Here is a 61,573-nt window from a genome sequence, read left to right as displayed (position 1 = left end):
AATGTCCAGTGTCCTGTCACGATAAAACCGGAAAGACAGGTTGACAAATAGAAAAGGTACTTCTCTCTGTGTCTCTCTCTCCCCATCCGTCTGTCTCTCCTGTCGATCTGTCTGACTCTCCTCTCTGTCTCTCCTCCTCCCCCTCTCCAGCGGGAAGCTCGCAGGATGGTGTTTAAGCAAGATGCTTCGGCTTTGTCTCTCAGCTGTGTCATCTCCTCTCTTGGGGAAGCAGTCTCTTTTCGGTTTTTTCCATGCTTGTGGAATTTTTTTTTTTCGAGAACGGACTTGCTCTTTCTGCCGCATCTGCTTCCTCCGAAAGCGCCAGCTGCCACTGCCAGCAGTCCGCGGTGCCCGTCCCTGCGGGGTCTGGAGCCCACGTTCTCCCCAGGCCTCGCCTCTGCCCACAGAACCCTGGGTGGAGGCCCAGTGGGCCCGGGGAATGGACAGGGAAATGTGTTTGCTAGACCCTGCTCCTACCCCTGCCTCCCATGCCCACCTGCCCATCAGCCCTGGAAAGTTCTGGGGCCCGTGCTGCAAGACAGCATCTCCAGCCCTACATGTCACACGTCCCCCTGGGTGCTGCATGTGAGCCTCTCCCCTCGCCTGCATTCCCCCAACCCTCCATTAGAGTGGTCCCAGCCCCCAGCATCTCTGAGACTCGACTGCCAGCTGATGTGCAGGTGTCAGCCCTGCCCAGCCCCGAGGAGCCCGGGCCGCACCCCACTCCATCCTCCGCATCCAGCCTGTGACGTAGATGTCTCGAGGTCAATTTATGTATTAATTTGTCACTTGCTGCATAATATTTAGCACCGCGATAAAAAAAAACCCACAACAAATAAGCCAATCCTATGAGGAATTGATTTTCCCTTCCACATCTGTTCATGAAGACATAAATCTAAAGTTTTGCTACTTAAAAAGCCTTCAATGCAAATATAATCTAAAATTGCTAGGCTTTGAAGTTGGGCTTTTCTGTCAAAAGATGTTTATAGACCTGATCCCGGGAGCCTGGCTACTCATCTTCTGCCTCCAGGCTCCGAAAACATTGATCACCTTTGGAGATGGCCTCCGATTCATCGCGACGCCACACGATGGGGTCGGGCGCCTCTTGCACACATCAGCTCTGTACCAGCCCTTGGGAGAGATGGGGAGGGTCATGGAGCCCGAGAACCACAGCTCTGCTGAGAAGTCACCACCTGAGCCAGGAAGCTGGGTTCTGCCCCAGAGATGGGGTACTGGGCTAGTGCAGAGGCAAGGAGACTGGACTCTCCCTTGGGAAAGGAGAAGCTGAGCCATGAAGGAGGGAAGGGATCCGACCAAAGGAAGTAAGGGGAAGAGCATCATGGAGGAGGAACAGCAGCAAAGGCAGGCTGGGAGAGAGTTTAGTTTGTCTGCAGCACAGGACGTTTGAGGGGCGCAGCTAGGAAGAAAAGCTGCAAAGGTGCAAACGTGGGCCTGCAAATGTGGTGGGCCTGGCGTGACCATTCCAAAGCTGTTTGCACATGCACCAATTATCCCCAAACGAAGACCACCTGCTCTAAGGACCAGGGAGATTCTCAATGAGAACCAGAATGAGAACTCAGGCCTTCTCCCCCTGTGACCAGAGCCTTGGTCCTAAGCCACACTGGCAGATGGCAAGCTTGCTTCTTAGTGATTGATACAGTTGGGCTTTCTTAGTGTGCATGACATGGGATTTAGTTCCCTGTTTTTTCTTGTGTAAGGGTACCACGTGGTAGACACCTCTGAGTACTCTGGTATGAGACACTGTCTTCCCAGAGGTCGTAGTGGCTGCTCTTGGATGTGGCATCAAAGATAGTCTTGGCAAAGCTGGCAGCGGCGTAGCAGTTATTAAGGTCTGCTGCCCGCTGCAGCTTCCTGGGCACAGGGGCCGGGACAGTGCCGAGAGCCAGGCAGGAGTGAGGATGGCAGGGCTATACACATGGAGCTTGCTCCTCTTGTCTCCTGCCACCAGGATGGCAGAGATCCTGGCAGGCTGAGGGGTCTGCAGAGGCCAGCGGGCATCTCCTGAGATCACTCAGCACTCAGCACTTCACTGCTATTGTCCCTGATGGTAACAATTGCTTTGCACTTTGCACTTTGATCCAACCTTGAAGGGCCTCTTCAGAGAACACTCAGCCACCTCCGACCCCTGAATGAGAAGGAAGAAGCCAGATCTTCCGCACCCGATTTTAGGGTCCTTGTCCTGATTGTATAATTCAGCACTGGGGACTCATTTCTTGGTTTAGATAATCTTCCCCAAGCTATGGTGGTCCCAGGCTTTGGCAATGGCCATAACCAAGACCTGCCAAACTGGTACTGACAAAGCCTCCCTCAGTGTCCCAGCCTCCCTCCAGGGACCTCCAGCCCCTCCCTCATCATCAGATTCCGCCATTCTCTCCGAGACATAATTATAGCTTGAACGTGAAGCGTTCCCAACAGGCTTGTGCTGTTGAGGACTTGGCCTCCAGCTGGTGGTAATGTTTTGGGAAGTTCTAGAAACTTTAAGAGGTAGGGCCTGACTGGTCTTTGCTTGGTCTCCCTCCCCCTCTCCCTTTCCCTATTCCTCTCCTTCCTCCTTCCCTCCCTCTCTCCCTTTCTCCCTCTCCCTTCCTCCCTCCCCCCCCCACCAAGTGTGTTTTGTCACAGCAACAAGAAAGCTAACAGTTTACAGATGTGTTTGTGAGTTTTTCATTTCCCCAAATAGGGCAGTTTTTCACTGCCCTATTTGGAGGTAATTCTGTGGGCCAGCTCCCCTGCAGGGCTCCCCTGGAGCCCCGGGTGGTGGCATCGGACATCTGAGCCATTAGGTGCTATGGCTGCTCATCAGCTCTGTTTGCCATCCCATTTGGCAAATGACCCAGAAATCAGAAATCGCGTACACTGGGAGTGAGGGCTTTTAAAAGGCCAGGGAAGGAAATGATTCTTGAGCTAGCCTCGTGAGGAGAGAAGGCAAGGTAGATGACATCCCTGGGAAATGACCGCTTCTAGGCAGTGGCACGGGTCCAGAGGAGGTGGCACAGTGGTCAGCCCAGTACAGCAGAGTGAGGCCTGGAGCCTCCCCACAGCCACAGGCCCGCCTTCAGTCATGGCGGGAGACCACGCCACAAGCCGGATGGGACTGGGGAAGGGATGGGAACACTCTCAGGGCAGCGCTCCTGTCTCGAGACACCCACAGGGTCCATCCTGGGGCCTTCCTGGGTCCTAGGCATGACAATACAGAGCCAGGCTGGGACCCCAGTGGTGCTCTGCTCTTCTGTCTCGTGCCTGACGTCTTTGACTTAGAAGGGAGCGAGTGGATCATCAAACGCCTGCTGAGAGGAGGCAATTTTGTGCCTCCTGTGTGTGGCCGGTGGGCAGGGGAGGGGGGGAGGGGGGCCCAGGAGGCTCTGGGATGAGAATTCTCCTGAGGTTGGGGTCCTGCCTGCCCTCCACTTGGGGGACCCTGATCAAGACTGGCCCAGCCTTGTAGGTAAACCATGCTTCCTGAAGACCAGGGGTCCTCCTCCACTCCCAGAGCCAGAGTCATTCTGTTCAGAGAAAATTCCGGTGTCCCGCTGGCCCTGTTTCCTCTCTGGGCAGGTTGGAGGGGAGCAGCGAGGGTCTGGGTGGAGAAGGCCGCTGGCTGGGGTGGGGGCCGGGGGGGCTAGCACACTGGAGTGAGGAAATCTCTCATTTCTGACTCAGGATGATGTTGGCTCCTTTCTCACAGTGGGTTTCCTCGCCACAATGGAGGAGCTCAAAAGCTACGCGGGAAGAAGGCCCTGTGGGACTCTTGTTCTTTTCATTTGATTTCTGGATGAACTTTGTCACATGTTCTCTTTCCCCACAGGAGCTTTAATCCCGTGAAGGGTCAGTGTGAGCTGTCAGTAGCAACCCTTGCCCAGAAACCCACATCCTTTCCAGAGAAAAAGGCAGATGCGTGGGGACCACTGGGGATGAGGGACGGCAAGGGACAGCTCGCTTGACAACTGAGTCAGGGCCACACAGAATCCCAGAATCCCCTTTCTGATGCTGTGGTCCTTCGAGTTGGAAGACCCAGGGGAGAAAGCCCCTTGGTGTCGCCATGGACTAGCCAGCCTTGATCTCAGACAGGCCCGGGGATCCTGCCAGCTGCGGTCTGCAGGGCACATTAACTTCAGGGACAACTGGTTCCCAAATTTCAGTGGCTTAACAGGCTGCAACCGAAACCACCACAGGAGCCTCTGCCCTACACCATCATTCAAGGGTTCAAAAGGCCCCTTCTGTCGGTCCTGTGGCTCCTCCCATCTTCTGGAGCTGGGCATCCTCTAGTGATCTGCTGTGTCTCACACAGAAGAGGGCCAGGAGGGCTCCGTGTAAGGTTTTAGGGGCCCGGCCCAGAGGTGGTTCCATCACTTTCCTCCAAGTTCCACTGGTCACACGTAATGTGCCAAGAAAGACTAAGAAAGATGGCTGAAAGAGCAGGGCGCTGATGGCTCACATCTGTAATCCTAGCTACTCAGGAGGCTGAGATCTGAGGATTGCAGTTGAAAGCCAGTCCAGGCAGGGAAGTCTGTGAGACTCCTCAATGAACCCCCAGAAAACCAGAAGTGGTTCTGTGGCTCCAAGTGGTACAGTGCTAGCCTTGAGTGAAAAAGCTCAGTGATAACCTGAATTCAAGCCCTACGACTGGAGTGGGGGGAAAGATGGCTTTGGCTGTTTTCTGGGTGAAAGTGTCTCCCTCCAAAATTTTGTCCTAACTCTCAGTATGCAATCTGGTTTGGAAATAGTAACTAATCTAACTGGAGGATTTACAGAGAGGGAAAATTGGATACTGAAAAATACACAGGGAAGACAACACAAAGACCCAGGGAGAATGTCACCCACAAATCAAGGAGCACCCCAGGCTGCCAGAAGCTAGGAGAGAATCCCTCCCGGAGAAGATGCCATTATGGGCTTGTTACTTACCTGTTCTCCGCATCACCATTTTTTATTTGTAAAACTGGGATTATTCTCAGACGGAACTAGTTCTGTCAGCACTGTAATCTCAGCCTTCGAGGCTCCGGAATGCTGAGACTTTGTCTGTTTGCCACCTCGTTTGTAAGACTTGGTTACCTTCCCGGTTGTCCCCCATCGGTAAAATACACATGGTGGGTTTGGGACATCCGGGAAGCTGCCAGCCCACTGGGGCCCCAGCCCTGGTCAAAGAGGGACAAAAACAGAAACCAGCCTCCCAATAGCAGCTTTCTGCGTCATGGATGTGCTGAGCCCCTTACCGGATGCCCCACGCCTCTCCTGGGACATCTGTCAACGTCTCCCTACTCCTGACACTAATCCTTCCAGAAAGAGAGAGAGAGGGGGTCCCAGGCATTTCAGGCTACCGTCCTGAGGAGGAGAAGGGAAGCTGTGCTCTTCCCACCTCGCTGTTTCTTCTCCCCTGGTCCAGAACTGCAGGAGCGCTGCCGGCACCTTCCTAAGGGAACTCAGACATTCCAGCCCCTCATGCTGTGGGACTCGGGTCCCTCCTCGTAAGGTGAGTGTCCTCCCACTGACTTTCCTGTCCACACAGGAGCCCGTTGGCAAGCGGTGCTGCGACATGGTGGAGACAGAGCGTGCTGCATCCCCTCAAGAGAGCAATAATCACCGGAGCTCAAGAGGCCGTAAATCCTGCCCACCGACAGCCAGCGCTGGATGGGGCCCAGTCCCTGGCAAAGGTGGCTGGCATTGGGAACGGGTTGCAGCCAGGGTTACCAAGGGGGAAGGGTTCCCAGGCCTGGCGGGGGATCGGCTAGATCTAGAAAGTCTGACCTTGTAGACCTGAGGTGCCAGGCAGCAGCCACCTGCCCAGCAAGGGGGCGCTGAGCTGAGGCCTCTGGGCTTTGGCGGCTGTACCTCCGCCTGGCTGAGACCTGGCCCAGCTAAAGCTGCCATTCGCGGAGAAGTTCATCCGGGCCAGGCTCTGGCCAGGGCCTGTCTCTGACTGTGAAATCCTCCTTCCGCCTGGTCAGTGTGGCTCGTGGAGTCCGTGGGTGAGTGAGGCTTTGGGTGGGTTCACATCGCACTTCTCTTGGGCTACCTCAAGCTGTGTGGGCTTGTTACTGCATCACCAGCTTTCATTTGTAAAACTGGGACTATTCAAAACTGGGACTATTACAAGCCAGTGTTGTGTGGGTCAAGTTGCAGAGGGCAGGGATGGTGCTCTGAGAAGAGAAGCAGGAGGCAGAGAGTCAAAGACCTTGTCCACAAGGGCCTGCGTCTTCCCAGGTCAGGCTCTCTGCAAGGGCGGCAGCAGCTGTGCTCTCCCCGGGAGGCAGCCGAAGACCCTGCCTTCTGCCAGAGGCCGGGTGAGGGCGCTAGTGAGCAGTACTAAGAAGTGACACACAAGTGACAAGCAAGTGCTCAGAGATGCTGGCCCTCATCATGATACCCATGCTATGGATCATGAGTTCCATAGATCCTTCTAGATCTAGCCGATCCCCTGCCAGACCTGGGAACCCTTCCCCCTGGTAACCCTGGCTGCTTCCCATTCTCAAAGCCAGCCACCTTTGCCAGGTGCGGAGCCCTGTCCAGCACTGGCTGTCAGTGAGGAGGATTGAGGGTTTAGTGACACTGAAGATCCTACAAATGCCTGAGGTGGATTTGAACCCATGACTCTACAATCCATACATGCCTGTGTGGGTTTATAACTATAGGCTACAAGGTGGTGACATTTTCTTCATCTCATCACTCAGAAGAGGGATTCGACCTTGAACTTCAGGATACAAATGACTTTCCTAGGGAATCTCTCCCCTCTTCTTCCTCCCATCTCTATCCAAGTGAAAGAGCTGTCCTGCCCGACTGTATCTTCCCACGGAGGACAAGACTTGCCTTGGGCAGGGGTGGAGTGGGTGGTGGCTACCTTTGAGCCTGCCCCTCCCCCCCCCATGGTGGTAGCTGGTAGCAGCTTCTCCTCCTGGGTGCACACCAGCTGCCCCTGGTCCCCTGTGTGAGCACACTCTGAACACCAGGTGTCTGTGGAAGCTGGCAGGCCCGCCCGTGGGCTCCTTGAGAAACCTGAGCCTGAGGGAGGTAAGCAAGCCCCCATGCTTGCTGTGGGGGATGGAGCCCCTGGGAGGTACACCTGATATGGGCTGGGGGGCAGGGAGCAGGAGCCCTGAACCTCTGGGAGGGCTATAGATCCATTTGCCCATCAAGAGCTTCTTTCTCTACCAGCTTGGGGCAGGGCGTGGGATGCTGGGCCTGCTCTGATAAGCAACCACTTTTTATTCCTGAATCCCATCCATAAGGTAGGGTTTAATAACTACTGGACTATAATATTTGATGAGACCAGACCACCAAGCTTCGATTAGTAGCTGTTGTTTCTGTCTCCATGGTTACTGCGAATACAGTTTAACTACAGGACTTCTGAACTCGTAGGGAGTCATCCATCCTCTTGCTCCGGGGAGCCTGAGCAAGGGGTTCTGCTAGCAGCATGCTGACAGAAAGCACGCATGCCCAGTGCGTGCCTCGTCCCCTCTCCTGAGGTGGTTTTGGGCACCTATTGTGTGCCAGGCACTCACAAGCCGGTTGCATGGATGTGCCTCAATTGCAGCACAGTTACAAAGCCCCTACTACGTGCTCTCCTGGAGAGAGCACAGCTGCAGCGACAGAACCTGGCCCCTGCCACGACTTGCTGTGCTTGTTCTTCGAGAGTCCTGAGCACCACGATGAGGGGTGCCGGGTGTCCACGCCATGGAGCTCAGCGATGCTGTGGCCACACTGCCGTCACTGCCTAGTTCCGCTGTGTCCCCACAGCCAGGACCCCCGGGAGCTGGGGGTTATGGAGGCCTTGACTAAATTGGGCCATCTCTACCCTGAGGCTCTGAATGTGAGGAAGCTGGGGGGGCCCTGGATCCAGTGTTTAAAGATGCTTCCCAGCACCCTGGCTGTTGTCAGGGCCACCGCCTGAAGTCATAGGTGGGCCCAGGAGAAGAAAGGTCTTCTGGAGAGAGGCTCTCTGAGCTGGGTCTTGAAGCCTGAATAGGAACTCGAGCAGAAGGATGGTTCAGATGAAGAGGCCTGTGTGTGGGAGCAGGGATGTGGGAGGAGGTACTTGCCAGAGGCCCTGGGTAAGAGGTAGGCAGGGGTGAATCCAAGAGGACACCTTGGAGCTGTGAATCTGGAGGATTTGTTCCTAGGTAGTAGGGAACCAATGGATGGCCTTAGGGACAGGCTCAGAGAAGAGTGTGAGAAAGGAAATCCACTCGGATTGTGATTTTAAAAAGGAAGAGCTGGTCGAGTGCCAGTGGCTCACGCCTGTCATCCTAGCTACTAAGAAGGCTGAGATCTAAGGATCGTGGTTTGAAGCCAGGCCGCGCAGAAAAGTCTATGAGACTCTTATCTCTAATAAAGTACTCAGAAAAGCTCAGAAGTGGCGCTGTGGCTCAAGTGGTAGAGTGCTAGCCTTGAGCACAGAGAGGCTCTCACAGAGCCCAGGCCCTGAATTCAAGCCCCAGGACCAGCAAAAATAAATAAGTAAGTAAATAGGAGATCTGGAGGCAGGGTTCAAGCTGTAGAGCACCTGGCCTAGCAAGTGGGAAGCCCTGAGTGGAAAGTCCAGTACTGGAAAGAAAAAAAAAAAAAAGGAAGAAAGAAAGGAAAAGAGAAAGAACGGAACCTGACTTCCACCTTGGAAGCTTACTTACTTTGCAAGCTGGCGAGGCAAACTCCCACAACCTTCCTTCCGACAGCTTCAAAAATGTTGTGGCTCAGCGGGCGCTGGTGGCTCACGCCTGTAATCCTAGCTACTCAGGAGGCTGAGATCTGAGGATCGCGGTTCAAAGCCAGCCCGGGCAGGAGAGACCGTGAGACTCCTATCTCCAATAAAAACCACCAGAAAACCGGAAGTGGCGCTGTAGCTCAAGTGGTAGAGCGCTTGCCTTGAAGAGCTGAGGGACAGCGCCCAGGCCCAGAGTTCAAGTCCCACGACCGACAAAAAAAAAATGTTGTGGCTCAAGCACCATCACCCACACAAACAAAACAAGAGGGGCACTTGTAGAGACAGCCCTGCTATGCTGAAATACAGCATCGGTTCCTCCCAGAGACATGAGAGGGACAGAGGGAGAATCTGGGACCACGTTTGCTGAGATCAAAGGTGGCATCAGGGGCACTGGGTGCCCAGACTGGCCGCTCCACTCCTAGAGACCCTCCTATGCCTTTGTCTTCAGCTGCATGCTCCCAGAAGCAGACCCTGGAGATGTAGATTGGGATACGTGGTCTCTCTGTATTTGGGGAGTGAGCCGGATAAACACGGCCCTCTGTTGTTGGAAAGGAAGCCACCTCGGGTATGTTACTGAGCAGGTGACTACTATAGGAATGCAGGGATGGCTGGGAGCCTGTAGTGGACACTCCAGGCTATCCTATCCAAGGATCCATCTGTGGCTGGCAGCTACCCTTAAGAATGCCTAGATTTCATTAATTACACACACACACACACACACACACACACACACACACACACACACACACACTCTTCTCACAACCAGAGAAGGCTCCCTGGCAGAGAGGAAGTGGCCTTTTCCATGTCTGGAGTAACTCTGACACCATCTTCCATCATGACAGTGCCTGGCTCCATTCTAATAGAAACGGCAGAGCTGTGAATACCCTTGCTGTTTCTCCTTCCAGCGATGGAGCCCTCACGACCTCTCTGAAGGTGGGGGTGGATGCCACGTGTCTGGCACGTGCAGGTTTGCAATAAATATTTGTTCCATAAATGGAATTCTTGGGTTGATGAATTCATGGGGGAAAGCCCCAAAAGTTCCCTCTCCTCTTCCCCCATCCCTTACCCAGATGAGCAGAGCCTAGAAACCATTTTTCGCTAGCAATTTTTGGGGGTCTTCCTCTAGAAGAGAGTTGAGGTTTAAACATGACTTGTCTCCTCCAAACTCACATTGAAATTTCACCCCTGAGATAGGACTAGGTGGGACCTTGAATTGCTGATCAGGGCTTGGCCCTCATAACTGGTTCATGCAGGCGATGAATCTATCAGTGGGTGAACAGGTTAGTTTGAGAATGTGTCCACTATCAAGGCCATTTGGGCTTAGTGAGAACTCTCTGTGAGTCTGCCATGCAGAAAGGCCTTTCACCAAATGATAGCACACACCTGTAATCCCAGCCATATCTCCAGTTGTTGGTGAACCTCGCCTTGGAGCAGAATTAGGAACCAAATCAAAACTCTTTTCTTAATGGCATAGACCCCGTTGGTGGCACTGTAATACTTAGATGTACCCACGACTGCCTGGAATAAAGGGAGTGCTTGCCAGCCTCCCTTGCAGCTAGCAGTGCCCTTATGACTAAGTTCTGACCAGTTGGTTCAGAATGGACCCGGCCACATTCAGGATATGTCAATATGGGTAATCAGCTAGTCCCCTGTGAGTTCTTCCTGTTGGCTGGAGTTTGGATTTCATGACCACTGTAGATCATCAGGGAAAAGACTTGGACCAGAATATTGGAAGTTAGAGGATCTGGAGATGACAGATTAATGATCAGAGTAGAGTGCACACTGCACAGTCACTCACCAGAACCCCGGGCTGAGCTGCTTGCCTTGGTGACCCTAAACACCTTGCTTATCCACACTGTCGTTGTGACACAAGACAAATCGGGATTGGACAAAGACACGGAGAGACACAAGCCCCAGGCAGAGAGCAGGGGGTCTTTAAATACCTGAAGTGAGACTTGGACAGCATCTGCCACCAGGAGAGGGCTTAGCTCCGTGGAAGTAGCAACGCTGGGAGGCTGCACTTATTCATTTAACACCCGCTACCAGGGCTGGAGTATCATCTCTCCAAGGGTGCCCAAGGCTTCTCTTCTTGGTCTCCAGGATGGAGCTCGGGGCCTGAGACATGAGCTGTGCAGAGTTCTGTCACTTGCCGGTGTGAATGTGCTGACTCTACATGATTCACAGGAGGGGGGAGGCGCTGGGGGGGTCAGGGGGACTCTCAGGAGGGTGGGGGTGCTTGTTGGAGAGGAGGATCTCTTGCTGAATGGAGTGGCCATCTCCCTTCTGGGGCTCAGACAGGCCCTGCTTTTCTCAAGACTTCGAGAAGTTCGGTTCTCTCCCTGGACGGCAACCCTTCCAGCTCCATAGTTCACTTTGGACGGGTTCTGCCCGGCACCACCGCAGGTCCGGAGCTGGGCGCTGCCACCCACCCATCCACCCATCGGGGTTCCTTCCTAGGGGATCCCCTGTCCCACCGCACAGTGGTTGGTGGGGAGGGAGCGGTGGGCTGAGACCCGTGCCACCCGGGGGAGGATCGCAGCCCGGGGGGCGCGCGCTCCCCGGGTGTGACCTTGGGCCAGTCTCGTCCGCTCCCGGACCTCAGTTTCCTTTAGGAGGGGCGGCCTTGGGGGGGGCCCGCACCCCGCTGGTCGCTGCCCTGCGCAGGTGGCCCGGGCCCCGCTGGCCCCTCTGCGCTTCCCAAACCCGAGCGGGGTCCCGCGGAGAAGCGCGGGGCGCGGGGGGGGGGTCCCGTCCCTCCCACCCCCTCCCCCGGGGCCGCGGGGACGGAGGACCCCGCCCCGCCCCGCCCCTCCCGCGCGGGGCGGCCCCTCGCCGGCTCCGCCCCCGCCGCCCCGCCGCCCCGCCGCCCGCCGGGGAGCGGAGCAGTCGCGGCGCGCGCGGTTCCGCAGGTGGCCGCGATGGGCCCGCGCTGAGCGCCCCGCCATGGCCGGCGCCCCCCGCCCGCTGCGCCTGGCGCTGCTGCTGCTCGGGGCGCTGGGCGGGGCCGGCCCCCGCCCCCAGGTGAGACTCGGAGGGGGGTCCCGGGCGGGGAGGGGCCGGCGCGTGCGCCCGGGCGCGGGGTCTGCCCGGGGGGCCCCAGACTTGAGCCAAACTCCGAGCTCGCGGCCGCCGCGCGGGGAGGAAGGGCTGCGGGCCCGGGGGCTCAGGGCAGCGCAGGTCGGGGGGGGAGGTCGACGCCCCGACCTCCGGGCCGCCTCGGCCCCCGTGCCAGCTGCCCCGCGTCGGCCCGCGCTGACTTGGGCGTCGCGTCTCCATCCCTCCTGGACCACTTTCCCAACTCCTGCTGCTCCGGGAGCCCCAGCCCCTGGCCCGGCCCCGCCGTGCGCCCGGGACCCCTGGCCAGCGGGGGCCCTCCCCGCGCACTCAGCCCTCCGGGTGGAAAGATCCGGGAACGCCAACAGGACCAGGATGTGGGGACCCGGCGCTTCCCCACCCGCCTCCCCGCACGGCCTTGACTCATAGCCCCAGAGACCCTGCGGTGGCGGCGAGTCGTCCTTCCCGGTGACCTCCCACGGGGAACCCCCCCCCACACCCCGCAGCAGGCGGCCCCAGGCCGCCCGGCCCCCCCACCCCGCTGCCGACACCCCTCTAATCCCACCCACCCCCCGCATTGAGGCCCTCACTGGAAGGCACATGGGGACACGCAGGGGCACCCCCATCTCCTTGGTGAGTCCAGATAACGGGCTGCAGGTGGACCCTTGAAGCTCCAGAGCTTCCCCTGCCCTGCCTGCTTTTTCTGCCCCAGGTTCCTGCCCATGGGAAGGAGGGAGGGAGGGGGGGCGGCCGGCCGGTGTCTGGGGTCTAAAGATGCTGGGGCATGATTGAGCAGAGAGGAGGTGGGGGCCTGGGTGTCCCGGAAACTGCTGTCTTCCCATCCCCTCCTCCTCTTCCTGAAGGGAACGTGAAGAACTGAGTTCTTGAGGTGTGAAGGCTCAGGTGTGTGGCCAGGTGGGTCTCTCGACTAAGGGGACCAAGCACCTTTTTCTGTTCCACATTTAATCAGCCCCTCTTCTTGTTCCCCCTGCACCAACCACGGCCCCCAGTCTATTCCTGGCCCACACTGTTTCCCCTCCCTACGACCTGCAGGCCCTGGTTCTTGGGGTGACATTGGGATCTGTCCCAGCCACCCACGCTGAAGGGCCGGCCCCATAATGCTGCTGCCATAGACCAGGTGCAGATCTGGTTAAGATTCCAGAGCAAAGGTTCCTGGGGTGCCTGCCTTCCCCCTACTCCCCTCTCTCCACCCCCACCCCCAGATGTCAGGCTCCTTAAACTGGCTTCTCCCTCAGATCCCTCCCCCTATACCTCTGAGCCTTGGCCCAAAGGACCGGAAGTGCAGGTATTGAGCAGGGAGCTTGGATCTTGGGGGAAGGGCTGGCCTCCTTGTGGGGCACAGGCCAGTGCCACTGCAGAGATTGAGGGACAGGCCGCTCTGAGGTTAGACCACAGAATTTGTGGCCAGACCTTATGCAAGTGGACAAGACACTAACAAATATGTTTTGCCTTTTTTATTTTCTGAGCTCAGCAAGGCTGGCGTCACTGCCCACCGTGTGTCCCTGAGTGTGGGGTGGTGATGGCGGGATGAGAGCTGGGGAGAAGATGGTCCCCTAGGCAAAGTGGTGTCACAGCTTGGGACCAGAGAGGCAGAAGGGTGGGGGAGGAGCTGCCCTGAGGTGGGCCTGAAGGCCGTGGGGAGGAAGCAGCCTGGCAGGAGTGAGAAGCTGTTTCCTTGCAGGTAGGGAGGTGACCAAGCTCTCAACCCCCTCCCTCCGCCCCCCAACTCAGGTGAGGGATCAGCATTAAAACCAGATAGCATTGGTTTACCCATCTGCTCTGCTCAGGCCTGGTGATCTTGGACGGGATGCTTACCAACCTGAGCCTCGGTTTCCCCATCTGTAAATAGAGGTCATTAACTTTATTGCTTAGGGCCTTAACGGCGGAGGGGGCGTTGCCACCTTGAAACCGCAGCCTTAGTCCCTGGGGCAGGGACAGAGGACTTTTGTGCATTTGTCCTTGGGGACCTGGCGTGTTCCCACGGCTGTGACTGGAACCTGAGAGAGGATACTGAAAGGCCCTGGCCTCCGCCTTCCAGGAAAGCGTGGAGGAGGCCAGAGCTGTGTGTTGGGCAGTGAAGACTTTGTCCTGAGCTGGGAGGGACACAGACCCAGAGTGACAGCCGGTCTGCGCAGACAAGAAACCACAGCCTGCCCTCAGATGCCTTGCACAGAGGAAAGCCAGGCCCTGGCTTAAGTGCAACCTATCCTTGGGGCAAATTTGTGTGTGTGTGTGTGTGTGTGTGTGTGTGTGTGTGTGCACATGCGCATGTGTGATGAAGAAATATATAAGATAGGCCATGGGGGAGGAAGGGGAGGGTATGAGCCCCTGGTACAGTGTGTCTAGCAACACTTTAGTGTGTGTTTGTGTGTCCAACGATGGGCTGTTTGTGCCCCTGTGCGTGGTTACCTTGACCTGGGAGAGTCTTACAGTGTGAGTGGCATCCTGGTGAGTGAACAGACGTGTGCTTGTCTGTGTCTGGGGTGGGGAGAGGTGTGTTGTGGCCGTGTGTCGGCAGGTGAGTGTGTGTCTGGTCATCTGTGTGGTTTTCTTGGAGGAGTAGACTCAGGGTCAGGGTCTTGGGGCTGGGAATGCCCTTGAGGGTGGGTGAGGTGACCCGAGTGGCTGTATGGGGGTGCTGGGGATCCTGAGTTGAGGAGAGCTGGCCGGTTGCCCTGCCCTTCTGTTCAGAAAGAACCAAGTGGGGACAAAGGCAGGAGGTCCACACCCCACCTTCCAGGGCCCCGTGATAGGAGATGCTGTGGGAGGTCGGGGAGGAGGCTAAGGACCTGGGAGGAGATGAACTGGTTGGAGCTTCCACAAAGTTCTCCTTGGATCCTCACTGCTCTGGGGAGCCTTCCTTCCTTGTCGTTCCCTGCGCAGCGGCCCAGACAGGCTGGGGCTTCTTTCCCCCTTCCCTTCAACCCAAAAGCTTTCCAGAAAAGGAAAGAATCTGGTGCCTGGATTGACGTGGAGAAAAACAGCCTTTTCCATTTGTGGTCAGGCTTTGCAGAGGGGTTCGTTCTCCAGGTGTGGGAAGGCCCACCACCTCGGGAGCTTCCTTCCCTCCTGCGCCCTCTTTCCCCTCGCTCCTGCTCCACCGGCCTCGCCGGCTTGGGCACGTGGGCTTGGGCAGGGCGCGGCAGGTCAGAGCTTCTCTCCCTCTCCACTTGCGGGAACGCCCAGGGGCCGAGATGCTCGCTTGCCAGGTGGGGAATCCCAGGCCCAAATGGATACACTGTGTGAACAGATGAGAGCTGAGAGGTCAAGGAGAAACGCGTGACTCCCTGTGCAGTGCTCTCCCCCGCAGGACCCCTCCACAGCTTCCTGTTTCTCTCCCCAAGTCCTCAAACTGCCAGGTGTCCCCGCATTGTCCCCCTTGCCACCCTCCTCCTCTGAGGGACTCCTGGTTCTGATTCTGCCGTTCTGCTCTTCCTCTGCGCTCCAGGGCCCTTCCTGCCGCGGTGTCCGGCCAGTGCTGCCATCCAGGGATGGGACCCTGGACACCAGGCTTGGAGAGGGGCTCAGGTCACCGAGGAGGGGGAGGGGGGCGGTGGGTCTTCCCCCTCCCTGGACTTTTCGTTGCCTTTGGCTGTGGTTGCTGTGGAAGACATCACCAGTGAAGCCACCCGTTGGTCCTTGGATGTAACAACGCTGGTTTCCCCTTCTGGGAGTCAAGGGGAGTCGGTGGAGCCCCCAGATCTAGGACGCCAGGCCTCCCCTCTTTAGCAGAAATCCTGAGGACAGCTGCACTGACCGAGCCCCCTTTGCACACACAAGGTCTGCTCCGAGCCTTCCCCGGCCACCCACGGGCCGGGGAGCAGCTGCCATCCTGCGTGGCTCACAGGCAGGCTGCGGCTGCAAGTTGAAAGTTGCACCAAGTCTGTGCCTCGTTCCCGGGGTGCCCAGATCAAGCTCAGACCAAGGCCAAGGGCCCTTCCCCCCACCTCCCCTGCTGTCTCACCTGAGCCGGGGGCCTCAGCCTCACCTACCCTGCCTCCTCCCAGACGAGAGCCTCCATCTGTCCCACCCTCTCTCCCATGCCCCAGAACATTCCACAGAACACCCATGTTCCATGCTCCTCCTGCAGGCGTGGCCTCCCCTGACCCGCTTTTTGTCCTGTCCCTAACTCACAGTCCTAGGAGGACCCTGGTCCCCAAGTTCTCACTGAGACCTGCCCCCCTCCAAACTCCTGCGAGGGTTACTCATTACCTCCTCCGTGTAATCACTCCACGCAGCCTGAGGACTCAGCCAGGCTCTGTCCACCATCTCTGTAGCCCACCCAGAACTGGCATGGTCATGTTTCCCCTGAAACCCTGTGTAGGAGAGGCCCGAGGCCTGGGTTTGTTCTGCATCCGTGTAGAACAGGAGTATTCAGCCCTCTGACCAAGGGAGTCTGAGGAAGACACCGCCAGGCCTCGGGGAACCCCAGTGGGACAGTAGTTTTATGTCACACTCTGCCCAGTGTAGGTGACAGGGCCACATACATTGGATGGCAGCAGGGTGGACGTCCTGTGACCCTCCCCACTCCTGGAGACCTTGACTAGACTCCCCTCAGCCAAGTTCCCAACAGCCACCTCCCTCTCTCCCTCCTCTCTCCTCCCTCCCTTCTCCCTCCTTTCTTCCTTTGTGCTCCTTCCTTCCCTCCCTCTCTCCTTTCCTCCTTCCTTCCCTCCCTCCTTCCTTCCTTCCCTCTCCCTCTCTTCTTCCTTTCTTTCCTCCCTCCCTCTCTCCTTCCTTCCCTCCCTCCCTTCCTCCCTCTTTTTCCTTCCCTCCCTCTCTCATTTCTTCCCTCTCTCCCCCTCTCCTTCCTTCCTTCCCTTCCTCCCTCTTTTTCCTACCTTCCCTCCCTCCCTCTTTATTTCCTTCCCTCTTTCTTTCCTTCCCTTTCTCCTCCCTCCCTCTCTCCTTCCCTCCTTCCTTCCTTCTTTCCTTCCTTCCCTCTCTCCCTTTCTTCTTTGTTCCTTCCCTCCCTCCCTTCTTCCCTCTTTTTCCTTCCCACCCTCTCTCATTTTTCCCTCCCTCTCTCCTTCCTTCCTTCCCTTCCTCCCTTTTTTCTTCCCTCTCTCTTTTCTTCCCTCCCTGTCTCATTTCTTCCCTCCTTCCCTCTCTCCTTCTTTCCTTCCCTTCCTCCCTCTTTTCCTTCCTCCCTCTTTTTCCTTCCTTCCCTCCCTCCCTCCTTTCTTCCCTCCTTCCCACCCTTCCTCTTTTTCCTTCCTTCCCTCCCTCTCCTTTCTTCCCTCCCTCCTTCCCTCTCTCCTCCCTTTCTTCCTTCCCTCCTTTTCTCCTTCCTTCCCTCCCTCCCTCTCCTTTCTTCCTTCCTTCCCTTCCTCTCTCCTTCCCTCCCTCCCTCTCTCCTGTCTCCCTGACTCTCCGCCCACCCACCACTGGCAGCCGCCACCTTGGAGGCTGGCAGAGAAGTGGGTGGTGGAGCCTCACTGGCAGACACCTCTGCTGTATCACAACACTGCCTTAGCTTTTGGTATTCTTGATTTCTTTTTCTTATTTTTCCCCCCAAACAAATACAGTTGATTTTTGCCATCAGAGGAGCTCTCTCCTGGACAGCCTCACCAGCTCACTCCCTCCAAGGATGTTTCTGGGGCCCAGAGCAAGCAGAGCACTTCTCTGTGTGGCTAGGGACATGGCAACCCGGGTCTTTGTGCCGAGGGGTCTTGTGAAGCTGGCTTCAGAGAGTGCTGGCACGTCGGAGGTCCTGGGCCCTGGATCTGAACCGAAGCCGTGTGCATCTTAGCCCACATGTATATCTTGTGATTTCAGGCAGTGAAATTTCATTTTGAACTTACATCTAGATCTTACATTTTATCCATGGAGCGCTCTGTCATTTTGACAATTGAAGCTCCTAAATGAGGAATATTTATCATCTTTAAGGCTGCGGAGGGGGAAAAAGAGGTGAAAATTAAAATGAAACATCACAGCCCAAGAAATAACCAAAGGAAGAGCCCAGGGATGTGTAGAAGGGATGTGGTGGGCGGAGAGGGTGTTGGGAACGGCATGCTCCAAAGCCAACCTTAAACCCCTCTGTACATCACCTTTATTGTTTTTTTGTTATTTTGTTGTTGTTCTTGTTGGTTGTGGGGCCTGAACTCCGGGCCCGGGCACTGTCCCTGAGCCTCTCTGCTCAAGGCTAATGCACTACACTTTGAGCCTCAGTGCCACTTCCTGTCCATCACCTTTATAATAACAATAAAAGTATTTTTTAAGCCAATGCCAGGCCAGATGCCGTGGCTTGTGCCTGCAACCCTAGCTACTCAGGAGGCCGAGATCAGGAGGATTGAAGTTCAAGTCCAGGCAAAACAAAAACAAAAACAAAAACGTTCACAAGACCCCATCTCAACCTGTCATCCCAGCTACCCAGAAAGTGTCAATGCAAGGATCACTGTCCAGGGTGACCTGGGCATACATGCTACTTAAAAAGAACTAAAAGAAAAAAGGGGGGTATGGTACAAGTGGTAGAACACTACTTAGCAAGCGTGAGTCCCTGAGTTCAAACACCAGCACCACCACCCAGAAAGATTTCTTTTTTGGGGGGGGGAGGGAGTCTAGTCATGAGGCCTGAACTCTGGGCCTGGGCGCTGTCCCTCAACTCTTCAGCTCAAGGCTAGCGCTCTACCACTTGAGCTACAGCACCACTTCCGGCTTTTTTCTTTTTGCTTATGTGGTGCTGAGGAATCGAACCCAGGGCCTCATGCATGCAAGGCAAGCGCTCTACCACTGAGCCACCTTCCCAGTCCAAGATTTCTTTTTTTAAGCCGATGCTCTTATCTGTAAGCTAAGGCTTGTGTTCCCCAATCAAGTAGGAGCCCTCTCCCATTGCAGGTGGGACTTCAGTGTTCTGGAACCTTCCTGACTCCCCCTCACTCCCCCGCCATGTCCTCAGGACCCCTTTTCCTCCTGGTGGATCGAAGCCAAGCTTCATGTTGGGTCTGTGTTATGTTAGAAGGGATCCAGGGTGTGTCTGTGGCCCTCCTGGGGTGGGGGTGGGGTGGCAGAAGGGATGTCACCTGACCCCCTCACCCTCAGTCTCTGGCATAGCCAGGCTTCACTCTGCTTCTCCAGCTGCTGTGTGCTCTTGGTTAAGTTAGTCTCCCACTCTGACCCATGTGTCCTATTTTCAAATGGTAGAAAGTACCAGAAAGCCTCAAGCAGGCTGGCCAGAACATGATGAAGCCCTGGCTTCAGGCAGTGATTCCTAGGTGAAGGCAGACAGACCCCAAACTCCATACACCCTCTGCTTTCCTCTCACTCGCCCTCCAAAGCATCAGGCATTTCCTGGGCACCTACTACCCTAGGCACAGTCCCCTGGGGAAGTCTCCGCCTCTGCCCTGAGCCACAGTCCTCGCCCCTTTGCAGAGGTGGCCGGAGCCTGCTGGGGTTTGTGGCTCTAAGGACCCCTGGAGACCAAGAGTGGAGGGTTGGGAAGGTGGCTTAGTGGTAGAGTGCTTGCCTCACAGGCATGAAGCGCTGGGTTCGATTCCTTAGTACCACATAAACAGCAAAGCCGGAAGTGGAGCTGTGGCTCAAGTGGTAGAGTGCTAGCCTTGAGCAAAAGAAGCTTAGGGACAGTGCCTAGGCCTTGAGTTCAAGCCCCAGACACACACACACACACACACACACACACACACACACACACACACACACACACACACACACACACACACACACACACACAGACTGAGCATGGAAATGGGGTAGATGAAGGGCCAGCCAAACCCACAGCCCCCCTTTCTGTCCTTCAGGGTGCCACCGTGTCCCTCTCGGAGACAGTGCAGAAATGGCGAGAGTACCGACGACAGTGCCAGCGCTTCCTGACCGAGGCTCCACTTCCTGCCACAGGTGAGTCCAGGTAGGGCTCTCCCCCCCCCCCCGCCCCCGTCCCCTGCAGTGTTGATGGTCCCCATGGCTTCTGTAGAGTGCCACCACCCCTGGTCCCCTTCCCTGTGGCTGTGCCGTCACCTCCCTGCATGCCTTCCCTCACCACCCGGGTTCATGGATTCCAGCTCCAGCATCTCCCTCCCCGCGAGTCTCTGTGGTCTTTGCCTGTGGCCTGTAGGCAGCTTTGGGGTGTCTTCCTTGTTGCTACTTTATCTTCTCTCCCTGGGCTCTGGCCTTACTGCGAGTCCAGAGACCTGACCTTTCTATTTTCTATTCTGCTCAGCAACTCATCCCAGGCCTAACAAACACTTACCAGAATCAGCTGACATTAGCTGGGCGCTGATGGCTCACACCTGTAATTCTCACTATTCAGGAGGCTGAGATCTGAGGATCGCTGTTTAAAGCCAGTGTAGGCAGGAAAAGTTCCAGAGACTCATCTCCAGTGAACCACCAGGAAGCTGGAAATGGTGCTGTGGCTCAGAGTGGTAGAGTGCTTGAGCAACAGAACTCAGGGACAGCACCTAAATCCTGAGTTCAAGCCCCACAGTGGAAAAAAAAAATTATGGAGGGTGGGGAGTTGTTGGTACCGTTCCATACATACTTGTCAGAATCTTTTGGAGAGGATTTATTGGGAAAGGGGGGATGGTTAAAGGATATGGTCTTGGACAAAGCTGAGTTCTGATCCTGACTCCAATCCTAACACGGGAAGGTTTCCTCAGCCTCATGAGCCACCGTTTCCCTCTGATGTGGGCAGACAGGAGTGTTTAGTAAGCATTTTCTGTTCAGTTGTCTACCCACTCGCAGCCTTCATGCCCTGTGGCGCAGAACATATCCCAAGTAGCCTGCTCAGGGCCCCACCGTAGGTGGGTGGCCAGTGCCCTTGCCTGACCCCTGCTGGGAGGTCAGGGAGCCTCACTGAGGAACGAGTGCGCAGCGGAGATCGGTGCTGAGCCGGGTCCCAGCGGGCTCAAAGGCGCTTCCCATCACCCGCAGGCCTCTTCTGCAACCGGACCTTCGACGACTATGCCTGCTGGCCGGACGGGCCCCCCGGATCCTTCGTGAATGTCAGCTGCCCCTGGTACCTCCCCTGGGCCAGCAGTGGTGAGTGTCGCTGTGCCCCGGGGCCGGGGCAGGGGGGAGCCCGGCTTCCCTCCCTGAGACTCTGCCCTCCCACCCGGGAACGTCCCCAGGCCGCCTAGTAGTAGCCCACCTGCCTTTCAGAAGTGCCAGGTGTCAGGGTGGCCTGAGGCCTGCTGCCAGGGATGGGGGTGGGTCTGAGTCTGATGTAAGGTAGGGATGTAACCCTGTCTGATTAGTGGTGAGGGGAGCCAGGTGTGAACAGATCCTGGTGTGTGCGTGTGCATGTGTGTCTGAGGGGTATGATGTGCATGTACAGGTGTGAACAGATCCTGGTGTGTATGTATGTGTATATGTGTACGTGTGTGTGTGTCTGCCTGTGTACATGGGGGTTACGATGTGCATGCACAGTGCCTCAACTTGCTTCCTGCCTTTTTAGGGGTTCATGGGGATCGGTGGTCAGGACGTGGGTGGGAGGCAGCTCCCCGCTGCCTGTGGGGAGACCCTGGGTGAATATGGAGGGGTAATGCGATGCCCCCGCTCCACTGACTTCCTCTGTGGGGAACAAACACAGGAGGTGTACAAGGAGCCACAGACCTCGTGAGGGGGCGCCCACCATGCACCAAGCCCTGTCCTTCAGTCCTTCCCACCAGTGTCCCTCCAAGACAAGTCCCCAGATTGCTTCCCATTTTCAGATCAACACACTGAGGCATAGAGAGGCTGAGTAGCTTCTCCAAGCTCACACAGCTACGGGGCAGTCGGCCCTGGGAGTCTTTCCTGGACACTGGTATTGTCACTGTGTTTATTGCTACACCAGCTTCCTCTGTCTGGAGAAGGGCGCTCACCCAGGCAAGTGGCCCCGACCCCTGCTGTCCAGAGGCAAGTAGGAAAGCAGCAAGCCCCTGCCCCCTCCCATGAGCCCTTTTCAGTCTCCTAGGTTTTTGTTTGTGGATGGCCAGGGCAGCTGTGTGAGCAGGGACCAAGTTTGCCAGACCTCTCCGGGCCCTGGGTTTACCCCATTGGGAGCTGGGATGGAGTCAGGCTTGTGGGATCGCTGCTCCTTTCTCCCACCCGTCCTCCCTGCCTCTGGGAGATTTGGGAGCCCGCTGTGGCTCTAGACCCCGGGGAGCCAGGCCGGGGACAAGGCCCATCACTCAGCACCGAGCGCCCCCAGCGCTGCCTGCCACGTGTGGCGCCATCCATCACCTTTAATTTTATTTGAGCAGGAAATAGGTCCTGGTGGTGCCCGTTTATGAGCGCGCATGGTTTTATTGCTTTCTCCATGAAGATAACGGCCTCTGCACAGGCCCCCCGCCGGCCTTCCTCCCCCCCCCAACCCCCCCATGCTCACCAGGCTAATTCACTCAGAATCTGCCTCCCCTTCCCACCTGAGGTGGAGAGACTCCCACCACAAAGTGGACATCCCAGGTCCCATGTGGAGTTCTCCCGGGAACTGGGGCTCCCTGGGTTCCCCTCAGGGAGTGGGGGAGCAGTTCTGAAGCTTGCTTTAGGGGGGATGTGTGACCCAGGAAGCTGCCCATGGAGAAACTTGACCCTATGAGTTGAGAAGTGGACGGACTCCGTCCCTGCTGACCTCTCAGACCCATTTAGAAGGATGGAGGGAACGGGAAGGACTTCCCCGCAGAGGTTGGACAAGGCCACAGGACCATGAGGTGGGAGGCTTAATAACCCTAGATCAGATGAGTCGGGCAGGAGTGAGGACACAGGGGCAGCCATGGGAAGCCAGATCCTCAGAGCCCTCCCCAGGAGGGGGGGCAGGAGGAGGGAGGGAGAGAGCAGGGTCAGTGCCCAGACTCTTCCTCTCCGCCTCTTCTGCCAGCGCCTCCCACTGGCCAGTGCTGATCCACCCTCTGGGATAAGAACAGGCCGAGAGAGGAGTGGGTGATCTGAGAAGGGATTCGCTTCTGAACAATAGCCAGATGTACGCTAAGTCTTCATGAGAAGGTGTGTGGAGGGTGGCGGTGGAGAGAAGGATCTTCTCCCTGTGGCACCGGTTCGGGTGCTGAGGAAGGAAGGACAGGACCCCTCTTCTGCCTGGGGTGTGGCTTTGGGAAGGCGCAGATGACCCTGAGGCCTGGAGGAACGGGAAGATGGCGCCGGGCCGAGGAGGGCCCTCCCCCGGGGAAAGACATTGGGTGGTGCATTGGACATGAGGCCACAGGCTTCAGGCACGTCCCAGGGCAGCCAGGCCCCTGTCATTGGACCCTTCTAACAGAGGACTTGTGACTCTGAGGGGAGCCGATGAGGGAGAGTCTGGTCAGCCCACAGGAGCAGGCCTGAGTGCTGTAGGCCGCCGGCCGCCACCTCCACGCCTTCCACGGCCCCCTTTACCCACCAGCAGCGGATCTGCTGCTCACCAGCCGTCCCAGCCTCATTAGCTCTCCTGCTTCCTACCTGTTTGTTAGCTTAGCTCTAATTATAGGAGAGTCATAAAACGCTTTTAAAATAGCCTATCATTCACAATTCTTAGAAACTCTGGCAGGCATCTCCTCTAAGTCATGTTGAGCCTGGGAGCTTTAATGGCAGGCTGGGGTTGCCAACGGCAGACTGAGGCTCGGCCCCGGAGTGGTGCTGGCAAACGTGGCATCATTACATCCGTCTCCGGCCACAGGGCCTCTGTTATGACTGTGCTGTTTGGTTTGGTTTGGTTGGTGCCGGTACTGGGGCTTGAACTCGGAGCCTGGAGCTCTGACTTGGCTTTTTCACTCAAAGCTGGTGCCCTAGCCTGTCTTGACTTCCACCCCTCACGGCCGCTTTGGGGACAGCACCTCCCTGAATCTCAGCATCCTCATCTGTGAAATGGGGCCCTGTGGTCCCTCCCAGCTGCCTCGGTTGCTATGGTGCAGGAACTAATGGATTCGCTAGCAGCCCTCCGCCATGCTGAGTGCCTGTGTCCATGTGGACGGGCACCAGTAGCTTGAGTTCAGACGCCGTGGCAGCTTCTGGGGGTGGGGGAGTGTTTAATTGGGGGTTTTTATTTCCAGCACCAGGGGCTGGCTTAATGAAATAGTCCTGGGCCTCCTGGCAAGTGGCCACCCAGTTGCCTCCGGTGTAGACAACATTGAGCCAAATGACTGGCAGCTCCTCCCAGCCAGATAAGGCTGGGCTGATAAGCAGCGCCTACCACCCTGCCTCCAGCCTAGACAGGTGTCTGGGGACCACAGGGTAACCAGGAACCAGCCCTGGCTTTTAATATTTAATGCTAATGAAGAATAACTGATGGGCACTTGTGCAAGCTGGCTGAGCTTCCTAGGGATAACTGGCCCCTTGACTGTGTGCCAGGAATGCACACATCTGTGCACATTCACATACTCTAGCTGGCCCTGGCCCTGGCTGCCAGGAGTCCACATTGACACGCATGTCAGGGAATCCAACCCCGGAGGAGAGGCAGAGGAGGAGAAATAGTAGTACAGGATCATTGTTGACTTCTCAGCAAGCCTGGCTGCTACCGTTTGACCTATGCAGTTAGACACCTAAGAGTTAGACTCCTGACTCTGCTGTATGGTCCGGGGCAAACTACTGGGCTTTTTGGAGCCTCAGTTTCTTTATCTGTAAAATGGGTTTCACCGTGTCTACCGCACAAACATGTTCAACACCCAGTAGGTGATCAAACATGAACGGGTGATGGACAAGGCTTGGATACCTGCAATTGTGGAGTGCCCACGGTATACAGGCCGTGGTATAGAGCAGCCGCGCTGCTGGGGGCTGGCTGTTTGTGTGTTAGGATCTCCCTCTCTGTGTCCTCTCCCTTCCTGTCCATCCCCAGCCCCTCCCCTTCCTCTTCCTCCTCCTTCCCATCCAGACTGTTGCCAGAGCCGGTGGCGTTGACACCAGTTTCATTCCCCACAGGGTCGGGCCAGGTCCAGATTAGTGTTCTTGGGAAATCCATAGCCCAAGACTCAACCCTGGTCCAGGAATTTCAGGCATCTCTGCAGCAGATAAGAGAGGCATGTGGGGGCCCGGGAAGAGCTCTTCAAGTTGCTAAAATGAGACTGACTGTATCCCCTTCTCTGCCTTTGTCCGTGCCCGACTTTGCTCTTCCACAGATATGGGGGCTGTCCATGCGCCACTCGCTGTTATTCCCAGGGTGGGCAGTTTCAAGTTTGTGTTTCTCTTCCAAGTGAGGACTCTGTTTAAAACGCAAGTTCTTCCAGAAGTAGTAACAGCTGAAGGTGATTTGTTACTGTGGACCCCGACATCTGTCATCTCCAGAAGGACCTGGTTCCGTTTGTTCGTGAAAGGAAGGCAACCCACGCTGGGTGATGGGTGAGGGGGGTGGCTGGGGAAGGACCGGGTGCTGAGAAATGGGCAGTTAGAGTCCTTGTATTAGAAGGCTGCCTGGGAGCAGGGGGAGGACTGCGGGGTAGGCCCTGGGTTTCCCACAGCCCCCAACACACGTCAGCCTTTCCTTATTGCTAATCTCGCCATCCAGAAATCTAACCATGGTCTTTTCGCCATGCTTTCTTTCTCTCTCACACTTGTGCCTGCCTCCTATAGCTAGGAACTTGGTCTTCATAGTCTTTTGTGAGTCTTTTGGCCTCTGTTCCCTGGTGTCGGAGTTGAGTTCCCTTGCAGGGAGCAAGCGTGAAGAAGCACTTTGTCCCAACTACAAGAGCATACTTTCCTCCCTTCTCATCAAACCTGAGCAGCCCCCTCCCAGCCACGCCTGTCCCTGAGCAGGGTGGTGTGGGGCATGATGGGAGATGGCCACAGCTGGATGCTCAGGTAGCTGCAGTGGGCAAGGTCCATCTGTCCCCCACGTTTCCTGGGCCTGTGTTTTTTTGGGGGGTCCAGTTGTGGGGCCTAAACTCTGGGCCTGGGCATTGTCCCTCAGCTCTTAAGCTCAAGGCTAGCGCTCTACCACTTGAGCCACAGCGCCACTCCTGGCTTTTTTCTTTTTGCTTATGTGGTGCTGAGGAATCGAACCCAGGGCCTCAGGCATGCAAGGCAAGTGCTCAACCACTGAGCCACCTTCCCAGCCCCTCCTGGGCCTGTGTTTGGTCCCTGCTGCTTTGCATAGTTTCTATTCCTCTCTTAGGACTTCTTGTTTTCCCCCATGGTGTTTGTACTAGTGGCTGCACCTTCTCCCTCCGATTGTGAGCTCCAGCTCACAATGGTTTCTTTCTGAGAAGGCTGTCTTCATCTCCAGCGTATGATTGGGGAAGCTTTGTCTCCCCACCTTTGAAGGGAGAACTTCCGAGGGCATTTCCTTGTCTCCACACCAGGACATTATGTGTTCCCCTTAGAATATTCTGTCTTTGAAGGAAAGTTTGTCTCCTCTCTCAGATTGGGGCTCTCTGAGGCAGGCATTCGCTTGCTCCTTAGGAGTTCAGCACTGGGATTGTTCTTGGGTCTTCTTCTGACAGAGCATGAGAAGAAAATGACCCTAGGTTGGGACAGTCAGAAATGTTTAGCTACCTTGGGTTTGAACCCAGGGCCTTTCTCTGTCTTGCTACACAGGTACTCCACCACTTGCGCTAGGCCTCCAGCCTGGCAGGACAGCTTCTGTTTAACCCCAAGCATTGTCAGTTATATGATTTGACACTGGGGTTAGGAGAGGAATCTGGACTACTCCTATCTCATTTAAAAGATACGGATTACCAAGGCTCTGGTGGTTCACACCTGTAATTCTAGCTACTAAAGGAGGCTGAGATCTGAGGGTTGCGGTTCAAAGCCAGCACAGGCAGGAAAGTCCCCAAGAGACTGTTATCTGCAGTTAACCACTCAAAAACCAGAAGTGGAGCTGTGGCTCAAGTGGTAGAACCCTAGCCTTGAGCACAAAGAGGCTCAGGGACAGCGCCTACGCCCTGAGTTCAAGCCCCACAAACAATACACAAAAAGATACAGATTTATCTAACTGTGTTTCTGGGTGCCCAAGAAGAAAAGCTGAGGGCGGCTAGGTGACCCTCACCTCAGTGACTCCCTGTCCAGTCCCTGGGCCATCGAGGTGTATCATGAGCCATGGCCTGAGGGCCATAGAAGGACTCAAAGTCATGTGTCACATGATGGGACAGCCACGTATGTTTCAGTGGTGGGCACTGGCCATGTGCTTATAGAAGTAATTTTATATGGGCCACAAATGATTTTTAAATCTTTTTTTATAATTAAAAAAATTATCTTTAATTGTACAAAGGGGTTTCAATTCAACCTGCCAATTTATGAGCGCAGTGCATCTTAATGAAGGATGTCATAAATTTCCAAATGGCCCTTGGCAGGAGGGAAAAAATGGGGGATGGGGGAGAGGGTTTCATCCTTGGTTTTGTGGTATGAGAGGAAGGCCGCCCAGAAGTGTGTGTGTGTGAGTGTGAGTGTGTGTGTGTGTGTGTGAGTGTGTGTGTGTGTGAGTGCGCGCGCGCACATGCATGCACTTGTACGGGGGGATGTGCACCAGCGTGGCAGGGTTAGTTCTGTTGGGGGGAGCAGGGGTGCAGCTCCGGAGGAGGAGGGGTGAGGAGGGACTCTCACCAATCCTCAGCCATCTCACGCGCTCTCCCCAGTGCTGCAGGGCCACGTGTACAGGTTCTGCACGGCGGAGGGCCTCTGGCTGCACAGGGACAACTCCAGCCTGCCCTGGAGGGACCTGTCCGAGTGCGAGGAGTCCAAGCGAGGGGAGAAGGTGAGCGGAGGAGAGAGGAGGTCTCTGAGCCCGCAGGGACGGGCAGGGCTTCTGACTCCTGGGACCAGAGACCCTGGCTCTTGATGGGCCTCGTTGTGGTCACCCCCTGCCCCCGTGGGGCACGGGCCGTGCTCTGTGATCCAGGGTGGCGTGCACTGCGCCTCTCTCTGGCCCTGGGCCTCCAAACCATCTCGTGGGCCCTTCTCATCTTTGACTCTGGAATCCCCAGCGGGGCCTGGCCCGGTGCCCACCTGAGTCCCCGTGTCCCGGAGACGGGAGGCCACGGGCTGTGTCACCGACGCCGTGTCCCTGTGTGCACACAGAGCTCCCCTGAGGAGCAGCTCCTGTCCCTTTACATCATCTACACGGTGGGCTACGCGCTGTCCTTCTCTGCCCTGGTCATCGCCTCGGCCATCCTCCTGGGCTTCAGGTAAGGGGGTGGGAACCCCAGGGGGGCGCTTCAGCCTCACCTGAGCCTCAGGTCCCTTCCTCTGGACCGCCGCAGAGCGGGGCTGAAAACACGGGGCACAACTCCGTATGCACAGTCTAATCTCTGCGTGTGTGTGCAGACTGCAAAAGAAGGAGAAGGAGGGATGGGGGAGGGGGAAAGACAAACCATTCTTGCCCTCACTCTGGGTGGCAGGATCATGGGGAAATCTTGAGAAATCCTCTCACGTGAACAGGGGTCACTTAAATCATCAGTGGGATTTTAGAGATCTTGGGGATGGGAGATTTTGCTCTCTTTGGAGCTTGATAACCCTAGTGGAAAAGTTCTTCCTTAGGTCTAACCTAGACTAGCAGCTGGGGAGTCACCTCTGTCTACCTTTCTAGTGTTAGAGGAGTGAGGCTCAGGGACAGGAAGAATTCTGAAGGCAGGGGCCACATCAGGACACCACTAAGGCCCTGGGCTCAGTCAGTGCTCTAGTGCATGGTAGTAAGTGTGGACACCACCCAGTCTTAGAAATAAAATAGCCCAAGCCGGGCGCTGGTGGCTCACGCCTGTAATCCTAGCTACTCAGGAGGCTGAGATCTGAGGATCGCGGTTCAAAGCCAGCCCGGGCAGGAGAGACCGTGAGACTCCTATCTCCAATGTACCACCAGAAAACCGGAAGTGGCACTGTAGCTCAAGTGGTAGAGCGCTCGCCTTGAGCTGAAGAGCTGAGGGACAGCGCCCAGGCCCAGAGTTCAAGCCCATGACTGACAAAAAAAAAAAAAGAAATAAAATAGCCCAGGAAGTTTATCCCACCAGGCCCTGCTCCCTACCCCCCACCCCCAGCCCTCCGCAGAAAGCGCCTAATTCCCACTCCATTCCAAATCTGGTTAGCACATTTCTGTGTCCCTGTAAAAATGCAAAGCATGGAGCCAAGAGCGGGTGGCTTACGCCTATAATTCTAAGTATAAGAAGAGGCTGAGATCTGAGGATCATGGTTTGAAACCAGCTCTGGCAGAGAAGTCAGCAGCAAAAAAGTTGGAAGTGGAGCTATGGCTCAAGAGGTGGAGAGCCAACTTTGAATGAAAAAGGGTATTGGTAAGAGTGTGAGGCCTGAGTTCAAGTCTTAGTGGGAGAACACAAAATAACACAAGAGCTGGGTTTTGCCTGTAATCCTAGCTACTGAGATCTGAAGATCACAGTTCAAAGCCAGCCCAGGCAGGAAAGTCTGTGAGACTCTTTTATCTCCAGAAAACCAGAAGTGGCACTCACTCAAGTGGTAGAGTGCTCACCTTGAGCTGAAGAGCTCAGGTACAGATCCCAGGCCCAGAGTTCAAGCCCTACAACTGACAAAAACACAGAGCCTGGTTTTGTACATTTTGACAACATGTTGTCTACATGTATACAAAACTTTTGTCCCCCTCATGTTTTTGTGAGATTCATCCAGGAGGATAGACAAAGATAGCTTGATTAATATAAATCATCTGCTTCTGTATTCTGCTGTTCTAGAGGGGTTTGTTTACCTATCATCGTTTTGGTGGGTATTTGTTTTCTTTCTTTCTGAATGACAATCCTGTGGTAGTGAACGTCTCATCCACGTGCCTGGTGTTTCCAGAGCGCAGACAGTGAGTGGTAGAACTGGCACCTGCTTCTCCAGGTGACTTTGTTAGGTGTTGTTAAGTTGTTCTCCAAAGTGATTGATGCCTATTTGTTCGATTCCCTGCAGCAGATGAATGACAGTTCCCCTTGCTTCAGACACTCACCATTTTCAGAATTAAATGATGCCAGTCAGATGTGTGCACACCATCTCATTATGATTTCACTTGCCTGTCTCTGATTCCTAGAGGGCTCAGGCACTTTTCCCTGGTGTGGTTTAGGAGTTGTTCATTCATCTCCTTTGATTGTTTTTAGTGGTTAATGTGGTGCTTTCATGCACAGAAAAGTTCTGCATTTAAAATTTCTGTGTTTGCCGGGCGTCGGTGGCTCACGCCTGTAATCCTAGCTACTCAGGAGGCTGAGATCTGAGGATTGCGGTTCAAAGCCAGCCCGGGCAGGAGAGACCGTGAGACTCCTATCTCTAATAAACCACTAGAAAACCGGAAGTGGCGCTGTAGCTCAAGTGGTAGAGCACTCGCCTTGAGCTGAAGAGCTGAGGGACAGTGCCCAGGCCCAGAGTTCAAGCCCCACAACCGCCAAAAAAAAAAAAAAAAAAAAAAAAATTCTGTGTTTAAGACAAGCAGCCAGTGGCTTGTGCCTGTAATCCTAGCTACTTGGGAGGCCAAGAGCTGGTGATCTTGATTTGAAACCAGCCGAGGCAGGAAAGTCAATGAGATCCTTATCTCCAATTAAATCACAGAAAAAGCTAGAAGTGGTGCTGTAGCTCAAGTGGTAGAGCGCTAGCTTTGAGCAAAAGGAGCTTAGGGACAATGCTCAAGCCCAAAGTTCAAGGCCCAGACCCAGCAAAAAAAAAAAGAAAAACACCCTCATGTTTCCAGTTTGCCTTCTGTTTTCACTCTAAAGGATGGCGACATTATACCCCATACCTTCTGCATTCCTACCCTGGGCCTAGCCCCTTTCTGCCTGTGCACAGCCCAGAAGGATATAAGACACAGATCTTGTGAAGAAAAGCTCCATTGGGGAAATGGATCTTCACACATACATCTTTGTGGAAGACGATGCCATGGTGAATTAAGAATGTAGGTGGGAGGAAGATTGACAGCCTCGCTGGGCGCTTCAGGGAGAGTCAGGACGCCATTGGCTAGGAGGATGTTTTCATAAAACGATGTAGTAGGAAGCATTCTCAGAGCAAGATTGGAACTGGAAACACACCCCACGTGGGGGTTGGCCGGGGAGCCAGGGGTGTGGAATAGAACCGCTGGCCAGCTTGCCAGGGAAGGACCTGCTTTCTCCCTCAGACACTTGCACTGCACGCGGAACTCCATCCACCTGAACCTGTTCGCGTCCTTCATCCTGCGGGCGCTGTCTGTCTTCATCAAGGACGCCGCCCTGAAGTGGATGTACAGCACGGCCGCCCAGCAGCACCAGTGGGACGGGCTCCTCTCCTACCAGGTGAGCAGTTTGGCCACGAGGAGCCTGGGCAGGGATGGGCAGAAGGCAGGGCTGCCTCTACCCCTCCCCGAAGGCCCAGGACAGGGGCAAGCGTCAGAGCTGACCAGCCTTGGCCCTCACAGAGCCTCCGATCTCATAGGAGAGGCCGTCTTCTGATGGGAGAAGCAGTCTATTCTGGGGAACCCCTCCTTTGATGGGAAAGGCAATCTGCCTTGGGCAGACAGTCTGATGGGAGAAACAATCCACGTGGGAGGCTCCAGTCTAAGGGGGGAGACCCTAGACCCTAGGGAGTTTGCCGTGTAATGACAAAGGAGCACTCTTGGAAGACAGACCTGAGCTGCGATCGTAGCTCCGCCATTTTCTGGGCTGTATAATTTGGGAGCCTTTAGTCCACGTCTCTGAGGCTGGGCTTTGTCACTTGTGTGAGATAAAATACTTCCTTCCACTCACAAGAGGAGGAGGGTGGCGGGTGGGTGGGTAAAACACACATGGTTCGTGAGCAGCAGCCCTGGCATGACGCGCTTCCGACCTGCATTGGACAGCCAACCCGGGGTGAGAGGGAGAGGCTGGCTGGGCTGCCATCCTCACTAGACCCTTCCTCTGCCCCCAGGACTCTCTGGGCTGCCGCCTGGTGTTCCTGCTCATGCAGTACTGCGTGGCGGCCAACTACTACTGGCTGCTGGTGGAGGGCGTGTACTTGTACACGCTGCTGGCCTTCTCCGTGTTCTCGGAGCAGCGTGTCTTCAAGCTCTACCTGAGCATAGGCTGGGGTAAGGCCGAGGGGAGGGTCGCAGCTCTGAGCCCCTGTCTAACTTGGGACTGGGAACACACCGCTGAGCCAGGCCCCACAGGACGACCCTCCTGGTGACAGGACCCTCATGGGATTACACATACCCACCCCCCTCACCTGTGCCCTGACTCTCCTTTCATGGAAGCCCACGTCCCACCTGGCCAAATCTCCTCCCCACGCTGCCACTGGGACACACACCAGTAGAGGTTGTGGCTCTGTTGGTGAGAACCTGGGGGTCAGAGCCCCTCCCCCCTCCAGCCCGGAGGGGGGGGGGAGGGAAATGGGGGAGTCCCGGCTTCAAGGTGGGAGGGGATGGGGGATGTGCTGACATGTGATGAAGAAAGAAAACCCAGGGGCGTGGCCGGAGCCAGCCGGGGTCGGGGTTGGACCGCGGATGTGTCTGGAGCCCAGCTGGAAATGTTCTAGCCAAAAAAGTTGGCCAAGAACCATCGCGTCTTTTTTTTTTTTTTTTTGCTGGAACATTTCTGGTTGTGCTTCTGCCTCTCGCCACACCACGTGGGATTCCGATGCGGAGCAGGGCTGGGATTCCGGAGGGGCCCACGAGCTCAGGCCCCACAGAGAAACTGAGGCAGCAGCCCCCACAGGAGCGGCCAGTGACACTCCGCTGGCACTGAGTCTGAGAACAACACCTGCCTGCTCTCCTGCCCTCTCTGATTCGCTACAGACCCACCTCCCCTCTCCCCTCCCCCCGCATCTCCCCTCCCCCTGCACCTCCCCTCCCCCCTCACCTCCCCTCCCCTCCGCACCTCCCCTCCCCCCGCACCTCCCCTCCGCCTGCACCTCCCCTCCCCCTGCACCTCCCCTCCCCCCGCATCTCCCCTCCCCCCGCACCTCCCCTCCCCCTCCCCTCCCCTCCCCCCACACCTCCCCTCCCCCCGCACCTCCCCTCCCCCTGCACCTCCCCTCCCCCCGCACCTCCCCTCCCCCTGTACCTCCCCTCCCCCTGCACCTCCCCTCCCCCACCGCACCTCCCCTCCCCCCATACCTCAAGCTGTCCAGACCCCTGCTACCCCTTCCTCAACAGCCTCCTCTTTCCCATGCTGGTTCTTTCTTTAAGATTTTATAAAACTGTTCTTGGTCCAGGAATGTGCTAGAAGCATGCTCCCCTTCCCTCCCCACTACTTGTTCTCATCATGGCTGCTAGCCACCAATGCAGGAAGCTGCTCCAGACCTCATGCCCTGGCTTTGTCCTCTGCCCTCTCTGCCCCCTGCCCTGTCCTTGCATTCACTGTTTGTTCCTGGTGTTTTTAGCCTCCCTGTAGAAGAGTAGCTCTGCCCAGATTTCAGTGTGGCCAGCACCTAGGAACGCCAGGACCCACAGAGGGACAGGACCTTAAAGCACAGCAGGCACCGCACCCCAGGCTCCTGGGCCTTCTGCCTCCTGCCTGCCATACACAGGCCTCCGCCCATGCGCATTCCTCCAGCCCCCTTCAGGGCCCATCAAGTCTCTGACAGGTGGCTTGTGCACAGGCCTGGCTTCTGCACACACATCCTTGATTCTCTCCTTCTACACCTTCTGCCCTCCTCCCCCAGCACCTGCCCCTACCCCCTGACACCCCCCTTCCCTCCTGCCTAGCAGCCAGTCAGGCAGGTGCAGCTGGAGATGCCTACATCTCCCTGAGGGTGGGTGCAGAGGCACGTCACAGGAAGGAGAGTCCTCAGGGTGCGGGGTGTATGTGTGGTGAGGGGACAGTGTCTGTCCATTCTGGGAAATAGCATCAGCACTGTTAGCGCCTGTCACCATAGCAACCTGAGGGCAGGACCAATCAGGGATGTGAGCGATGTGTGCAGAAGAACAAGGTGGTGGGAAAGGGCTGGTAGAGACACACAGCTCTGGAGATCTCTGAGTGGGAAATGGGGGGACAGGGAACAATAGTCCCTTGTACCCCACCTCACACCTGGGCTCAGACTCAGGGATACCCTTCCCTATGCAGCAAGGCTTTTCTTTTTAGGAATTAGGGTGGGGAAAGATAGACATGGAAAGAAGAAACAGGGGTCCAAGGGTTCTTCTGCAATGCTAGGAGATGTCATCCACGTTACGATGGTCAGGGATGGACTTGAGCTTTGTGCACAGCAGAGGAACTAAAATGAGGATTCCAGCATGGCTGGGCAGGGGGGTGGTGAGGGCACCCCATAAGGTGCAGTAACTTCTGCTGCAGTCCACCAGCAGTTGGGTGCTCAGAAACTGCAAAGCAAGGAGGTGAGTGATGGATTGGGGTGCTAGGTTTGCCTCGCACTGAAGTCTGTGAAGTCTGTGCAGCTGTCATCCGGGGTTGCTGGGAGCTACTTCCAAGGTCACTGCAGAAGTCCTTTGCTGGGGCCTCCTTTGGACCTCTGGGTAGGCTGAGTGTCCTCATGGCACACCAAGTGTTTTTCCCCAGAGTAAATGGAGACAGACAGACAGACACAGAGATAAAGAGGAATCAAGACAAACTGCAGGGTGACCTGTGTTACTGGCCACACAAACCAATCCTGAGGGAGCGCGGACCACATGAGTTGGCGATCGTGGGGGACTGGCTGCCACGTCAGCCACTTGCCAGCCAGGTTGTTGGCTTTGTATTGCTATCGTGAGATGCCTGAAGTAAATAACTTACAAAGAGAAAAGGCTTGTTTAGCTCATTTTCTGGAGTTTGCATCCTGTGTCAAGCTTTGCTGTGTGTCCAGCACACAGGAGCAGCTGGACTATAGAGGTCTCTCAAAGGAAGAGTCCAGGACGTGTGTGTGTGTGTGTGTGTGTGTGTGTGTGTGTGTGTGTGTGTGTGTGTGTGTGTGTGTGTGTGTGAAAGAGGGAGAGAGAGAGAGAGGAGAGCGTGAACGTGTGTGCATGCGTACTTCCTGCTGCCTGACTTCTCCCAAGCACCCAGACCAGCCTAGAAACATATTTGGGGGCAGACAAGAAGAGGGGGGGTAGATGAGTGAGGGGTGTGGCCAGGCCTGTGTGCCCCGTGGCTGTGACAGTGGCCTGCCAGCGCCCTCCCTTTGTGTCTCCCTCTCTCCTCTTAGGTGTTCCCCTGCTGTTTGTCATCCCCTGGGGCATTGTCAAGTATCTCTATGAGGATGAGGGGTGAGTGTCTTGCTGTGTGTGTGTGGGGGGGTACTGCGGTCCCCATCCTCAAAGCCCAGGGGGTTCTTCAACCTCAGAACATCAATTGGGAGGAGACACCAGGGGACCAGAAACTTAATTTGTGACTTTCCAGGTCCCCCCTTCCCTGCCCCTTCTTCTGCCCCTGCCCTGGGATGGTGTGGTGGCAGGTGGCCCATGGCATCCTCTGCATGGAACCCCCCCCCCCCGAAGTGAAGTGTCTTGTTTCGTGTAAAATATGCTGGAAGCACACAGCTCCATGAGAGGCTAGTTGGGGACTGTGTGTGACCATGTACTGGGGATGAGTGTGTGTGTGTGTGCACGTGCACGCGTCTAGGCTTGTGGGGCTGGTTGTTGGGTAGCTGCGGTGGCTTTGGGTGGCAGGCCCTCTGTCTTTTCTGCCCTGAGCTCTGGACGCATTTGTGCCTCTCATGTTCTCCCTCCCCAGCTGTTGGACCAGAAACTCTAACATGAACTACTGGCTCATTATCAGACTGCCCATTCTGTTTGCCATCGGGGTGAGTCACGGTGTGGGACCCATGGGAGCGCGGGCTGGGGTCTGGGTGAGAGGGGAGGGAGGGAGGATCCCAGCCTCCTTCCCACGCGCTCCGCAGGTGAACTTCCTCATCTTCATCCGAGTCATTTGCATCGTTGTGTCTAAACTGAAGGCCAATCTCATGTGCAAGACGGATATCAAATGCAGGTGACCGGAGCCGGCTGGCTCTGCGGGGCCCCTCCATCCTCCCCAACAGCAGAGAACAATCCTGGCATGCGTAGCATGGAGCTGCGTGACCCTGTCTTCACCCAGGCCAGGCCTGAGACTCCCTCTCCCCAGGCTTTTCCTTCAGCCTGTCTTGGATCAAACGCTGGGTTTCTGGAGCCTTGAGCTCTATCCTTCCCACCAAGCATCTTGTCTCAGGAGAAGAATCCATCACCCAGCCAGAGGAAGCGGGGAGGGTTCTGAGGGGGAGGGGAGTCCAGGCTTGAGGCCCAGAATGACTCCACGGGTCTTCCCATGCCCTCCCCTGTTCCCCCAGGCTTGCCAAGTCCACCCTGACGCTCATCCCCCTGCTGGGGACCCACGAGGTCATCTTTGCCTTCGTGATGGATGAGCATGCGCGGGGGACCCTGCGTTTCATCAAGCTGTTCACGGAGCTCTCCTTCACCTCCTTCCAGGTGACTCGCAGCCCGGGAGAGGAGCATGGGAACTCTGGAGTTGGGGGGTGGGGATGAGGAGAGAGCCAGCTTCATAGATGGGAAAGACAGGCAGAAGCTGGGGGAGCGGCCCATGCCCAGTCGCGGGATAGAAGCAGTGCCACAGGTAGCACCCCAGACATCCTGACACCCCAGCCCGTCTTGTCTGTAAGTCTGTAAGAGAGAGGTCCGCGGTTTATATACCAGTGCAACGCACTGCACTGGTGAGCAATATCACCCTTGCATTACAGTGCAGGAAACAGGCTCAGAAATGTTGCAGCCAGATTGACCGGGATCACGTAGCTTCGAAGCAAACCCGACCTCTCAGCTAGCCTTAGGTGCCACTGTAGGGGTGTAGGAACACAAGAAACTGACCTCAGCCCCTCAGAGTGTTGTAGGGTGCCCCAAGCGTGGGGGCTCACGTGGGTGCACTCACCTACCCAGAGAACCCAGTTCTGGAGCTCTGGGAATGACATGAGGCCCGCCCGGGGTGGATTCTGGGCCTTCATGAGATCAGGCATCCTCAAGAAACGGAAACAGCAAAGGTTTTGAAGCACCGAGTAAGGGGCCTCTTACTCCTCAGAAAGGAAATCAGAAGGGAACACTTCCCTGGCTCAGTCTGGGAAGTTGAGGGGCGGGGCCAGTGTTGAAGTTCCCAAGCACTTCCTCCCGGCCAGGTGCCTCCCTCCTGCTCACGTACCTCTTGCTTCCAGGGGCTGATGGTGGCCATCTTGTACTGCTTTGTCAACAATGAGGTAAGATACTGCCACTGTCTGGGGCATAGCTGTGCCCATGGGAACTCCCAGCGGCCTTTTTGGCCAACACCCCCACATAACCCACTGCAGCCTAGGATTGGGGACACATCTTGTTTGGGTATTGCATGCATGCCTCCCTTCCTGTCTCAGCCCTTATCTATAAGACAGGGGTAAAAACCCCTATTAAGTAAACCCCTATTAAGCGTGCCAATGGTGGGAAATGGAGCCGGCCTGAGAATAAGACCTTCCTCCAGCTGGGTGTTGCTAAAGGCCCGTTCCATCCCACTTGGCATGGGGAAATATGTTCTTCTATCTCATGGATGCTCAGGAAACAACAGTTCTTCTGTTTCCTTCCAAAATCTAGAGTTTCCCAGGGACAAAGGGCATTACAGAGGAAGTGAGGCAGGGCAAGAGGGAGGAGAGGAGAGTTTTTCCCCTTTTACAAGGTCTCCGCCAGCTTCCAGCTTCCAGCTTCCCTGAACTGGGGTGTGGGGTGTGGGGTGTGGGGTGTGGGGTGTGTGTGTGTGTGTGTGTGTGTGTGTGTGTGTGTGTGTGTGTGTGTGTGTGTGTGTGTGTGTGTGTGTGTGTGTGTGTTGGTCCTGGGGCTTATGGGGTGTGTGTGTGTGTGTGTGTGTGTGTGTTGGTCCTGGGGCTTAAACTCAGGGCGTGGGGCCCTTGAGACACAGCTCCATTCTAGCTTTTTGGTGGCTAATTGGAGATGAGCCTCACAGACTTTCCTGCCATGGCTGACTGGCTGTGGACCACGATCCTCAGATCTCAGCTTCCTGAGTAGCGAGGATGACAAGCGTGAGCCACTGGTCCCTGCCTGGGAGCACGTGACCTTCAGATCTCTAAAAAGTGAGGGAGACCGTGTTTCCGTTGTGTCTTCTGCATGCAATGTGTGCACTTGTTTTATGATAGCCAGTCCTGTGCATCAGACATTCCCCTATACCACAGAGAGAGAGAAATATGGGTTGGAAAGGTGAAAGGCTAGCCCCAGATGAGTCCTCATAAAGAAGCTGGTGTGGACTTTGGGGGACCGGCTCTGCGGGGCAGCCTCCCTTCAGGAATGCTTCTGAGCTGGAGCGGGGATGAGCGCCGGCCAGGAGCTCTGACGCTGGCGTTGCCGGCCCGGCAGAGCTGAGTCCCTGGGGGAGTGTCTCCCTGAGGAGACACTGAGGCACCTTGCTGCCACCCCGCCAACTCGAGGCCTTGTCTTCCCTTCTCCTGCCCATGTGTTTGTAGAGTCTCTCCTGTCTCCTTCTCCTGACTCCATCCTCCAAACCCAGCCAGCCAGCACCTCCCTCCTCTCCCGTCAGCCATGGCTGGCCCAGCTTTGTAAGGAGGGAGGGCTGGGCACACATGCCTGCTCTGCCCCTGGCAGAGCACTTGACCCTGAATCCCCAGCATTGCATTTTCCTGGCCAGACCTATCTAACTACAGGCCTCTCAGCGGGCTGGTCCCACCGGTCTAGGAGACCCCATTCAGAAGATGGGGGGGTTCTATCTCTTTCCCATCTACTGCCCACTCCCTTTAAGCCTGCCCCAGTGTCTCTTCCCGCTCTAGTATCTCCAGACGCCACTCCAACACCGGTTCACAAGGCACACAGTAGCTCTTGGGCTGAGGCCTCTGCCCACAGAGCCAAAGTTGCCATGGTAATGCCAGGTACTTAGGACTCGAAAAGATGGCCTGAGAATTGTGCTATTGTGGCTGTCAAGGCCTGTGCCTGCTTCCAGTAGGCAGAGAGCAGGAGCAGGGGCAGGTGCCTGGAGAGGGGTCTATGGGACCTCAGGTCTGAGGGCCAACACAAGTGGACTCAGGAGCCATGAATGCCTGGCTGTGTGACTCAGGGCAAATCACTACCTCCTGCGCCTCCTCTCCCCGGGTGTGAGCGAGGGTCACTGAAGTGTGGCATGGTGGCTGACCAGGAAGGGGGCTCAGGGCATGTTAGCTGGGCTGCAGAGCTCAGGGGACAAGGAGGATGTGAGGTCAGACCAGGAGAAAGTCCTGGGCCAGGCCGGGGTCCAGGGATCCATGCTGACTTACTTGATTTTCAAATTTGAAAGATCAGTGAAGTCAGGTGCCCATCCATGTACTCGTCCCTTTATCTGACTCTTTTTTTTTTTTTTTGTCGGTCGTGGGGCTTGAACTCTGGGCTTGGGTGCTGTCCCTCAGCTCTTCAGCTCAAGGCGAGCGCTCTACCACTTGAGCCACAGCGCCACTTCCGGTTTTCTGGTGGTTTATTGGAGATAGGAGTCTCACGGTCTCTCCTGCCCGGGCTGGCTTTGAACCGCGATCCTCAGATCTCAGCCTCCTGAGTAGCTAGGATTACAGGCGTGAGCCACCAGCGCCCGGCTTATCTGACTCATTTAAACCCAGTGAGTGAGTTCCTGGTGCAGGGATACACAAAGGAGGAAGACATGATCCCAGCCACATCTCACCCTCAAGGAGACCCCCTGTTAACAGGGGAAAGGAAACATGGCTGGGGACAAGTAGAGCCTTAAGAGCTGTTGTAGGCAAGGGACCAATCATTAAGAGCTGGGCCCTGAAGCCAGGTTCAATCTAGGTTCAACCTGGGCCAAGTCCTAGGGAAGATGTTTAAGAACTCTGAGCCAGCTGCGCACCAGATGCTCATGCATGTAATCTCAGCTATTTAAGAAGGCTGAGATCTAGGGATGGGTTCAAAACTCTTTGGGACTCTTTATATCTGATAAGCCAGCAAAGAGCCATAGGTGGAGGTGTGGCTGAGGTAGTAGAGCTTTAGCCTTGAGCAGACAAGCCAAGTAAAGCCCCGAATTCAAATCCTGGTTCCCACACACAGAAAAAGCAAACAAAAATCCTCTGTGTCTCTCTGTTTCATTTCTATGCGGAGAATGAAAGGGGACTAAGGAAATCGATGGGAAATGCTAGGTCCTTGCATAACGCTTCTTAAGGGTAATTGTGATTATAGGAGCCACCATGGAGGTTCAGAACAAAGTGCCAAGGGAGCTGGAAGCAGGCCAGAACTAAATCCAGCTGCTGCCCCTGTGGCTTCTTTAGTTTACTATCATTACCTGCATCCCCGGTACGAGGCTGTGGGAGAAGATTGCAGATGTGCAATCTGCAGATGTGCAAACGGAGGTCACCCTCTGTCTCAATGTCCCCTGTCAGCTGCCTGATTGTTGAGCCGGGCAACAGGATGCTGGCCATGGGGAATATCTGCTCAGTCTCCTTCCCTCCCCCGCCTGGACCTGGGCTCCCAGATGCTGCCCAGGATACCAGGCCGTCCTGCCAGGCAGGGTCTGGGCGATCTCACTCAGCTTGACTCAGAGCAGAAGTTCTTTTAAGGGATGGCATGCGGCCACACCAGGCGTCTTGCTGGGCTTAGCGAGCTGGGTGACAGAGGAGGAGAAGGGCTGTTTGGGCAGGAGCCGGAGGAGAGATTGGCTGAGAGCCCCTGAACTCCCAACTGCCGGCTCTCCTAGTAGTTTGGTTTTGAGACGAATGGAAGCCCCGACAAGGCTGGGGCAAGATTAAGGGACATCAAGCCCGGCACCAGTGGCTCACACCACTCAGGAGGCTGAGATCTGAGGGTCATGGTTCAAAGCCAGCCAGGGCAGGAAAGTCTGTAAAACTCTTTTTTTTTGTTTTGTTTTGTTTTGTTTTTTGTTTTTTTTTGGGTCTGGTCGTGGGGCCTGAACTCTGGGCCTGGGCGCTGTCCCTCAGCTCTTCAGCTCAAGGCTAGCGCTCTATCACTTGAGCCACAGCGCCACTTCCGGCTTTTTTCTTTTTGCTTATGTGGTGCTGAGGAATCAAACCCAGGGCCTCATGCATGCAAGGCAAGCACTCTACCACTGAGCCACCTTCCCAGCCCCGCCTGTGAAACTCTTAACTCCAATTAATCAACCACAAAACTGGAAGTGGCACTGTGTCTCAAGTGGTAGAGCACTCACCTTGAGCTGAAGAGCTGAGGGACAGCGCCCAGGCCCAGAGTTCAAGTCCCATGACTGACAGAAGAAAAAGGGGGGGGACATCAAGAAAGAAGGCTCTTTTCTTTTTCCTCCTCCTCTTCCTCCTCCTCCTCCTCCTCCTCCTCCTCCCCTTCCCCCTCCCCCTCTCCCTCCCCCTTACCCCCCCCTCCTCCTCCTCCTCCTCCTCTTCCTCCTCCTCCTCCTTCTTTTCCTATTGTGCCTGTTCTGGGGCTTGAACTCAGGTTGGATGCTGCCCCTGAGTTTGCTTGCTCAAGGCTTAGCATTCTACCATTTGAACCACAGCTCCACTTCCAACTTCTTTGGTGGCTAACAAGATGAGAGTCTCATGGACTTTCCTGCCCTGTCTAGCTTCAAATAGCAGTCCTCAGATCTCAGCATCCTTAGTAGCTAGGATTACTACGGGAGGGAGCCACTGGTGTCAGGTGATAAGGCTCTTCTGTGATCCAGAGACACCTCCCGCCCACCCCCCACCCCGCCCCCCTGTTGGCCCAGCACAGTGGGAATCCTGGTTGGCTGAGTTCATCGGGATTGTCTGCCTCTTTGGTGTTCACTGCAGTCTCTGCTTGGGATTGGTTGAGAGCCAGGCAGGGAAGCCCTGGGCCACAGTTACCTCTGCCACCCTCAATGTGGTGGGTGGGTGGGGATTGGAGGAGCGGCCTCAGGGCTGGAGTTTAGACCGTGGGGGAGGGCTAGGGATGAGCCCTCCATCAAAGAGCCTGTTCTAAACCCACACTCCTCTTATGTCTCCTCGCTCTCATTCCCTTCTGTGATGGATTGTCAGAGGTACTTAGCTGAATCAGAATTTAGAGATGGAAAAGGCCAATTAGGTCACCAAGCCCATCCTCTCTCCTGAGGAGAGGCAGAAGATCAGAGACAACAATAAACAATTTTATTGCGATATTCATTTTAGGCGCCCGAAGGCCTTGACTTGTGTCTCTTTATAATGCAGCGGATTTTTCCCCCTTCCCCACTAATGTAATAACAGGGCTATTCTATGGGCGGTCAGTTGGCATCGGTGCCTTTTGTTTCTCTCCTTGTTTCCCCTCGGAAGGTCCAGATGGAGTTTCGGAAGAGCTGGGAGCGCTGGCGACTCGAGCATCTGCACATGCAGAGGGACAGCAGCATGAAGCCCCTCAAATGTCCCACCAGCAGCCTGAGCAGCGGGGGCACCGTGGGGAGCAGCGTGTACGCAGCCACCTGCCAGGCCTCCTGCAGCTGAGCCCCGGCCCTGCCCTTCCTGTGGTCCTTGTCAAAGCAAGCCATCCCAGGTGGGAGAGACCCTCCCAGGGACAGGGGAGAGACACCCACACCTACATCCCCGCTTTCCCTCCTCCACCCCATCAGACGGGCAGATGGACAGGGCCTCCTGGGATCCTGGACGCATTTTCTCTGAGGAGAAGCAGCCGGCTAATTTGATCACGGTGGCAGGAGGAGAGGAAAAAATGACTTGAGCTAAAAAAGAGGAAGGCTTCTTCCTGTTAAGTCACAAGGCCCTTGGGGTTCCCCCCACCCCGCCACCTAGACAGAACAGCAAATCAACCCCAGACTCAAGCTTAAACTCAAGGTCAATGGCTTATTAGTGGGGTCATGGCTTGCAAGAGGAGGTTGTTCTGCAAGAGGCCGGTGTAACCTCCGTCCAACACAGCACTTTGCCGCGTGAGCCAGCTCTGCCCGCATCCGCCTGGGGTGCCCACCCTGTCTGCCTTCTTCAGGGAGGCTCTCCGCGTCTGGGTTGCTTGTTTTCATCACCCTTCTGCTCAGTTCCTCCCCGGGAGGGCTGTGCTTGGGCCACTGGTAGCAGCTGTTTCTGGAAACGGCTGTGTGTGGTACCAAGAATGCCATGATGGTCTTCCCTGGCTGGCACCCCACTTCTGGCTGTTGGAATGACTCTGCTGTCTGCTTCCACCATGCCCAGGGGATCAGGGCAAGCCCACCAGCTGGGGCGCCCGCCCTGGAACACTCGTTCCCAGGCCTTTCTAATGATGCTGGGGGTTCCAGGGAGGCTCATCTAGGGACGTGTAAGAACATCCCCCGCTGTGGGAGTAGATTTCCCGCCATGGCTGGAATGGGGGAGGCACGGGGGGCGGGGGGATGAAGAGAGCTATCGCCCCCCCGTGGGAATCTCAAATGGAAGTTTGGGTACACCCTATAACCTCAGAGAAAGCTAATGAGACCTAGCCCATGTCAGTACAACTCCCACCCTCCGCCTTCAGAATACACACACATGCACGCACGCATGCACACACACACACACACACACTGGGAGTGTGTGTATCTCTTACTACTTTTCCTTTATTTCTGTGAGTAGTCTGTGTGCAAATGTGCCATTCTGACTTCTCCCACCTGCTCAAAACAAGAACTCAATCATGTTTGCTGTGCTGATGTTTGGGGGAGTGGGGCAGTAATTAATTTGATTCACCCACACTTTGAGCTAATTAATGTTTGTCCTGCTGCCAGCCTCTCATAAGTAATGAGTAGCACAAAGGGTGGACGGGGGGAAAATTATCTATTAATCCTGTCCCAAGCCATGGGAAGGAAGCAGACAAGTAAGCAGCATGACAGAGACAGGAAGGCAGCCATCATCAGGAAGCCAAGGAAGTTTCTAGAGCAGGAGAGGACCTCCTGGAGTCAAGGGCTAAGGGAGGGGCTTGGGTGGATTCACTTGTGCGGTGATCTTCCTCCTCCTGTTTACACCAGACACATCCTCCTCTGCTCCTCAGAAAAGACGTGGTGTACTGGGAGAATAATAATGGCACATAAAACACATCAAGCAGAAAATTCCTTAGCCTTCAGTCTCAGTGAAGTGTTGGGTCTGTGTTAATAGGGAAGTGCAGCCAGGTTGTCTCTGACCCAGACCGTGAGGCAGGTAAGCAGGGAGGAGGGGGAGGACACCAGGGAAGCCTTCCCACTATCATCACACACTTGCAAAAAGTTCTGTCTGGGAGCAGCTGGAAGACGTGAGCTGCGGGGTTGGTGTCACTACAGCTGGGGTTCAAGAACCTCAGTTTGGGGTCGAACTTTTATCATTAAGTAGTTGTACAAAGCGGTTACTGTTCAGCATGACAAGTTAATAAGTACAACACATCGTGATCCATTTCACCTTCTCATCACCCATCTCTTCCAATCCACCCCCCCCTTCCGGTTCCCTGGCTTCACAGGATACACACACACTGTTCTACCTGCTTCCTCTCTTCAGACACACCCCCACCCCCACCATGGAATGATTTTTGAGGATTGTTAGTACATCACACAAAGGCCAAGAAAAAGATAGATGCATAGAATCTTACAGAAACGACCTGTCAAGGGGGAAAAAGCACTCATTGATCAACCAGACAATCTGGCTTAAACTCTTTTGTTCTTTGCCCAGCTGGAACCAGTGGTTCCCAGTGTGGGGACCCATGCCCTTTCCATGCTGAGGAATCCAGTCTTAGATGCATAACAAATGCAATGAAAGGAGTCTTCCCTGTTCCCAAACCTGTGCTATTAATATGCATGTGGTTCGTTCTAAACTCCCTTGGAGCTATTCCCAAACTTGCCTAAGCTAAATATAGCTCCCACAGGCAGGTCTGGGAATGGTCGATGACAAGTATATTCTGAAATTCCACTAGCTGTTTACATGCCTAGTCAGCCTAAGCCTCTGGATTGCTCAGAACTCTGGCCTGCTCCAGTCCCAGGGCTACTATACTAGCCAAAGGCTGCAGGCCCTGATTGGCTTTTGCACTCTGAAGGCTGGTGTGAGTGGCATCTGACTTCAGTACTCTGGCCAGCTCCCTGGAACTTAGGAGGGACTTCCTTAGATTCTGTCAACTCCTCTCCGCCCTTTGTCTGAGCAGCTACATCTCAGAACTTCACAAGTCACACTGCCAAATTGTCTTCTCTGTAAACTGGCTTTCTGGATGGCAGGCATGAATTGGGTGGCTTCACGGCCACCTCTAGCCCACAACTTAATGGAGTTCTGGGTGACCCAGGGGCAGAAAAGATCTTGAAGACTTCTAGTCTGATCCACAGCAGCAAGGAGTAACACTGGCATGGGCCACAGGCTCTGCTGCAGAACTAGCTGCCCATTCCAATGAGGCCTTTGGGAAGGACGAGGGCAAAGGTACATGGGCATTCGACATGTGCTAAGTGGAGGTCAGCACAGATACATCAGGTGGTGCAAGCAGCACCCCTCTGGTAATTTACACTGGCAAGAGGAGGGAAAGATATGGTTTATGTTCTCTTCTAATACCTCATTCATCTTTGTCTTAAAGTTAGAAAACAAAAGTCACACTAATGGCATGTGAGCTATTTTGGATAAGCAAATCCAGCACACTTTATGGGATTAGCTTCATTTTTGTTTTGTTTAGGTCTCGTGTGTGTGTGTGTGTGTGTGTGTGTGTGTGTGTGTGTGTGTTTGAAAAGTTGTGCTTCTAGCCACACAGAAATATACTAAAAAGAACCCAAAAGAGGTCTTGAACTTCCCCTTCACCTCTCTAGTACTTCCCTGTACGTGGAGGAGACTGGCAAAAAAGAACGGAACCATAGCCACCTAGTCAGGATAGCACAGTGGCATGAATGGCAAGTGGAGTCCATGAGCATCTACATCCTGAGAGGCTTGCCTTCATCAGAGCTGCTGAGAGGCCAATTTCCTCTTCCTATGCCTTCCCTTGTCTGTCTGTCTTCCACCCCGAGAGAACTGTGTGTGTGTGTGTGTGTGTGTGTGTGTGTGTGTGTGTGTGTGTGTGTGTGTGTGTGTGTGTGTGTGTGTGTGTGTGTGTGTGTGCGTGCGCGTGCAGCATCCTGGGCCTTCCAGCATAAAGGGCATGATGCATGATGAGTCGAATCATCACCTCTGCCGGCTGAGTAGCGCAGGGATGAGGAGGGCTCAGGGTCTGAATGCTAGATGCTTCCTTTCCATGCGCACACAAGCCTCCTATTATGGCTAATTCCTACGACGTGCTCAGGGAAGGCAAAATATATTCCAAAGGTTTATTTTCCCTCCATGGAATTTATTCTAATCTACAATGCTGACCCTGCTTTTGGCTCTCAGGAGGTAAATAGTACACACACAAGATATGTAGGCTTACTCTGTCTGCTAGGATGGCTAGATGAATGACATTCTAAATATTCAGCAGAAACCAAATTAGCATCAACTCACTTATTTTTTTCCTTCCTTGCATGGCTGGAGTAAATTATTCTGGGAAAGAAAATATGAAAAAAAGAAAAGTGGGGCAGGGGAAGCATCTGTCAACATTACCAATGCCCCTACACCTACCCTGGACCTGCTGGCTGGAACCAGCCCTCTCCGAGCCCTCTCAGGAAGTGTGGTTAAGCAGTCTAATTTCAAACACTTTACTTAATGCCACAGTCTGTCTACAGTAGCTATAATTATTTCTACTCTGTCAATGGATACAGACTGGCAGGAAGCAGATAAGCGTAATGGTTTTCCAATAACCAAGTCTCCTGTGCTTTGCCTACATCTGAATCTCTCCGAGGACAGAGATTTCTTGTCTCTGCCAGTTTTTCAGGGCCTCATCTGTCATGCCTGTGCTCTTCCCGAATCCATCCCCCCTCTCTCCCTTCACTCCATCCCCATCCCCCATCTTTGAAGAGGTGACCCTGCTTTGCTAATAGCACAAATGCCATGCATTCAGCTGTGACCAATTTAGGGGTGCAGCCAGGGTTGAAAATAATGGACTACATTCCTTGGCACGGAGAGGCAGCCCATGGCTTGGAACCCCACATACACTGATTTTATGGACCCTTCCTGAGCAGGCCTGTCAAACCATCAGTAACCATTCAACCCAGACAATTTAGCAGGACTAATGTCAAAGCAATCAGAGAGAAAACAGACATATGTAAATGAGAATGTGGTCAGCCAAGAACTCCCTCTACCCCAATTCAGACTCTGGAGCAATGTCATAATTTGGGGGGAGGGCTGAAGGAGGGGAGAGCCTGGGAACCACTGAGGCCCTCACAGAAAGGGCAGAATTCACCCAGATGCCCTGGGATGGGTCTTGACAAATGGCTCACATGCAGCTTCCAAACCTGCAGTTCAAGCTTCCCACACTAACCACCACCATCCTTAAAGCAGGTGAACTTCAGTAAGCCATTCATTTCTGAGGGACTTGATGCAGATCTTGAAATGAATGTGGCTAGAGAGGGGAGCCACACTCTCACAAGAGATGAAGTCACCTTTCTGTCCCTCGGCGCCTGCGGGAGATGTTTGCTCTTCATGAATGTTTAAACAAGATCATTTTCATGCAATTCCTTCATGTATAAATTCATGTAAGATCCGGTCTGGGTCTGTGTGTGTAGCAAATGTGTGTGGTGTATAATTCTTTGTACAGTTGTGAACGGATGTGGGCTCTTTCCTTAATTTTGCTCTGTAAGTCAAATACAAGCCTGACGCTGCTGCATCTGTCTTGCTTTTTGGTAAAGGAGGTTTTCTGCAGTGTCAGCCCAGGTGACCCATGGTGCAGTAGGAGAACACAAAAGATGCCGTTTCCAGCCCAAGGAAAAGAGCTCTTGGCTCATTACTCACATCGAGATTTTCATCTTCAAAGCACTTACCAAGTACTAATTTATCCACTGCAGCCTTTCTACAGGACGGCAGTACCATTTAATTAGAGAAGTTGGGTGGTCGAGTGGCTTACACAATGACTGATGGCCAAATGGATGTGTATTCTAATTCTGCTCATTCATCTGCTCTCCCCTGTCTAAATGAACTCAGTCCATTAAATCCATTTAAAGAAAAAACAAGTCATAAAAGCTTGAGACTTGTTTACAAAGCAGCCACAGAGTGTGAATGGAGCCGCTGTTTAGAGATTCAGCTTCAGAGAAATAAACTTTCCTGTAATTTCAATAATCACTAGCCCCCTGGTTTGCAGCTCATCCTTATAAGAAAACAGGAATTGCAGATTCCCCCCCTAGTAATTCCCTTGGGTATTTGGGATTATTGCTATTTGAAGATCACTGTATTTATTTGAAGATTTATCTTTAACATCCCCTCCCACCCTCTTTTTGGTGCCAGTCATGGGGCTTAAACTCAGGGCCTGTCTGGGTACTGTCTCTGAGCTTCTTGAACTCAAGGCTAGTACTCTACTACTTGAACTCCACTTCTGGCTTTCTGGGGGTGTGGGGGGAGGTGCGAGACTCACAGGCTTTTCTGCCCGGCCTCCAACCACAATCCTCAGATCTCAGCCTTCTGAGTCACGGGGATTACTGGTGTGAGCCACCAGCGCCTGGCTCCCTTCTCCCCCACCCCTCTTGTTTAGATGGAGTTCCAGAAACTGTCTTTGTGATCCTAAGAATTCTCACGGTGAGAGGAAGTTACCAGTTGTGCCAACCCTTGGATTTGCATCTTATTTGCATTCCTGGTTCTCTGACCCAGTCTGGCTTTGGACCTCATTCACTCCCCAGGTGACATCCTCACCTGTCTGTGTCCCTCCTCTGCCACTCAGCGGGAGCAAATTCTAGGTATCTCTCGCCATCCAGAAAAACATCTGGCCAAATGGAGTAGCCAGTAGCCACCCCCACATTTCTAGGAAGGGGGACACCCAGCACAAATGCATAAATGTTCTGATCTTGCACTCTGGCTTAGTAAGGTTTGCATCCCACCAGAGAGAGGGAGCCAGGAGCCAGCCACCCCAACTCTGAGGAGTCCCAGCCCTGCAGAGACAAATGAGAATTAACCTCCAGACTCATGTCGAAGTGTAAGATCCAGTCAGTGCCTGCGCACCTGCACCCACTGCTGCTCCACAAGGTGCTGGGCAGGAGCTCAGCCTGTCCCCGTGTCACGCACACTGGCTTGGAGACCCCTAGACACTCCTCTATTGTCTCCAGATCCTAGGCATTATCTATCACATGAAGTGCAGGCTCGTTCAATCTCTCTGTCTTTGGATGGTTGGAAGAGATGAGAAGAACAGACCTGCTATCGTCAGCCCCTGAGGAAGGAGTAGGCATTACTATCTGCAAACGCAGGAAAAGTGTAGAGAAGTTGGGTGTGGTGGCTCATGCCTGTAATCCTAGCTACTCAGGAGGCTGCCCTGGGCAGCCAATTAACCACCAATAAACTGGAAGTGGCGCTGTGGCTCAAGTGGTAGAGCGCTAGCTTTGAGCTGAAGAACTGAGGGACAGCGCCCAGGCCCAGAGTTCAATCTCCATGACTGCCAAAAAAAATAAAAAAGACAATAGAGAGACCAGATCATGAGTGAATAAAACAGCAAACTGTTTAAAAAGTGGAACATGACTGCAGGAAACACGAAGGAGGGAATTATAGGAGTGGAGAAAAAGAATGGGCTACAAGAAGCAAGTGATGAAAGCTTAAAGTTCAGGAGCCCCAAGTCTAGCCAATGTTTTAAATCACTCCTTCCATAAATCTGAGCTCCCTTTCTGTGCAGTTCCTTAATCCTCAGTCATAACGGAGTACTTCCTTTGGTACAAAGGATCATTTTAACTAGCACAGTGATTTTGGGGAAAGGAAAAAGACCCATACCCTAGAGTAAATCCAACGAAACTTTTTTTTTTTTTTGTCGGTCATGGGGCTTGAACTCTGGGCCTGGGTACTGTCCCTCAGCTCTTCAGCTCAAGGCGAGCGCTCTACCACTTGAGCTGCAGCGCCACTTCCGGTTTTCTGGTGGTTTATTGGAGACAGGAGTCTCACGGTCTCTCCTGCCCGGGCTGGATTTGAACCTCGATCCTCAGATCTCAGCCTCCTGAGTAGCTAGGATTACAGGCATGAGCCACCAGCGCCCGGCCCAACGAAACTTTTCTATTTCACCCCCAATGCGAAGGCAGCAGTGGTAGAGTGACTTACCACGGCTCTCCTTTGTGTACGGCCAGTGGACCTCAGAATTTATCTGTGGTACAACCTCCTACGGAGAACAAAATCGATAGCTGAGAATTAGAAATATTGAGCTGTCCCTTGCCAAGAGCTGGATTCCCATGGGCTGAAGTGAACACCCAGAAGAGGCCTGGCGGGCAGTGTGTGTGTGTGCACATGCGTGTGGTTGTGTGTGAATTTCGTAAGTCTCTGGGGGTGAAAGAACCTGGCTTGAGGCTTTCAATAGTTTTTACACAGGACTTTGCCATCCAGTGGCCTAACTTGGTGTCAGAAGCACAGTGAGAACCTGGGAACAAGTTTAACAAGTCCTAAACGGTGTCTCTGACAGCTACAACAAGAAAAGGGATTGGGTTACCTGTTAGCTGGGTCTAATTTTTCAGTAATCTGTAACCATTATGTATGTTTCTGTCTGGAAGTGACAGGTGTTTCACCACTAAAATTTTTTGCCCTCCACAAAGCTTCAGAAGCTTCCAGAAGCCAAACATCAGTGGCTCACAACTATAATACTCACTACTCAGGAGGCTGAGATCTGAGGAACAGAGTTCAAAGCCAGCCTGGGCAGGAAAGTCTATGAGACTCTTATCTGCAATTAACCACCAGAAAACTGGAAGTGGTGCTGTGGCTCAAATGGTAGAGTGCTTGAAGAGCTGAGGGACAGCGCCCAGGCCCAGAGTTCAAGTCCCATGACTGACAAAAAAAAAAAAAAAAAAAAAAAAAAAAGCTTCCAGAAGCTTCTGTGGGAAGCTCACTGTTTCAATGTGTCTCACTGGTACCCACCCAATTAGATGCTACTTGACAAGGAAACCACCCTCCAGCTTTCTCACCTCTCAAAAATTCCTGATGTTCAGAGTGGTCACTAGCAAACAAAAATACAGAAACCAAACACCAAAGCCAAGATTTAGCGCTTTCTGTTTTCAAGCTAAAACTGAAGTCTTTACAATGACATTGTTTGGAAAGGCACAGTTAAAATGTAGATGGGAAGAAATCTATGTACATGCAGACTATAACCATATAGCTATCAGACAACCATCTATAACATCAATGAGATATTTACAAAAACAAAACAAAAAATGCCACCTTCAGGAAAGTGGGCAGGGCCACAGCAGGGCGGGGCCACAGCACGGTGGCGGCATGGTGGGCAGCTCTCTGGAGCCCCCTTTCCCAACCTCAAACTGTACGTGGTCTCAGGACAGGGCCCTCTGCTGGCTGTGTCTAAGGTACAGATGCTCTGAGAGCATGCCCCCTCCCGCAGCCCAGCCCGGGCTATCTCTAATGACACTCAGTCTCCTGAGTAGACAGGATTATAGGCTTGAGCCACAGACACTCCTTCAATCCTAACACGGGATAAGAGTCAATCAGGGCAAAATTCAAAAAGGCATCAGAGAAGGATTTTTTAAAAGATGATTAAAGAAGCAACCTGTAATGGACATCTAAAAATATGCTTTTTAGTTATTACAAAATTGAAAAATGCTTTAAAAAGACAAAATACTTTATCTCATGAACATCACTGGTAGAAATATAAATAGGAACATTAACAGACAGAATCAGCACATTTTAATAATAAATCACAATCCAGGACAGCTTAATCCAAGATAAAAGGATGCTTTGAGATGAGTGAGTCCGTCATCTGATGGATTATATTAACCCATCAAAAAGGAAAATCACGTGATGAAGTTTATTGTGCTAAAAGGCAGCTGTGTGAAATTCAACATCCTTTTAAAAATTAATTATTATAAAAGTGATGTACAGAAGGGTTACAGTGACGTAAGTCAGGTAAAGAATACATTTCTTTTTGGATAATGTCACCCCTCCTCTCACTCTCTCCCAGTTTTTTCCCTCCCATCCTTGAGATTCATTTTTAAGGGGGAAAGGAAGTCCTTCAGTAATGAAAATTCAGGTGAATAATTAGCTGCAAGATGATCTATTTGTCTCCCCATAACATCATATTCAGTAGAAAGTCCTAAAGCATGTTCATTAATGATAAGAACAAAGACAAAGATTCTACCACTTTCTATTCTACTTAATGTTCTCCTGTGGACATTCCAGCCAAAGAGGGTAGAAAAAACAAAAGTTAGAGAAATTGGGGAAAGAAGAAGTAACTTTTATATTATTTGAAAAGAAAATCATTCCCTATGCAAAAAACTCACAAAAAATAAGGTCAAGCAAAAAACCCACATAAGAATTAGCAAGACAATTTCATTAAATTGCAGGAACAAAATTAATATGCTCAAATTAATAGCTTATACACACATGCACGCACATGTACCCCACATACACAAAGTAGCTGGAAGAAAGAACAGAAGGAAAATTCTACTTTGTTTATAGAAAAAGACAAAATGACCAGGAACATAAAGCAAGCTACACAATACAGCTGAATGACAATAAAGAGGTTTAAGCAAATGTTAGATAGATGTTATTCTTTTATTCTTGAGCAGTCAAACAACTTCTCATTAAATTATCTGTAAATTTATGGTGAGACCAATAAATACCTCCAACAGAAGGGGGTGTGAAGGACCTGGCCAAGTTAATTCTAACATTCAAAAGAAGAAAATAAACATGCAAAGACACATTTTTAAAGTTTACTTTATTGTTATTATAGAGGAAATATACAGAGAGGTTACATTTACATGAGTCAAATAATAAATACATTTCCATTCATACAGTCACCTGTTCCCTCATTCTCTCCCACAAGAGTACATTTTTGAGGAAAAAAAATATTTTAAATACTACTAATGAAGATTTTAAAACACTTTTTAGAATTACAATAACTTTTTAAAATGAAGTCTTATAGAGTATAAAAAGACTGACAGATCAATAGAGCAGACCAGAAAGTCTAAAACAGAAATATGTGTGAACCACAGTACACACCAGAGATGGCTTTTAAATTAGCAGGGAAGAGGTGGGTTATTCAATAAAGGACGCTGAGAACACCAAACAAAGAAAGGAAAGCTGGATCTCTACTTGTAACATGACTCTAAAATAAATACTAAGATGATTTAAAAAACCTAAGTATAGAAAATGCAAACACTAAGTAAACATGGAAAATTCTTGCTGTATGCTATGAACCCGGAAGTCAAAAAATATATGCCATGGCCGGGTGCCGGTGGCTCACACCTGTCATCCTAGCTACTCAGGAGACTGAGATCTGAGAATCGCGGTTCAAAGCCAGCCTAGGCAGGAATGTCCATGAGACTCTTATCTCCAAAAAACCACTAGAAAACCAGAAGTGGTGCTGTGGCTCAAGTGGTAGAGCACTTGCCTTGAGCTGAAGAGCACAGGGACAGCGCCCAAGCCCAAAGTTCAAGCCCCATAACCGACCAAAATAAATAAATAAATAAATGCATGAATCTGACAGCAAGAATTCCAACTTAAAAAATACGTTTGCACAACAAATTGAGCAAAATTATTTGAAATTCATAACTCTAAGAGTCAATTTCCTTCAACAACCACCATGGAAATCATCAAAGAATGGAACAGTTTGTAGGCAAATACAAATAAGTTTTGCTATTTATATAAAGAAGTTCATTCATTTAAGAGAGAGAGAGGAGGGCTGGGAAGGTGGCTCAGTGGTAGAGCGCTTGCCTTGCATGCTTGAGGCCCTGGGTTCAATTCCTCAGCACCACATAAGCAGAAAAAAACCGGAAGTGGCACTGTGGCTCAAGTGGTAGAGTGCTAGCCGTGAGCTGAAGAGCTGAGGGACAGCGCCCAGGCCCAGAGTTCAGGCCCCATGACTAGACCCCCCCCTCAGGCCCCATGACTGGACACCCCCCCCCAAAAAAGAGAGAGAGAGAGAGAGAGAGAGAGAGAGAGAGAGAGAGAGGAAAAAATGGGGCTGGGAATGTGGCTTAGTGGTAGAGTGCTTGCCTAGCATTCATTAAGCCCTGGGTTCAATTCCTCAGTACCACATAAGCAGAAAAAACTGGAAGTGGTACTGTGGCTCAAGTGATAGAGTGCTAGCCTTAAGCAAAAGCAGCTCAGGGACAGTTCCCAGGCCCTAAGTTCAAGCCCTAGGACTAGCAGAGAGTAAGAAAGGGGAGGGGGGTGAGACAGAGAGATTTGTCAGGTGCCAGTGGCTTATGCCTATAATCCTCGCTATACAAAAAACTGAGATCTGATGATCACAGTTCAAACTCAGCCTAGGCTGGAAAGTCCATGAGACTCTTATCTGCAACTAAGCAGCAAAAAGCTGTCAAAGCTGACAGTGGAAGCGTGGTTCAAGTGATAGTGCACAGAGTGAGGGGGAGGGAAGGAAGGGGAGGGAGAGATGCGTGTCACTACCCACTTAACAGCCTGGCGGAGAACAGGGTTCTGGGAAACAGCTGGGGCTGGGAGTAATGGGACGTGTACATTCTCCTATCTGGTTGGTAGGAATGTAAATAGAAGCCATTTCTACGCAGCAGAGAAATACTTGTCGATATTTAAGTTCAATGTCTCTTGACAGCAAATCCAAGGAGTTATCCTAGGGACACATCACCATGCGCAGACAGACGTGTGCAGGGGTGCTCGCTGGACATTGCTTTCCGGGCTTTAGTGGGGCTGGTTAGACCACAGCCGTCCCCACTGAAGCTGGCTCTGTAGCTGTGAAAAAGAAAAGGGCCGCTTCGCTCGCTACGCTGACGTAGAAAGGCGACTGGAAAATATGGTGGCATTTTAAAAAATGAAAGAAAGCCAGGTGTGGTGACCCTGTCTATTCTCAGCTACCAGGGAGGGAGAGGCAGGAGGACTGCTTGAAACCCGGTGAGCTTAAGGGCAGCCTGAGAACACAGCTGGGGGGGGGGGGGGCGGGAGGGGGCCCGGACACATAAGGGAAGACAGGGAGAGGAAGAAAAGGGAAGGGAAGGAATGTGGAGGGCAAGGGAGGGAGGGAGAGAGGGAGGAAGGAAAGAAGGAAAGGAGGAAGGAAGGAAGGAACACATATACTTGATATTCTCTCATCCAATTCTTTCATTTATTTTTTTCCTTAACATCCAAGTCCTCATAACGTTCTCAAGGCATCTAGGCTACTACTTAATGATGATCACCTTTCTCCCCGGGACTTTTTCCCTGCCCCCCGCTGTCCCTTCTGGGGAGTGCATGGTCCTCACTCTTAGGACAATGTCGCTCCCTCCAGGAAGCCCCCCTGTCCACCCCACCCCTGCCCTGCTTAAGCTCTGGCCTGCCTTGGAGGTGGCACTCCTGCCATACCCTGGCTCTGAACCGGCTCTGAACTGTGACTGATTCCTGGCCCTGGCCCACATTCACACGGGAGCTTCCACACAGCACAGCGCAGGTAGCACAGGTGGCACAGGAATGGGGGGGAGGGGGAGGGACTGTGATCCTGGCCTCATAAAAAAGAGGGAGGAGCTTTTTTATCATTTTTTTATTGAGATTAAGTGATTACATGAATTTCACATCTTTCACAGTATTGTAAGATAGTGATATTTAGGTAAAGTCACACATCTTAATCTTCATGAGGCAAATGGTCATTATCATGGTCTATAATGTTTGTGAATTCTATGAGCTTTGACAATACAACTATTTCGTCCACATGGGGTGATATGTACGTTTCTTTCCTTTTGCTTAGTGTCAGCCGTCCCCTCTTTCCCTCTCATTCCCTCCCTCCCATTGCTGCCCTTGAGTTGCTTAATTCGTTTTCATGAATGCCCAGTGCAGCTGGTGAGCCCCTGTTGTATGTTTTCCCTTGTTTCCCTCTGATTCTGTGTCCTTTCTAGCTTCCCTCAGATGTGCGCATATACCAGGTTTATGGTCAAGAACATGGAGTCAGGGCTGGGAAGGTGGCTCAGTGGTAGAGCACTTGCCTTGCATGCATGAGGCCCTGGGTTCGATTCCTCAGCACCACATAAGCAAAAAAAAAAGCCAGAAGTGGCACTGTGGCTCAAGTGGTAGAGCACTAGCCTTGAGCTGAAGAGCTGAGGGACAGCGCCCAGGCCCAGAGTTCAGGCCCCATGACTGGACCCCCCCCCAAAAAAAACCATGGAGTCATTTAGTAATGATACGACAAATTGAGTGGAGGTCCTTTGTTTCTTGAGTCCTGTTTACTGTCATATCTCCCTGCATTCTGGATTTAATATTCACACATCAGGGAGACCATGTGCCATTTGTCTCTCTGCTTTTGGCTTACCTAAGAGTGAGGAGCTTTTGAAAAGGGAAAATTGAATCAATGTCATCCCTTACATAAATACTTCAAATGCACATAAATAAAGCTCAAGCTCCACAAGTGGAAAGAACAGAGCAAGCAAGGGTCAGAAGTGTGATACGATGCTATCATTCTTGAGCTTATAGCAGTTTATAGTCTAACTATACACTCGACGTACTTCTTGATTTCTAAAATATATGAACACAAGTACACCACCACTTCACTCTTCTCTGTGTTTCCAAAGTGTTCTAAAATTTAAAAAAAAATTAAAGGTACCTTTTTGGAGTTAACTCCTTGTTGTTGGTGTGTGTGTGTGTGTGTGCTGGTCCTGGGGTTTGAACTCTTAACTCCTTGTTGTTGGTGTGTGTGTGTGTGTGTGTGTGTGTGTGTGCTGGTCCTGGGGTTTGAACTCTTAACTCCTTGTTGTTGGGGTGTGTGTGTGTGTGTGTGTGTGTGTGTGTGTGTGTGTGTGTGTGTGTGTGTGCTGGTCCTGGGGTTTGAACTCTTAACTCCTTGTTGTTGGGGTGTGTGTGTGTGTGTGTGTGTGTGTGTGTGTGTGTGCTGGTCCTGGGGTTTGAACTCTTAACTCCTTGTTGTTGGTGTGTGTGTGTGTGTGTGTGTGTGTGTGTGTGTGTGCATGCTGGTCCTGCGGTTTGAACTCTGGGCCTGGGCACTGTCTCTGAGCTTTTTCTCAAGGTTACTTCTTGAAGCACAGCACTACTTCTGGCCTTTTTTTTTCCCCCTGTGATTAATTGGAGATAAGAGTCTCATAGACTTTCCTGCCTGGGCTGGCTTCGAACAGATTCCTTAGATCTTAGCCTCCTAAGAAGCTAAGATTACAGGCGCGAGCCACCGGCACCCAGCTCTCCTTGTTTTATAACTGCTTCTTAATCTCTGAATACTTTCATGCTTTTTTTTTGTTTCCTTCTAGGGTACTGGAGTTTGAATGCAGGGTGTTGAGTTTACTAAGCCTTCATGCTTGGTTAGTGCTCTACCCTTTAAGCCATACCTCTATCCCTGCTTTTTGCAGGTTATTTTAGAGATGGAGTCTAGTGTAATTTTCTATCTGGACTGACCTTGAACCTCAGGTCCTCTGATCTCAGCCTCCCGAGTAGCTGGGATTACAGGCATGAATCACTAGGCCCAGCAGGAAGCAGTGCTTTGGAGTAAAAATCCTGCCTTGTAGACTGGTCCCCTCTACTCGTGGTTTTATATGTCCTTTGTCTCCATTTCTCATGTGGATGAAAAGGGACAAAACATATTAAGTTAAAAAATCTAGGAGTGAATAGACCATTAATTTTAAATATCTTTCATCATAGTATATTGTTACAAGTGTTCTATTTGATTGTTAGTTATTGTTATTCTCTTACTGGGCCTGATTTATAAATTAAACTTTAGCATAGATATGTACAGGAAAAAAAAGTTTATACAGGGGCTGGGAAGGTGACTCAGTGGCAGAGCGCTTGCCTTGAATGCATGAGGCCCTGGGTTCAATCCCTCAGCACCACATAAGCAAAAAGAAAAAAGCTGGAAGTGGCGCTGTGGCTCAAGTGGCAGAGCACTAGCCTTGAGCTGAAGAGCTGAGGGACAGCGCCCAGGCCCAGAGTTCAGGCCCCACGACCGGACCAAAAAAAAAAAAGTTTATACAGAGCACAGTATTATCCATCACTTCAGACATCCATGGAACATATTATGTTTGATTAGGGGACCAATGACTGGAACCCAGAATTAAAAGTGCTCTGATGACTCCTTCCCCAACACACACACACACACACACACAACCTGTATCATGTCACCGACCTTATGATGTAATTCTTAGTGCTTTCATTTCTCTTCTCTCTCAGCTATTTGAGGATGAGGTCCAAGTCTTCATCTAGCCAGTGTTCCAGATGTGAAATAAAAGTTTGGATCACAGAAACCAAAGCGGTTAGTTCCAAGTTTTCCTTTTTTGGCTTAAGGACCAGTTGTTCTCTCTCCCAGCCATGTAAATTCTGAGTCCCCCTCTGCCTGCCCCGCCCTCCCAGCCCCCCAACTACTGCCTGATAAATCTAGAGAGTATTGTTGTTTGGTTTAAAAATATAGATCTCATAAATTACATCTGGTGGCTTTCTAGGCCTTTCCCAGGCCCTCATGGGGCCTTTCCTCCATGAATCTTAAAGAAGGCCTGAAGAAAAGCAGCTCAAGTGGCTGGGAAAAACATCCCTGTGAGTTTCCCCATGGAGAAAAATGATCAAGTGTAACCTGAAGGTGCCCAGGCTGGGGAGCGGTGGCTCTGTGCTGTCCCCTGGTGGCAACACGCTTCATGGCATCCCAGCCTCACCCTTCATCCAATGAGCCAGCAGTGCCCAGCCCAGCGTGCCTGCGAGTATTCATCGGCGTGAGTGGCAGAAGCCAAGACCACAGAGTTGAAATCTCACTTACCGCTGCCTGCCTGAGGGCCGCTGGATCTTCTAGTTGTGTGTCTTTGCAACATGCAGCAGCACAAGCTTTGCAATCAAAAAGCAGATGTGGAAGACACTCTACTCACATATAATCCTAGTAGTGCAAAACATTTATGCCTTAATCCTCATTGGTGAAACTCCAAAGTTTAGCCAGGTACTGGTGATTTATGCCTGTAATCCTAGCTAGCTACTCAGCAGGCTGAGATCCGAGGATCAAGGTTCAAATCCAGCCTGGCAGGAAAGTCTGTGAGACTCTTACCTTCAATTAAACACTAAAAAGCAAGAAATGGAGCTGTGGCTCGAGTGGTAGAGTGGTAACCTTGGGCCAAAAAGCTCAGGGACAGTGCCCAGGTCCTGAGTTCAAGCCCCAGGACTTGCATAGAAGAAAGAAAACAAAACAAAAAACAACTCCAAAGCTTTTGAGAAATATTGTTGCATCTACCAACTGGGACAGTCACCCTTGCCCTGCTCTGAAACTCTCCCATGTCAGAGCTGTACAATTGTAAGATCAATTTTAAGGGGGGAAAAAGGGTTTGGGGGGTTTGGGGAGGTAACTGTAACCCAAAGGTCCAATTCTGACTTAGCTGGAAGGACAAACAGAGCTAAAAGAGACCATTCACACCTCCCCCCCCCGGGAGAGGCCACGTGACCGAGCCTATGCCCATGCTCCAAGCCCGTGGAGATCAGAGTAAAAAGAAAAGCCACAGCAGCAGCCCAGGGTGGCAACAATTCTATCAGTAAGAGAAAGAAATAAGGTGTGGTTCTTATACCTGCACTCTTCCTCTTTCAGAGTAAATAGAAACAAACCATCTTTCATTAGGATAAATGTGTCCCACTCAAGGTGGGCAACAGATGTCATTCTGGGGTCTTTTCCAGAGGTTCCCTATGAACACACGAGATGAGATAAGAGAACATGAGCAAAAACCAATTGCTGGCAGGACCTGGACAGTAACAATGTCTCTTGTGCTCACTGCCTCCACTCCACACACCTGCTCTCTTCCCCTCAGGACAAAGGAAGCCTTTGATGGAAGCCTCACTGTGGGCTAATGATCAGGCCCTAAGTGGAAATTCTGAGATCAACAGACTCCAATTCTAGAAATCAAGACTGTGACTAAAGCTTAATGGTCTGGTAAGAACACACTGTCCTCTCTTCTCCCTGCCAGGCCTATAATAGGTTCATACCTGCTTTTCCTAGAAGGCAATGCCATCATTACAGACCGCTTTGGGGAAGAGGTGACCCATGGCTCATGGAGAATTCTATGAATGACAGCCTTCGGGCGATCTGGGCTCCTCACTAGAAAGTCCCATTTTTTTGGGGGGGGGGGTCCAGTTGTGGGGCCTGAACTCTGGGCCTGGGCGCTGTCCCTCAGCTCTTCAACTCAAGGCTAGCGCTCTACCACTTGAGCCACAGTGCCACATCCAGCTTTTTTCTTTTTTCTTATGTGGTGCTGAAGAATCGAACCCAGGGCCTTGTGCATGCAAGGCAAGCGCTCTACCACTGAGCTACCTTCCCAGCCCCAACAGTCCCATTTTTAAAGAACCCTACGGAACTCCCTTCACGTGTTGGGTCTCTGGTAGACTGAAGAAAAGCCTCGCCCCTCCTAGAAAGACTGAAAGGATCGAGACCCCCTAATGTGGAGTAACAGACACCCTGTCCTTAAATATCAATTCACTCTCTTCCAACAATGCTCCTTGTCCCAGGAGTTGGAGCAGAACTTTACTCAGGGAGACTTCTCCCTTAGTTGAGCTTTTAGGAAACAGAAGTTGACATGAAATAGTAGGGACTAAAGACAGCATTTAGTTCGGGCACCGGTGGCTCACACCTGTAATCGCAGCTACTTAGGAGGTTGAGATCTGAGGATCATGGTTTAAAGCCAGCCCAGGCAGAAAAAAAGTCTGTGAGACTCTTATTTCCAATAAACTACTCAGAAAAAGCTGGATGGTGACTCAAGTGATAGAGTACTAGCCTTGAACACAAAGAAGCTCAAGGACAGAGCCCAAGCTCTGAGCTCAAGACTAAAAAGAAAAAGAAAAAAGAAAGCATTTGGAAAACAAATCAGGAAACAAAAATTCCACCTAAACTCCAACCAAAACCTTCTTGTGTCATCTGTTTCGCATCCTGTGTCAATGCCAAGTTCAAACAGATGAAACGGGAGAAAAGACCATCTGTGAGCTAGGATGGACCTTCTGCTCATCGGGTGACATGAGGGACCTTGGGACTCCCAGTCCCCAAAGGGCTGGAGAAGGTCGAAGGTCTGGGGACACAGCACTGGGCCAGAGAACGTACCCTTCTGTACTGTCCTAGAACTAAACTTGCCTCCCTCCCACCCGCAGCTGGATGGTGCCGGGACCACGGCAATATGTCTGCTTTCTTCCATTCTCATCTCCCAGGTACCCGGTGAAGGGTTAGCATTCAATAAGTAAGAGCCAAATGTAAACAAAGCTAGGGGTGTGCTTAAATAAGAAAGAAAAGACAACCATAAACTTTTATGACTTCACATCAATATTAATGTAAAGATTAATAGCTCAACTCTGAAAGTAAAATCTTATTGAATGAATCAACCTTTAAAACAAAACAAAACTGCTGGGCACCGATGGCTCATGTCTATAATCCTAGCTACTCAGGAGGCTGAGATCTGAGGATATGGGTTCAAAGCCAGCCCAGGCAAAAAAGTCCCTATGAGACTCTAATCTCCAATTAACCACTCAAAACTGGGAAGCAGAGCTGTGGCTCCAAGTGGGAGTGTTAGCCTAGAGCAAAACTGCTCAGGGACAGCACCCAGGCCCCCGTTCAAGCCCGTCTCTCTCTCTCTCTCTCTCTCTCTCTCTCTCTCTCTCTCTCTCTCTCTCTCTCTCTCTCTCTCTCTTTCTTTCTCTTTCTCTCTCTCTCTCTCTCTCTCTCTCTCTCTCTCTCTCTCTCTCTCTCTCTCTCTCTCTCTCTCACACACACACACACACACACACACACACACACACACACACAAACAAACTTGTTGGGACCAAACTACTGCCTTTAAAAACATCAGTCCTTTTACTCACCGGTCTGAGCCATGGATAAAGTGCGTGCCAGTTGTTATGGCAGACTCAGATGTGAGGAGAGGCACACTGAAGTTGGCCTGGCCTGCAGTCAGGGCTGCTGCACTGCTCACCAGAGCCAGAATGAGCGGAGGCCTGCCCACCTCGGGCCCTGGACAGCAGGAGGCAACCTGAGCAGCAGTCTGGAGTTTTTCCAGCCTTCCTCTGCTCTCCCTCAAGCATTTCTCACTTGAAGACATGGGTGGAGAGGGGACAGGTGGAAAGGAGGGAGGATGGTGGAAGGAAGGACTCTGAGATGCAGGTGAAGATGGAAACCTCTTTGTGCAACTATCTGAAGATAATTTAAAACAAATAAAAAAGGAAACAAAGGGGCTGGGAAGGCTCAGTGGTAGAGTGCTTGCCTTGCATGCATGAGGCCCTGGGTTTGAT

The 61,573-nt window shown here is 52.9% G+C and overlaps 1 protein-coding gene across 1 annotated transcript; it reads left to right on the top strand.

Moving 5' to 3' along the window:
* The first annotated feature begins 11,650 nt into the window (after nt 1-11,650).
* On the top strand, nt 11,651-47,084 carry Glp1r (glucagon like peptide 1 receptor). The gene is made up of 13 exons (XM_070023838.1): nt 11,651-11,734; nt 19,546-19,642; nt 20,675-20,782; nt 27,277-27,395; nt 27,719-27,825; nt 30,741-30,894; nt 31,505-31,664; nt 34,709-34,769; nt 35,236-35,305; nt 35,402-35,490; nt 35,825-35,963; nt 36,695-36,736; nt 41,759-47,084. The coding sequence occupies exons 1-13, from the start codon at nt 11,657-11,659 to the stop codon at nt 41,924-41,926; spliced, it is 1,392 nt and encodes a 463-aa protein (XP_069879939.1). The 5' UTR covers nt 11,651-11,656; the 3' UTR covers nt 41,927-47,084.
* Nucleotides 47,085-61,573: the final 14,489 nt, after the last annotated feature.

Source organism: Dipodomys merriami, unplaced genomic scaffold, assembly GCF_024711535.1.
Source record: "Dipodomys merriami isolate MVZ:Mamm:240054 unplaced genomic scaffold, mDipMer1.0.p SCAF_16, whole genome shotgun sequence".
In the NCBI taxonomy this organism is placed as follows: Eukaryota; Metazoa; Chordata; class Mammalia; order Rodentia; family Heteromyidae; genus Dipodomys; species Dipodomys merriami.
The sequence above is the reverse complement of the archived record's forward strand: the minus strand, read 5'-3'. Positions and strand labels throughout refer to the sequence as shown.

Coding starts and splice junctions, on each gene's coding strand:
- Glp1r (XM_070023838.1), top strand. CDS start 11,657: ATGGCCGGCGCCCCCCGCCCGCTGCGCCTGGCGCTGCTGCTGCTCGGG. Junction 30,895..31,504: donor ACGGGCTCCTCTCCTACCAG/GTGAGCAGTTTG, acceptor CTCTGCCCCCAG/GACTCTCTGGGCTGCCGCCT. Junction 35,964..36,694: donor TCTCCTTCACCTCCTTCCAG/GTGACTCGCAGC, acceptor TCTTGCTTCCAG/GGGCTGATGGTGGCCATCTT.